The sequence below is a fragment of the Mizuhopecten yessoensis genome, unplaced genomic scaffold (genome assembly GCF_002113885.1).
Source record: "Mizuhopecten yessoensis strain PY_sf001 unplaced genomic scaffold, ASM211388v2 scaffold10919, whole genome shotgun sequence".
In the NCBI taxonomy this organism is placed as follows: Eukaryota; Metazoa; Mollusca; class Bivalvia; order Pectinida; family Pectinidae; genus Mizuhopecten; species Mizuhopecten yessoensis.
This window is the reverse complement of record NW_018408787.1, coordinates 1,207,020-1,279,108: the sequence shown is the minus strand read 5'-3', so window position 1 is coordinate 1,279,108 and position 72,089 is coordinate 1,207,020. Positions and strand designations below refer to the sequence as shown.

Here is a 72,089-nt window from a genome sequence, read left to right as displayed (position 1 = left end):
AACAGTTTACGATAGTAACAGACAAAAGGACGTATCAAATAAGATGTACCATTACTTGACAAGAGTCCATCAATATGTATTTTTAAAATTTTGCCTGAAAATTATTCTTTAAAAGCTAATGTGATCAGACTTAAAAGTTATTGCTATTCCGAAAGTAAATGAGAGGTAGAAGCACATTTTAATGACCCTAACCAACTATTGTTTTCCCGGACTCACTAAACAAAAGAAATGGTATCAATTTATTTTAGATCCAAAACTAAACAAATGTGTCTTCAGTTTTCAATCAAAAATATAACATTTGTACGTTATGATTATCTGGCAGCACAATAGAATATTACCTTTTGTCTATTCTTTATTTGATTTATGTCATTATAAAACACCACCTTCAGTCTTTCCTATTTAGTTTGCAAGTTTTATGTCTAAATCAGTGGATCTATAATATTTGACAAACCTCTTTAGGATACATACCAGTTTATGTCATAGCAAGATGTCTTACTGCTATTGGAATGAAAAGGAGTTGATAATGTAATTTAGAACTGTCCATTACAGTTAGGTTAATGCTCAATAAACACCTGTGTCAATGCTCAATAAACACCTGTGTCAATGAATATAGTCAGTAGAAGTAGCCTATAAGCGTCAGTTTTATAAAAGCATCAGTAAAGAGGGGGGCCATATTTTACACACTAGCTAGACTTCCATCAGAAAAGTCGCATTAAAATTGTGTAATTTAATAAAGACATGATGAAAACAATACTGATTGTAGCAGCATGGTGACGATAGCTTTCCTATAACAGCTGTCAACTTGCGCAGAATGTGTAAGTGAATTTATCAAGACTGAAAACTTCTATAATGCATATTAACAGTTAATTTAGAAAACAGGTTTGTATCAACAGCATTCTAAAATCTGGTAGAATATATCTTACATCAAACTCAATATCTCCACACATGTTCCATGTACAGCACGGGCCCACAATCCTCAGCACAGTTTCCTCTGCGGCATTCTCAATGCAGAAACGTGGCTTGCAACAGCTCCAGGACTGTGACACATACCCGATGACCTTTCCTGGTGGAGCTTCAACAGTAACTTTCTGTAATACAAGATCACAGTATGGTATATTTGTATATAAATGTTACCAGACACTTCTGAAATCTCATCGATATAATTTATGCATTTCTGCTTCTATCATTTCATCATAATATACCGCTTACTATACTTACGTCAGAAATTTCAGATTTGGCCTTTTTATTTCAATATCAAATTATAAGATTCCCAGGTATTCTTGAACAGGGGTCTAAACATAATTTCGTATTCTTAAATTATTAGTAACACTGTGTTGTGTGAAGACATTAAGAATAATACATACATGATAGAGAAAATACAAACAAAGAACAAAAGGTGTATTTACCTGTAGACAGCAGGGAAACCAACAAGAAGAACACCTGAGTCCTCGGGACAGGTGAATGACCTCTTTGTGAGTGTTGTCTGTGATCTTGATGTCAAATGGTCGCTTTGCTCCACAACAGTTACGGGTACAGCAACAGGTATCTATCAAACAGGTATTGTCATGTCAAAACTTTAGTGAAATTAACATCTGTTAGGGGTACAGCAACAGGGATCTATCAAATAGGTATTCTCATGTCAAAACTTAAGTGAAATTAACATCTGTTAGGGGTACAGCAACAGGGATCTATCAAATAGATATCCGCATGTCAAACTTTAGTGAAATTAACATCTGTTAGGGGTACAGCAACAGGGATCTATCAAATAGGTATCCTCATGTCAAAACTTTAGTGAAATAAACATCTGTTAGGGGTACAGCAACAGGGATCTATCAAATAACACTAGTGTACAACTAGAGTTTTACCTTCATGAGCTCTTTACACAATCTGTACGAGACATTTTAACACTGGTGTACAACTAGAGTGTTACCTTCCTGAGCTCTATACACGATCTGTCCGAGACATTTTAACACTGGTGTACAACTAGGGTGTTACCTTCGTGAGCTCTTTACACAATCTGTCCAAGATGTTTTAATACTGATGTACAACTAGAGTGTTACCTACATGAGCTCTTTACACAATCTGTCCAAGACATTTTAATACTGGTGTACAACTAGAGTGTTACCTACGTGAGCTCTTTACACAACCTGTCCGAGACATTTTAATACTGGTGTAGAACTAGAGTGTTACCTACGTGAGCTCTTTGCACAATCTGTCCAAGATGTTTTAATACTGATGTACAACTAGAGAGTTACCTACATGAGCTCTTTACACAATCTGACCAAGACATTTTAATACTGGTGTACAACTAGAGTGTTACCTACGTGAGCTCTTTACACAATCTGTCCAGGACATTTAATTACTGATGTACAACTAGCTAGAGTGTTACCTTCGTGAGCTCTTTACACAATCTGTCCGAGACATTTTAACACTGGTGTACAACTAGAGTGTTACCTTCGAGAGCTCTTTACACAATCTGTCCGAGACATTTAATTACTGAGGTACAACTAGAGTGTTACCTTCGTGAGCTCTATACACAATCTGTCCGAGACATTTAATTACTGATGTACAACTAGAGTGTTACCTTCGTGAGCTCTTTACACAATCTGTACGAGACATTTTAATACTGATGTACAACTAGAGTGTTACCTTCGTGAGCTCTTTACACAATCTGTCCGAGACATTTAATTACTGATGTACAACTAGAGTGTTACCTTCGTGAGCTCTTTACACAATCTGTCCGAGACATTTAATTACTGAGGTACAACTAGAGTGTTACCTTCGTGAGCTCTATACACAATCTGTCAGAGACATTTAATTACTGATGTACAACTAGAGGGTTACCTTCGTGAGCTCTTTATACAATCTGTCCGAGACATTTAATTACTTACAACTAGAGTGTTACCTTCCTGAGCTCTATACACAATCTGTCCAGGACATTTAATTACTGATGTACGACTAGGGTGTTACCTTCGTGAGCTCTATACACAAACTGTCCGAGACATTTTAACACTGGTGTCCAACTAGAGTGTTACCTTCCTGAGCTCTATACACAATCTGTCCGGGACATTTTAACACTGGTGTACAACTAGAGTGTTACCTTCGTGAGCTCTTTATACAATCTGTACGAGATGTTTTAACACTGGTGTACAACTAGAGTGTTACCTACGTGAGCTCTATACACAATCTGTCCGAGACATTTTAACACTGGTGTACAACTAGAGTGTTACCTACGCGAGCTCTTTACACAATCTGTATGAGATGTTTTAACACTGGTGTACAACTAGAGTGTTACCTACGTGAGCTCTTTACACAATCTGTCCAGGACATTTTAACACTGGTGTACAACTAGAGTGTTACCTTCGTGAGCTCTTTACACAGTCTGTCCGAGACATTTTAATACTGATGTACAACTAGAGTGTTACCTTTGTGAGCTCTTTACACAATATGTACGAGACCTTTTAATGCTGATGTACAACTAGAGTGTTACCTTCGTGAGCTCTATATACAATCTGTCTGGTGTACAACTAGAATGTTACCTTCATGAGCTCTAAACACGATCTTTTTGGTGTACAACTAGAATGTTACCTTCATGAGCTCTATACACGATCTGTCCGAGAGAGTTCATCACCTCGTACTTGTTGTTGGTCTCAATTCCTGTCACAGCTGTAAAGTAAAATTACGAAATGTAAAACTTTTTCAATGAGTTAAAAGAACACAGGTTTAACTATGATAATGTATGAGTGCACCCTCAAACTTTGTTTCATCTACAAAAAGAGTGCAAATTAAATAAACTTTAAAAGTGTAAAAATCTTTTTTGAAATTATGTTCTGAAAGGCAAACCAAAATTACCTTTTCTATTCTAGAACAATGTTGTACAGATTGATGAGTATCTAACACATGGTACCAGCTTTTACCTTCAAAACCCTCCACCTTCTGTTTGACGAGCAGTTGATCTACTTGGGCCAAGTACTGAAGCCCTGGGGGGCAGTTGGCTGGTGGCTGTTGGGGTCCTGCTGCCCAACCCCCGGGACCAACAGGAGCTGCCCCTGGGGCCATAGGTGTCTGGCCTGGACCTATTAAAAAAGGACAAAGTTTATAAATATGCACACATAAAAATGCATTTTGATCAGGTACATACTTTGTACATGCATTGGCATTAAATCTACTAGAACACAGGTCTATTGTTATGAGGCCCTGAGTTATTTATTATAAAACAAGAGGCCCAAGGGCCTTAGCGGTCACCTGGATACTGGTAGCTTTATTTTATTGTGAAGATGTGATGTGGAAATCTGCATGTAAACTAAGTGAAATACAATACTTGATATGTCATCAATGAATAAGAATTTGAAAATATTGGTAAATGTTCCCTTTGGGGCCCCGCCCTAGCCCCTGGGGATGGGGCAGGAATCCGAATTTTACAAAGTAATACTCTCATTCACCCAAGATGATTCTGACTAAGTTTGAGTAATTTTCTGCTGAAAATGGATAAAATATATACCGAAAAGTGTTATTTCCCTATATAAACTATATTAAACTTTACCCCCTCCCTAAGGGAGAACGGATAGCTCGGGGGTCCTGAAATTTACAATTTAAGTAAAGCCCCTGATGATCTTTCTTTCCATGTAGAGAAAATCACTGTAGTACAAATGTACCTCTGAGTCTGGAGGAGAAGATTTTTGAAATATTGGTTAATTTTCCCTTTGGCGCCCCGCCCTGGCCCCAGGGGTCGGGGTAGGAATCTCAATTTTACAATTTGAAACCATCTACCTCCAAGGATAATTCTCACCAAGTAAAAATAATTTCCTACAGAAAGTTGTCAAAATATACCCAAAAGTGTTATTTCCCTATATAAACTATAGTAAACTTTACCCCCTCCCCAAGGGAGAACGGATAGCTCGGGGGTCCTGAAATTTACAATTTAAGTAAAGCCCCTGATGATCTTTCTTTCCACGTAGAGAAAATCACTGTAGTACCTCTGAGTCTGGAGAAGAAGATTTTTGAAATATTGATTAATTTTCCCTTTGGGGCCCCGCCCTGGCCCCAGGGGTCGGGGTAGGAATCTCAATTTTACAATTTGAAACCATCTACCTCCAAGGATAATTCTCACCAAGTAAAAATAATTTCCTACAGAAAGTTGTCAAAATATACCCAAAAGTGTTATTTCCCTATATAAACTATAGTAAACTTTACCCCCTCCCCAAGGGAGAACGGATAGCTCGGGGGTCCTGAAATTTACAATTTAAGTAAAGCCCCGGATGATCTTTCTTTCCATGCAGAGAAAATGAGTGTAGTACCTCTGAGTCTGAAGAAGAAGATTTTTGAAATATTGGTTAATTTTCCCTTTGGGGCCCGCCCTGGCCCCAGGGGTTGGGGTAGGAATCCCAATTTTACAATTTTGAAGCCTCATCTACCAAGGATGATTCTGACCAAGTTTGAAAAAAATCCATCCACTGGTTCTTGAGAAGAAGTTGAAAATGTAAAAGTTTATGCACGACGCACGACGGACGAAAAGCGATTAGAATAGGTCACTTGAGCAAAGCTCAGGTGACCTAAAAAATAATGAAAGGATTCAATAAATCCAAGATGCAAAAATGTGTAAACTTCACAAATTACTGAAATTGATTTTAAATACCTTCACATGTAACTATTTGTCAGTTAACATGATGCTAGGATTATGTTTAACATTAATTAATTATACTTTTGGTAACCATTTTCAATGAGCATGCATAGATGTCACAAATGATGCTATATTAGCAAGGGGAGATGATGCCATTGACAATGTATTTTATATGATGAGATTTGCTAGTACACGTATATAAATTAATGTAGATGTATGATTACATATCTTGTATGTAATGAGATGATTTGGTTTGGGTAGAAACTACTGTGGTCACACATATTTACCTCCGGGGATAGGCTGTTTCGCTACAGGTGGAGCCTGGCCATCAGGTGATGCTGTTGGGTAGGCTGACATGGTGTAGCTACTGCTTTACAAATCTGACAAAAGGTAATAATACAATTCAGAAATGGTAGCATTACAAGTCAGAAATGGTAGCTTTACAAGTCAGAAATAGTAACATTACAAGTCAGAAATGGTAGCTTTACTAGTCAGAAATGGTAACATTACAAGTCAGAAATGGTAACTTTTTACAAGTCAGAAATGGTAGCATTACAAGTCAGAAATAGTAACATTACAAGTCAGAAATGGTAACATTACAAGTCAGAAATTATAATAATTATATATATATAAATGTACATGAAACTGAGTTTCAAAACATGTAAATATTGACTTTTTAAAAAGGTAAATATTAATTCCTTGTTGCCTTACACTAACAGTACATGTACAATGTACCTAGCAATCCAGACAGCTTTAGATTTTAATCCAAGGATCATAACAACTGATAACAAAATAAATATACCCACTGTCAGACTGTTAGTGCAATGTACACTTTTTAAAACGTATAGCCAGCGATAATTTTCAATACCATTTAAACAAACTGTACTTGTCTACATACACAAAGCTAACAATGTACAGGTACTTTAACGTTTATGTTAAGTTTCAATTAAGTATTTCTAAAACCGCTGATTCACAACACATTTAGGTAATAATACAATTCAGAAATGGTAGCTTTACAAGTCAGAAATATAACATTACAAGTCAGAAATGGTAACATTTTTTTAAATGAATTCAAACGTATCTTTTATCTTGTAAATGATCATGGATTTACAGTGATTTCTCTCCTATACATGTTCAACAGTATTTCAGTGCATGTCATGATAAGTGTGCTGAAAATTTAGACAAAATCAAGAATTTGTGTTGCTGAAAAACTCACATATCAAGAATGTTACCCTCAAGGTGTGCTAACACTATCAGTACTACTGCCTATTTAGATCTATTTATACAACACACCATCAGCACTTACGTCATACATATACCAATATTATATGTACGATAGGTATACCACAATACCTGGACTGAGCAACTAATTATCAGGAATGTGTTTTATAGTTACTGGTAGTGGTTGTCAATGCAAGTATGGGATATCACCTGTCCACTCGGAAAAACAATAGACAAAAACAAACAGAATCTACACTACATATGCTGTATTGTGTATTAAACTGAAAATCTTTAGTGTAATACACAATACAGTGTAAGGTGTAGTATAGAATTTGTTTGTTTATTGTTTTACATGTTTTATCTAAATCGTGTGGTCTGTTTGAATGCTAAAATCTTTAATGCATACAAGACACAGTGTTAAATGTGGGCAGGCCCTGTGTATGAAAAGTTCCTAAATCAGATGATTCGGTGACAGTTATAACAGGAACAATCAATAAAGAACATTCTAATGTAAAGGTGAGCTATCACAAGCTAAAGGTGTACGGAGGAGGGACGTGTCCTCGTCAAGGAGCTTACCAATTGTATTATAGTATACATGTACTTATACAATGTGTACATGTACACAACCTAAACTTTGTATTACGGACCTTCCCCAGGAGAATATTTTATACAATTGGACAATACAGTGTTACAGGACGGCCATTCCATAATCAATATATATACTGTCGGTATAAAAAAGTCTACACTACACGGCGATCAAATGTTTCGTGTTAGACTTTGAATAGAATCAAAATGACAGATCTGAAGACTGTTCATTCAATATTGATTGATATTATGTCCTCCACTTCACAAACAAAATGTTAATTTCCAACTTGAGTGGTATCTTACGGTACATTTCCCTGCTTATGTCATACGGGAGTGTGTTGTAGGTGTATTATCACAACCATCCAATTATTACACCTGTACATACATAGCAGGTGTATTAACTGGTCTTATAAATAATCTCAATTTTATTTTTTGTAGAGAGAATTCACGTAGACAGACACTTATACACCTACAAATAGCATGTCATCTACGTATCCATGTGAGGAACAGACCATCATGGTATGATGTAAACACACAATACATACTGTTCATGTATAACACTCCATGACCACACCCACTTATTATACATAATAAGAATACATGGTTCCTTACGTTTACTTCTGTACTTTGCTATATATATCAATACACTACTGGTAATTATTGCGACATAAGACATCCACCCACCATTCACGATGATTCATGATCACGTATGTCAATATAATGTAGGAGGTGACAATTCAAATGAAAAGGTTTTACTTTTTTGGGGAAAAAATGTGGTAAATGTGTAATTTATAATCTGAACATATACCTACAAGATTTGATGTGTGATAAATATGTAATTCATAACTTGTACACTGTGCACATGTATACAATATACATTGTACAAGGATCAATGATTTTTCATGTATATACATACATGTACAAATGAATTTGAATAGATTTTTATCATTTGTATGTATATACCGTCCACTATAGGCAGGCAGTTAGAAAAATTCAGCACCTGTATACATTAAACAAATTGAATGCAACATCACAGCTAGCTGGAACCTGAATGTTTAAGCACTATAGCAAGTTGTCAATGTTAATTCTCTGAAACCTAGAAATCCTGAATTTGAAACCTATTCATCATTTGCATTAATGTTCATCAAACATTTTGGTTTATTATGTACAAATCCTGTCTACCTCTTACAGAGAACACTGCTAGACACTGTACATCTAGTCAAATGAATGTTACGTTTTTATCTCTACACAGCAAATATGTGGTAGGTCAAGGTCATTTATTTGAGGAAAGTTTATGGCACCACATCACAGCATGCTACTGGCCAAATATCATCACCATATGTGTCTGTTATAGAAGAAGTTGTTCAAACATATTCGACCCTTCCGTACGCGTTGTGACCTTCAATCCATTTGAGGAAACCTCATAGCACTATATCCCAGGTACATATACTGGTCAAATGTCATCACCTAGGTCCTACTTGTTATTCAGGTGAAGTTGTTTAAACATTTCTACACCTGTGACCACAGAACTTTGCCTTGAAATCAGATCAAGGTCATTTATTGGAAGAAAGGTTATAGCACTGATCTGTCCCAGGTGCATACTAGCAAAACATCAAGACCCGAGGTCCTCAAGTTCTTAAGAAGAAATTGTTTAAAGAAATTTAGTTGACGTTCAACGGACAGAACACACCATATACCATAAACTCACAGGCACTTCGTGCCAGGACAGTAAAATATGGCTCAAAAACATTTAAGGAAAGGTAAAAAATAGCATCAGTAGGGAAATCAGAAACACACCAGTTATTATTTTTAGGTCTTTATGCTCCACAATTAGGTCATGTGTGTATAAAATACTTTGAGTTATTTAAACCTTTAATTTGGTACAGGAATTATCAACAGCTGCATATGTATCACTTAAAGTTACCATATATAAAATACAATATATACAAGAATATATGTTAATGTACCAGAGATATTTGTAGGAATTTTCATGAGAGTTCTGACCATAATTTCAAAATATTTTTAAAAAAAAGTCCTATAACTAGGGGATAGAGTGCATTCTCCAAATGTTTATTAGTCCCACAGGAAATGCTCAAGTCCAGGACTGCAATGTCTGTGTCCCAAAAAATACCTATATATATGATATTGTACTGTATGTAAATATTGTGTTCCATTTTTATTTTTCTATGGTTTTCCTATGTGGGAAATATGTTTTCCTGTGCCTAGGACTGAAGGTAGACCCTTATAATTAATTGAGAGTTGGTTTTGACTCCCCGAAATTTGATTCGACTCTAGGCTAGGCCTAAACCCCTTACAGTACCAGGGCACTTCAAGATCAGCTCAGAGTCTGACCTGTCCTGTCCTATTTTGAGCATTATGCCATGTATTTAACCAAGGAATACAGGTCGTACAAATATACTTTCATATTGAGAGTTTTAGTCAATGGGCAGATTTTGAATATTTTATCCCAAACCTATGTAACGTCCTAATGATTAAGTATACATGTACTGTCACTAAATTCACTAACCCAGAAATCTATTTAAAAGGCCAAGGCATGGCTAACTAGATTACTCTTGTGATTGTTTTCTATTAACACATTATTTTAACTAGAGACATGGAGTTGAGAAATGATCTTGTTTACACAGAACTTTTAATGTTGAATATTACACAGTAATTAACCCATTAACAAAGCCTTGAAATATCCATAATTTTACATGACAAGAACATATAAATGGAACATGTTTACATGACAAGAACATATAAATGGAACATGTTTACATACAATTCTGTAACAACATTAATAATATTGTATGTATGAGCGGAAATAAACTTATTATAAATGATTATAAACTGCCTTCAAAATGCATTCTTTTGCCTTCACCAGGTAAAGCAGAAATAACCAATACAGTAAAACCTGTGACGCCCGCTGTAGACCTTCCAACAAACGTCAGACCATCAAACTGTCTGCGTCTTATCCCAGAGATAAGGGACATTAAGCAAAAACAACAATATATCTGTGTAAGCTCGGTCACAACTGGTGTTTTTATACATCTGTGTATAGGCTCTGTCACAACTGGTGTTTTTATACATCTGTGTAGGCTCGGTCACAACTGGTGTTTTTATACATATATATGTGTAGGCTCTGTCACAACTGGTGTTTTTATACATATATATGTGTAGGCTCTGTCACAACTGGTGTTTTTATACATCTGTGTAGGCTCGGTCACAACTGCTGTTTTTACACATATATATGTGTAGGCTCTGTCACAACTGCTGTTTTTACACACTGCAGTGATCAATCTACATATGAGTCCCAATTAGTCTTGTACTGGTAGAGTTTTGAAGGGACTCGTAGAATTTTGAAGGGACTCGTAGAATTCCTGAAAATACTTGCATAAATTTAACATTGGTGACCCCATTTTTTTTAGCAATACAGTTGAAAAGGACCCATGAAAATAAATTGTAGATTGATCACTAATAACAGTTCACTTTTTGTATGGTAAAATTATTGACTTTGTATCTATATAGTTATGTAATGGTTTGTCTTATAAAAGTCATTAGTGCATTGGTTCTTTTAAATCCTGCACTGAATCTATAAATAGATTGCTTGTGTGCCATTATTGCATAAGGCCGAAAATATATAACAGTTTGTTTTCCTGTTACCTAGTACAATAACATGTACATACATTATACAATTGTACAATACTCCCCAACAAAGAATATCTAACTGACAAGAATGTTTCTTCTCCCCAAATATTTCGTAATTTTTTACCCGATAATTTACCTTGTGACAGGCAGAGTTGACGAAGGGTTTGTCTCCTAGGTTTGTGTACACTGTATAAGAGATCAACCACCATGATCGTGAGGTTCGACTTAGTTCTTAGCTTTCACTCACCGTTAACTGTATAGAATTAAACCACTAAATTCACCAGTACATAGACGAGGTGTACATATACACAGGAAAAGATTAATCTGTCTAAGTTATGTTTCAGGGTATTAACCATGCTTCACCTAGCCCACTTTCACCACAACAGCCTTAATACAAAGCATTACAATACAACAACAGTATGTGACACAAGGTATTTAAAACTTTTTGTTGGTTTTTGTCACAACCAACATTGTTGTTAGTTGAACAGTCTTTCGGATATATATATATATTTTTATACATGCATGATGAAGTTTCCAACCTCTTTTCATTTGGATTCTCTGAACTTGTAGTTTCAGAAAAACAATGTATGAAAATACTTGTAACTGAAAAGCACTTCCATAACAGATAGTGATAAATATATGATTATTATAAACAAGTCAATGAACTCATATCAGTGGTGGATCCAGAGAACTACCTGGGGGGGGTCCATGTAGGGAAAAATTGAGGAAAATGGTGAAAATACATGATTTTTAAAGAAAATTTTCAGGGGTTTTTTTGGGAGGGGGGGGGGGGGGGGGGGGTTCTTGACACACACCCCTCCCTGGATCTGCCACTGCATATGAACTGAAGAAATAAGGATCTAAGATCACTGAATTGATATTTTAAACTTGCATTTAATTGACCAATAATGTCATAAACTACTTGATGTAATTAATGATACATATTTTTTTCTTCTATAGTTTATTAAGTTTATACACCTGTCAGAGGGTAGTCAATTTTCCTTCCGTTGAAAGTTTGTATATGTTTGATGGAAAGTTTCATTTCAATAACCCATGAAGACACCCTGGGCTGAAAGGGCTGATACAAGTTTTAAAATTGTGGTAAAATTAAAAAATAAACCAAGTACATGATATTTACCAAAAGTGACCTAACTTTACTTCTGTAACACAAAATAATGTACAAGGAAAAAAAAAATCGGGAATCTAACAAAACCGATAAGACTGCGGAAGTATTTTACCAGGTACTGAATTTGTGTAGTCACACTGTATGTTAAAAACTTGACAGTTCACTTTTAGGGTTGAATTGAACTTGTTTAACACATATCTCGTCTCCTCTAGCAGCCTAAAACATTCCAGCACGGTTAACACTACAATATGGTAACATAAACACTCAGGACATGGATGTTGCGGTCAGAAATGACCGATTAATTTGTCAAAAATTGGGACATGGTGATCGATAGGTAGGCAAGAGGGCTAATACACACTACTCAGTCGAGGAATGTCATGCTTTCCCTTGCACTGATCATTGCCTCGCCTAGATGTATGCATCATTTTTAACCAAAAAAATAATGGTCAGTTTTATATATCACATCTAAAGTATATCAAATGTGCCCGTCTATTACTTACCTTTTCGCAATCCGACTGTATATTCTTGCAAGTGACAACGCCCGAAACCTTCCCTACCAGTTGCTGATGTTTTGTAGCACAGTAACGTGAACGGTTTACGACGCCTGAAACCGTGGGCGGTTATAACGAGAACGACAACGTCGACATTACTCAGGTCTGAAAGTGTCGGATTGTTGGCTGTTCTGTGAACCTCCCTCACTTTATATAAAATAAACGGTTGAACCGGTCGGACCACAGTTGTTCGTTTATCAAATAAGGTCGGACCTAGTAATCAGATGCTGCTTTTTCTTCTTCCTTTACAAGGATCAGACTCAAAGGTTTGAGTGCACTTGTTCCTGGGAGGTGGCATTAAAAATGTTAAAAACAATTATTTTTGTTAAAGTAATATGAAATGCCAAAATCATTTAAGTACTATAAGATAAAAAAAAAACACCATGAAAGGTTGAAATTAGCCAGGGCAGACCTGAAAGAGTTCAGGTTTGGCTCCTGTGCTAGGGATGATGGTAACGAATTCCAGTTAACAATAGTTCTAGGGAAGAATGAATATTTATACAAATTTGTGTGGGTTGATATTTGATTAATTCTGTGGGCCCTTCTGGTTCTCCTGTCGCCTGATGTTATGAATTGGGATGGATCAATAGCCACATGTCCGTTTATTATTTTATATAACATCATGAGCCTGGCTTTCGTCCTTCGCTGGGCTATATATTCAGGCGAGCCTTGAAAAAGCCTTGCAAGGCCTGAATAAACAATTTCAGGTCCGCCAGGATCTATACCCGAAATTGTTATATTTAAAAACGGACAAACCGGTTTTTCCGCATAAACGAACAGGCCCAAGGGGAAAAAAACATTTAAAACGTTTTCAAACACAAGAAAACAACTATTATGTCTCTGTGGAATACAACCACTGACTAACATAGAAATCTAATTCCGTGACACAATTAAAACATGATATTTTTTCTCTATTTATTCATGCTTTTCATCGCGACTGATCACAGGTATGGGGTATCACCTGCCCGACCACATGGGTTTTCTCCGGGTACTCCGGTTTCCTCCCACATCCCTCCGCGCGCTAACATCCGAGCCAACAAGAGTGATTAATATAAGTTGAAATAATTTGTTTCAAAATTGTTGTAAAATAAATAAAGTTTATATATTTTTAGGTACTAGCCTCGTCTGTCAATCACCGTTTCGAGGTTCAAGTCAAGCGTCAGAAGAGAAAAACTGGAATTTGTCCATTTGGAGGAACATCAATTGAATCTGACTGGATTGACTTCCATGGAAATGGTTTGTCATGAATTCGCCGAGTATAACTTGTGACAAAATTATAGTGAATCCAAATGTTACAGTGATGGTGATAAAACGGAGAAATGTGAACACAAGGTGAGTAAAATGGGTATGTATTTATGTTAAAAAAAGTATATAGTAGATAATAAATAAATAAGTCCTTGCGATGGAAAATATAGAATAAAAACATAAATCTTTCAGATTGTCCGCTAGGCCTTTCTGCCTTTTAGGGCTTCTTCAGGCGGATATATATATATATATATAGATCTTTTAGATGGTGTGTTTTATTATATGATCGTATTTATCATAAAGACGCTCGCATAACTGTGTATTATTATTATTTTTAACAGATAATTATGACAACTGAAACAACTTCGATTAGGGTAACATTACGGCTGCGAGGTTTTATATAAAAAAAAATATTCTTCTCTTTATATCCTCCGAGTCAAAGACTCACAAACAGAACAATACATAAATGCATTCATTGAAAATTGACAAAGTAACGTACATGGTTTATGACAAGATACAAACTGAAACTCAAACCTTATGTTATAGGCAATGACACGTGTACCAATTATCTCTTATGACATGCTTATAATCTTTTGTGTAAATAGTGTACGTGTAAATAGTGTACATGTAAATAGTGTACATGCAATGATGATCAACTGTTGATAATCTTCTTTGTGTTGTGTACATATATATCTTTTAAGTACCTTACCAAATCTTTTTGAAGGATAAGACATTTGTCAGAATCCGTTTCCGGATATACTTGTATATATATATCTTTTAAGTACCTAACCAAATCTTTTTGAAGGATAAGACATTTGTCAGAATCCGTTTCCGGATATACTTAAAGCTTTTATTATGATTCATTTCGCTCTACACAATTTTGTCCAATATTTGTTCTGGATCCGTTAATTTCAATTTTTTTAAGAAAAAAATCAAATTTCTGATTATAATGAAAGATATACATACATGTCAAAACATACAAAATTACGGAATGCTTTATGTACATATGCCCTGTCATTACGACATTGAAATTCCGATGAATACTTTTCTTTTTGTCAGATTTTGTCTCTAGATATGTTCAATTTTTGTCGTTTTTATTTTCCATCAATGAACAAAATTTAGATTTGACGAAATAATGTTTGTGTTTAAAATCTATACGTCAAACTTCTTTTCTATTACATATTGGTTTGATACATACGGAGGCCTATTGGTACCAAATTAAATATATAAGAAAATTATTGCGTATATATGCAATATATCGCTTTTTTAGATTTTATTTGGCATCAATAGGCTTCCGTCAATACAGGAATTTGAGATGTCACATGTAAATTTGATGATGCTTTTTCTAGGAACTAGGTGAATCTGTATTTCGTTGGTGTGCCTCTCTACGTCTTAAGTCTCTTGTATGTATATAACATATGTTGTAAAGTTCATCTTGTATATAACATGTGTTGTAACTTTCCTCTTGTATATAACATGTGTTGTAACGTTCCTCTTGTATATAACATATGTTGTAACTTTTCTCTTGTATATAACATATGTTGTAACGTTCCTCTTGTATATAACATGTGTTGTAACGTTCCTCTTGTATATAACATGTGTTGTAACGTTCCTCTTGTATATAACATGTGTTGTAACTTTTCTCTTGTATATAACATATGTTGTAACGTTCCTCTTGTATAAAACATATGTTGAAACGTTCATGTTGTATATAACATATGTTGTAACGTTCCTCTTGTATATAACATATGTTGTAACCTTCCTCTTGTATATCACATAGTTGTAAATTTCCTCTTGTATATAACATGTGTTGTAACGTTCCTCTTGTATATAACATATGTTGAAACGTTCATCTTGTATATAACATATGTTGTAACTTTCCTCTTGTATATAACATATGTTGTAACGTTCCTCTTGTACATAATATATGTTGTAAGGTTCCCCTTTTATATAACATATATTGTAATTTTCCTCTTGTGTATAACATGTGTTGTAACATTCCTCTTGTATATAAAATATGTTGTAACGTTCCTCTTCTATATAACATATATTGTAATTTTCCTCTTGTGTATAACATGTGATGTAACGTTCCTCTTGTATATAATATATGTTGTAACGTTCCCCTTTTATATAATATGTGTTGTAACGTTCCTCATGTATATAAAATATGTTGTAACGTTCCTCTTGTATATAACATGTGTTGTAACGTTCCTATTGTATATAACATATATTGTAATTTTCCTCTTGTGTATAACATGTGATGTAACGTTCCTCTTGTATATAACATATGTTGTAACGTTCCTCTTGTATATAACATATGCTGAAACGGTCATCTTGTATATAACATATGCTGTAACTTTCCTCTTGTATATAACATACAATTGTATGTTGTAACTTTCATCTTGTATATAACATGTGTTGTAACGTTCCTCTTGTATATAACATATGTTGTTACGTTCCTCTTGTATATAACATGTGTTGTAACGTTCCTCTTGTGTATATTGTATGTGTGTATAACATGTGATGTAACGTCATGTGTTGTAACGTTTCTCTTGTATATAACATGTGTTGAAACGTTCCTCTTGTATATAACATATGTTGTAACGTTCCTCTTGTATATAACATATGCTGTAACTTTTATCTTGTATATAGCATGTGTTGTAACGTTCCTCTAGTATATAACATATATTGTAATTTTCCTCTTGTGTATAACATATGCTGTAACTTTCATCTTGTATATAACATGTGTTGTAACGTTCCTCTAGTATATAACATATGTTGTAACTTTCATCTTGTATATAACATGTGATGTAACGTTCCTCTTGTATATAACATATATTGTAATTTTCCTCTTGTGTATAACATGTGATGTAACGTTCCTCTTGTATATAACATATGCTGTAACTTTCATCTTGTATATAACATGTGTTGCAACTATTCTCTTGTATATATAGCATATGTTGTAACGTTCCTCTTGTATATAACATATGTTGTAACATCCTGTTGTATATAACATATGTTGTAACGTTCCTCTTGTATATAACATATGTTGTTACGTTCCTCTTGTATATAACATGTGTTGTAACGTTCCTCTTGTGTATATTGTATGTTGTAACGTTCCTCTTGTATATATAACATATGCTGTAACTTTCATCTTGTATATAGCATTTGTTGTAACGTTCCTCTTGTATATAACATATGTTGTAACGTTCCTCTTGTATATAACATATGTTGTAACATTCCTGTTGTATATAACATATGCTGTAACGTTCCACTTGTATATAACATGTGTTGTAACGTTCCTCTTATGTATATTGTATGTTGTAACGTTCATATTGTATATAACATGTGTTGTAACGTTCCTCTTGTGTATATTGTATGTTGTAATGTTCCTCTTGTATATATAACATATGTTGTAACGTTCCTCTTGTATATAACATGTGTTGTTACGTTCCTCTTGTGTATAACATGTGTTGTAACGTTCCTCTTGTATATAACATATGTTGTTACGTTCCACTTGTATATATAACATATGTTGTTACGTTCCACTTGTATATAACATGTGTTGTAACGTTCCTCTTGTGTATATTGTATGTTGTAACGTTCCTCTTGTATATATAACATATGTTGTTACGTTCCACTTGTATATAACATGTGTTGTAACGTTCCTCTTGTGTATATTGTATGTTGTAACGTTCATCTTGTATATAACATGTGTTGTAGCGTTCCTCTTGTGTATATTGTATGTTGTAACGTTCCTCTTGTATATATAACATATGTTGTAACGTTCATCTTGTATATAACATATGTTGTAACCTTCCTCTTGTATATAACATATCTTGTAACGTTCCTCTTGTATATATAACATATGTCGTAACGTTTCTCTTGTATATAAGATGTGTTGTAACGTTCCTCTTGTGTATAACATATGTTGTAACGTTCCTCTTGTATATAACAGATGTTGTAACATTCATCTTGTATATAACATGTGTTGTAACGTTCCTCTTGTATATAACATGTGTTGTAACGTTCCTCTTGTATATATAACAAATGCTGTAACTTTCATCTTGTATATAACAAATGCTGTAACGTTCCTCTTGTATATAACATATGTTGTAACTTTCCTGTTGTATATAACATATGTTGTAACTTTCCTGTTGTATATAACTGTTGTTGTAACGTTCTTCTTGTATAAAGCATATGTTGTAACGTTCCTCTTGTATATAACATATGTTGTTACGTTCCTCTTGTATATAATATATGTTGTAACGTTCCCCTTTTATATAACATGTGTTGTAACGTTCCTCATGTATATAAAATATGTTGTAACGTTCCTCTTGTATATAACATGTGTTGTAACGTTCCTCTTGTATATAACATATATTGTAATTTTCCTCTTGTGTATAACATGTGATGTAACGTTCCTCTTGTATATAACATATGTTGTAACTTTCCTCTTGTATATAACATATGCTGTAACTTTCATCTTGTATATAAAATGTGTTGTAACGTTCCTCTTGTATATAACATATATTGTAATTTTCCTCTTGTGTATAACATGTGATGTAACGTTCCTCTTTTATATAACATATGTTGTAACGTTCCTCTTGTATATATAACATATGTTGTAACGTTTCTCTTGTATATAACATGTGTTGTAACGTTCCTCTTGTGTATAACATGTGTTGTAACGTTCCTCTTGTATATAACATATTTTCTAACATTCATCTTGTATATAACATGTGTTGTAACGTTCCTCCTGTATATAACATATGTTGTAACGTTCCTCTTGTATATTACAGATGTTGTAACATTCATCTTGTATATAACATGTGTTGTAACGTTCCTCTTGTATATAACATGTGATGTAACGTTCCTCTTTTATATAACATATGTTGTAACGTTCCTCTTGTATATAACATATGTTGTTACGTTCCTCTTGTATATAACATGTGTTGTAACGTTCCTCTTGTATATATAACAAATGCTGTAACTTTCATCTTGTATATAACAAATGCTGTAACGTTCCTCTTGTATATAACATATGTTGTAACTTTCCTGTTGTATATAACATATGTTGTAACTTTCCTGTTGTATATAACTGTTGTTGTAACGTTCTTCTTGTATAAAGCATATGTTGTAACGTTCCTCTTGTATATAACATATGTTGTTACGTTCCTCTTGTATATAATATATGTTGTAACGTTCCCCTTTTATATAACATGTGTTGTAACGTTCCTCATGTATATAAAATATGTTGTAACGTTCCTCTTGTATATAACATGTGTTGTAACGTTCCTCTTGTATATAACATATATTGTAATTTTCCTCTTGTGTATAACATGTGATGTAACGTTCCTCTTGTATATAACATATGTTGTAACTTTCCTCTTGTATATAACATATGCTGTAACTTTCATCTTGTATATAAAATGTGTTGTAACGTTCCTCTTGTATATAACATATATTGTAATTTTCCTCTTGTGTATAACATGTGATGTAACGTTCCTCTTTTATATAACATATGTTGTAACGTTCCTCTTGTATATATAACATATGTTGTAACGTTTCTCTTGTATATAACATGTGTTGTAACGTTCCTCTTGTGTATAACATGTGTTGTAACGTTCCTCTTGTATATAACATATTTTCTAACATTCATCTTGTATATAACATGTGTTGTAACGTTCCTCCTGTATATAACATATGTTGTAACGTTCCTCTTGTATATTACAGATGTTGTAACATTCATCTTGTATATAACATGTGTTGTAACGTTCCTCTTGTATATAACATGTGATGTAACGTTCCTCTTTTATATAACATATGTTGTAACGTTCCTCTTGTATATAACATATGTTGTTACGTTCCTCTTGTATATAACATGTGTTGTAACGTTCCTCTTGTATATATAACAAATGCTGTAACTTTCATCTTGTATATAACAAATGCTGTAACGTTCCTCTTGTATATAACATATGTTGTAACTTTCCTGTTGTATATAACATATGTTGTAACTTTCCTGTTGTATATAACTGTTGTTGTAACGTTCTTCTTGTATAAAGCATATGTTGTAACGTTCCTCTTGTATATAACATATGTTGTTACGTTCCTCTTGTATATAATATATGTTGTAACGTTCCCCTTTTATATAACATGTGTTGTAACGTTCCTCATGTATATAAAATATGTTGTAACGTTCCTCTTGTATATAACATGTGTTGTAACGTTCCTCTTGTATATAACATATATTGTAATTTTCCTCTTGTGTATAACATGTGATGTAACGTTCCTCTTGTATATAACATATGTTGTAACTTTCCTCTTGTATATAACATATGCTGTAACTTTCATCTTGTATATAAAATGTGTTGTAACGTTCCTCTTGTATATAACATATATTGTAATTTTCCTCTTGTGTATAACATGTGATGTAACGTTCCTCTTTTATATAACATATGTTGTAACGTTCCTCTTGTATATATAACATATGTTGTAACGTTTCTCTTGTATATAACATGTGTTGTAACGTTCCTCTTGTGTATAACATGTGTTGTAACGTTCCTCTTGTATATAACATATTTTCTAACATTCATCTTGTATATAACATGTGTTGTAACGTTCCTCCTGTATATAACATATGTTGTAACGTTCCTCTTGTATATTACAGATGTTGTAACATTCATCTTGTATATAACATGTGTTGTAACGTTCCTCTTGTATATAACATGTGATGTAACGTTCCTCTTTTATATAACATATGTTGTAACGTTCCTCTTGTATATAACATATGTTGTTACGTTCCTCTTGTATATAACATGTGTTGTAACGTTCCTCTTGTATATATAACAAATGCTGTAACTTTCATCTTGTATATAACAAATGCTGTAACGTTCCTCTTGTATATAACATATGTTGTAACTTTCCTGTTGTATATAACATATGTTGTAACTTTCCTGTTGTATATAACTGTTGTTGTAACGTTCTTCTTGTATAAAGCATATGTTGTAACGTTCCTCTTGTATATAACATATGTTGTTACGTTCCTCTTGTATATAATATATGTTGTAACGTTCCCCTTTTATATAACATGTGTTGTAACGTTCCTCATGTATATAAAATATGTTGTAACGTTCCTCTTGTATATAACATGTGTTGTAACGTTCCTCTTGTATATAACATATATTGTAATTTTCCTCTTGTGTATAACATGTGATGTAACGTTCCTCTTGTATATAACATATGTTGTAACTTTCCTCTTGTATATAACATATGCTGTAACTTTCATCTTGTATATAAAATGTGTTGTAACGTTCCTCTTGTATATAACATATATTGTAATTTTCCTCTTGTGTATAACATGTGATGTAACGTTCCTCTTTTATATAACATATGTTGTAACGTTCCTCTTGTATATATAACATATGTTGTAACGTTTCTCTTGTATATAACATGTGTTGTAACGTTCCTCTTGTGTATAACATGTGTTGTAACGTTCCTCTTGTATATAACATATGTTCTAACATTCATCTTGTATATAACATGTGTTGTAATGTTCCTCCTGTATATAACATATGTTGTCACGTTCCTCTTGTATATAACAGATGTTGTAACATTCATCTTGTATATAACATGTGTTGTAACGTTCCTCTTGTATATAACATGTGTTGTAACGTTCCTCTTGTATATCACATTGTTGTAACATTCCTGATGTATATAACATATGTTGTAACATTCCTGTTGTATATATAACATATGTTGTAACATTCCTGTTGTATATATAACATATGTTGTTACGTTCCACTTGTATATAACATGTGTTGTAACGTTCCTCTTGTGTATATTGTATGTTGTAACGTTCATCTTGTATATAACATGTGTTGTAACGTTCCTCTTGTATATAGCATGTGTTGTAACGTTCTTCTTGTGTATATTGTATGGTGTAACGTTCCTTTTGTATACATGTATAACATGTGTTGTAACGTTCCTCTTGTGAAAATTGTATGTTGTAACGTTCCTCTTGTGTATAACATGTGTTGTAACGTTCCTCTTGTATATCACATATGTTGTAACATTCCTCTTGTATATAGCATATGTTGTAACGTTCCTCTTGTATATAACTTATGTTGTAACGTTCCTCTTGTATATAACATATGTTGTAACTTTCCTCTTGTATATATAACATATGTTGTAACGTTCCTCTTGTATATAGCATTTGTTGTAACATTCCTCTTGTATATAACATATGTTGTAACGTTCCTCTTGTATATAACATATGCTGTAACGTTCCTCTTGTATATAACATATATTGTAACGTTCCTCTTGTATATAACATATGTTGTAACTTTCCTCTAGTATATAACATATGTTGTAACATTCCTCTTGTATATAGCATATGTTGTAACATTCCTCTTGTATATAACATATGTTGTAACTTTCCTCTTGTATATCACATATGTTGTAACATTCCTCTTGTATATAGCATATGTTGTAACGTTCCTCTTGTATATAACATATGTTGTAACGTTCCACTTGTATATAACATATGTTGTAACGTTCCTCATGTGTATATTGTATGTTGTAACGTTCCTCTTGTATATAATATATGTTGTAACGTTCCTTTTGTATATAGCATATGTTGTAACGTTTTTCTTGTATATAACATATATTGTAATGTCCTCTTGTATATAACATATGTTGTAACTATTAAGACACAGGACTTGACACAAAAATATAACATTAAATTATTTATCGTATATATTTCCGTACTAATACTTATCAAAATTTTAGCAGGGTACACGTGACAATTTAGAAGTAAAACATCTTAACACATTAAAGGCGCTCAGTGTCTGACAGAAGGAAGAGTCCCACTCTTAATATCCTTGGCAAAATCGATTTCGGTTTGTTTAATTATTTTCGGACGTCGTCGTTATCCAATTAGCTTGCGATTGCTTATCCCGTGACTGTCATACCAACCTAATGACTAATCGGGAGTCATAAAATCCCCACTCCTCACGACCAAACCGACTCTTCCTTGACCAGCCAAACGCTATGTCGCCAGTCATAACGGTGGTCAACTTCTGTTTGAACGTATGATCTGCAAAACAAAGGCGCGTTTTTATTTCGAATAGTCAAATATTACCCGACTATATTTTATGTGTACGCTAATGTCAGGTTCACCAGGTTTATAATAGTTCTCAACTTTTGTAATCTTCTTGGATCAGACAGGAAATTCATTCAAATGTAACATTGTTACTTTTATTGTATCGTATATATAGTTCATTTGATAAATAATGCAGTTCTTTAAAGTGTACATTGGATGATAAATGTAGTTCATTAATAAGTACATAATACATTAATCAAACTAGACATATGTTTTTGTTCACATATGTCTCCCCTTAATAGCCAATAGACAAACTTTGGTATAAAAAATAAAAAAGGGACCATATCTCTTTATATAGTGGGGCACGATACCAAAATTTAGAATGTGACACTCCTACTTCCCAGGATACATTAAAACTATAGCAAGTTTGGTCAACGCAGGTAAAATAACATGGAAGTTATGCCGTGGACAAACTTCGGTATTAAAAATAAACAAAGGGCTATAACTCTGTATATAGTGGGGCACAAAACCTGATTTAAGTGCGAGAGATTCCGCCCTCCCAAGATACATGAATATGGTAGGTTTGGTCAACATAGGTGAAATAACATGGAACATATGCTCCGGACAAACTTTGGTATTACAATTAAACAAAGGGACATAACTCTGTATATAGTGAAACACGAGACCCAATTATAGGGCACTGCATACCTTCTGTGGGTGATACAGGCATACTTCAAGTTTGATTAAGACATCTTTAATGGTTTAGAAGTTATGCCGTGGACAAACTTTGGTATTAAAAATAAATAAAGGGTCTTAACTCTGTAAATAGTGCGGCATAAAACCTGATTTTAGTGCGAATATTCCACCTTCTCAAGATACATAAATGTAGAAAGTTTGGTCAACGTAGGTGAAATAACATGGAACTTATGCTCCGGACAAACTTCGGTATTAAAATTAAACAAAGGGCCATAACTCTGTATATAGGGAAGCACGAGACCTATTTCTAGTGCGTTGCACACCTTCTGTGGGTGATGAAATTATACTTCAAGTTTGATCAAGATATCTTTAACGGTTTAAAATTTACGGGCCGGACAATAATTTACTGAAAATGTTGCACTTATTTGACCTTTGGCCTTGAGGTGAAGGTCACAGTGACCTAATTCTAGTGCACTGCACACCTTCTGTAGATGATGCATGCATACTTAAAGTTTCATCAAGATATCTTTAACGGTTTAAAAGTTATGGCCCGGACAAGTCAGATTAGAAGAACCAGAAGAAGAAGAAGAAGAATAAGAAGAACTAGAAGAAGAAGAACCAGTACTAATACAATATGTCTCCCTTCATTCGGAGGAGAGACAAAATTAAAATCATGTTCTTTTAAAGGTGCCATGTTATTGACATTAAAAAGTATGTGCAGGCGACCATGCATAACATTATTAAACTTTATAGTTCAACAGAAGAAATGTATTAATCTCAGTCAAAATACATGTACCTAAAATTATACCAAATACATAATTTTGAAATATTCTTAGTTTTCACAGAATTTGTTTGAACTAATCACCGATTCTGTATCTCGTAGCAAACCTGAGAGAAATCTTTGAAAAACAAATATGAAAATGATTCCCGTGATCTGTTAATGGTACACACCGAGATACATGACTGATATGCTTCCAGTAATGGCATGAAACCTACTGACCTTGTTGTAACTTCAGAAGCTCGGGTCCAGTGGAATGTTTTGACCCCACGGCCGTGAGGTACCAACCGTTGTTGGTGTTTCTGTCCAAATCAGACCCCACGGCCGTGAGGTACCAACCGTTGTTGGGGTTTCTGTCCAGATCAGACCCCACGGCCGTGAGGTACTAATCGTTGTTGGTGTTTCTGTCCAGATCAGACCCCACGGCCGTGAGGCACCAACCGTTGTTGGTGTTTCTGTCCAGATCAGCCCCACGGCCGTGAGGTACCAACCGTTGTTGGTGTTTCTGTCCAGATCAGACCCCACGGCCGTGAGGTAGCAATCGTTGTTGGTGTTTCTGTCCAGATCAGACTCCACGGCCGTGAGGTACCAACCGTTGTTGGTGTTTCTGTCCAGATCAGACCCCACGGCCGTGAGGTACCAACCGTTGTTGGTGTTTCTGTCTTGATCAACCCTCACATCTATAATACAGTGTACATGAATGGCTGTTTTGTTGAAATATTTGTGACGTATTTCTTTAGTGAATTTACGAATGGCTCAATAAAAAATAGCATCAGTATGATATTTTCTATACAAACTGAATGGGGTTTCTCAAAGAAACATGTGTGACCAATCTATGGTAATGGAGAAACATGTCCATACTCACTTTGTGTTTAATGCTACGGAGTATAAATATACATTACAGGGTCGACCATCGTTCTCATCCATGTGGTCCCACTATTCAGGTACAGTGTTGGGGTCAGATTGCTATTAAAAGTTACCGAGTAATGCAAACGTTTAAAACACAAGTCACTTTACAAATATAAATGGAGACGAAACTCCGCTGTAGCTAATTTAAATTCCAACATATTTCTTAAACATTAACATAATGTATGCGATGATAGTGTACGTAACAAAAAATTAATAGTAAATACCTTCACCAAAACCAGAGTCTCTGCCCAAACTCTCCATTGAGGACGTAATGTATTTATCGTCACCAAGCTTGACTTGTCTGTGTCTCCTTGACCTCTTACACATGATTACGAGGCCCCCTGGTAACGGTTCTAAGAACACGGTTGACTGTATGACTTCCTGTGACATGATCAAACAGTGTTTTAGACTGCAATAGTACTGTAGTAATACATGATGGTCTGTCTAGTGCATTGCTATCACAACATGTATGTAAATATAATTTTGTCCAATTTATCAATTCAATTCAATGAATCTAAATTGCATTTTGCATCCAATCAAGATAACCTTATATGTGTCGAACTGCAAATAAACACAGCATAAACAAACAAGCTGTAACTATATATAAACCTAATTGATACGTGAGAACGTTGCAAGCCCGCCTTCCTCTGTCAAAAGTACAATTTAATTAAAAGACCCAAATCTCTCAAAAACTTTCATTAGATGATAAAATCATTTGCAAATATTTGTCAGTTAAATTACGGATGACAGTCTTCCCAAGTTTGTTGCGCTTATCAATAGATAAAAAAAGTAAATGATGCTACTATGAATTATGTCCTTCGGTATTGGTGATATTTTGATAGAAGTTTATAGTGAAATTCTATCATTGTATTTGGTTTTAAAAATAGTCTTTCATCAAGTCAAACAATTTTCTTCTTCAGTTCTTTCTACGGTATTACGATACAGGACTATGCAATCTAGCCGAATTGTTATAATGATAAGCTAACGAAGTCGTCAGTATGACATATATGTCAAAGTATCATGCATTCCATGATAATCGACTATTTGACGTCTAGGTTTTACTCACTTCAATGTCTGGATATTCATATTCGTTGCAGCAATTTCGATGCAAAGTCTCGGCCATATCTCGGGCATCAATTCTCTGTATATGAGATTTGATTTTCTAGTAACTGTGGGAGCAGTAACAAACACACGTCATTGTTAATGATTCAAACAATGTATTTATTTATAGGTACAAATTGTATATATCTTGTTAGACATGCAAATTATACACAAAACCTGAATTTTTTTAAGCATTAAAATGCCTTCTTTGAAAAGTTATTGCCCACAGGATTATAGGACAATAACTTTCCAAAGAAGGCAGTTTAATATTTATATTTCCGTCTTTAATTTAAGTTTTTCTTATATTTCCAACGTGTTATCGCATTACAAAGTCAAAAATGGCGCCGTCTGTCAATGGGACCTGTTCTTGTGACGTCACGAGTACACGCGACCGTTCCCGGCAAAAATATAGTTCGTGGAAATAAAAACAAAATCAACAATTTAATTTTAACAATTTAATTAATATATTCCATCGCGAGGATATTCACCTTTTATACAACATAACTACATAAATTGTTGCGAGTTACATGGAGATATAACAATATATAATAGGATTTCGTGTTAAAGTTTGTATATCTATTGACATTGTTTAGAATTGACGTTGAATTCATAGGGTCTAAGTCAACAAGGTCAATAGTGGTCGCCATATTTTCTAGAGTTTTCTGGAGTCCGAGTTCAATATTCGTGCGCAGAAGTCTGTGGAATTCGTGTTTCAGCGGTAACACAAGTAGTTATGTGTTTAGTGGTAGGTTTGTCACATTGAATATTATGTTTTCATAACTTAAAAAGTTATACTTGATATTTTATTTTTTTGGGATTCAATCATTCATTCATGCAATTAAGAGTTTGAAACTTATCTGTTGTGAACTTGAATTGACACAGTCCAAAATGGTGTTTACAATGTTGTGGATCATCTGCAATTTCCAAATAAGAAATACTTGAGTTAACAGGTGTAGAATTAATCTTTTTTTGTCATAAATAATGTATCATAACGCACGGCATTAACTCTTCCATATCAAGGCGTAAGCGCCTTTCTTTGTATAGCATTTCCTGGCAGTTGTTCGTTAATGTGGACCCATCTCTTTATAATGTCATTGTTGGACACTTGGTCTGTTTCTGCTCTACCGAACTTCTTTTGTTGTAATTTCAGTGCAATCTTCCTTTTCCGTAGCTGATTATAATTACCCCAGCATTGCTTATAACAAATAACAGACCATTTGATAGTGATAACGTGTATTTCTATACATTGTTTTAGTTTGTCTGTATAAATTGGCTTGAAATTCATCAACAGCAGAAATGACGTGATTGAGTTGAACAAGTCTGTTAACATTTATATTCACGGTGTGTTGTAACTTATTAACATTCCCTACCTGCTGAAGATCCTGAAGTTGAAGAAGAATATCTTTATGTGCAGACACACGTTTGTTTAGTTCGGCCACCATTAAGTGTATGTCTTTCATTTCGGAGGCGGTAAACCTAGGCACTTCAAAGATACATCAACGTATACCCATGTACATAGTAAGTTATTATCATATCGTCATCAGGTGGTTTAATGAAAAATAAACCCTTTAGAGTACAGTTTGGGTATGACTTTTAGATTCGTTCAATTCGGACGTCTGTTTACACCTACTGGTATACATATCATAGTAAAACGGAACAGTTTGAAAGTCTTTTATCAGAAGAGATTTTGGACGCCGCGAGGAAGGTAGATACATGTATGCTATAAGGGAAACATTGTATGCGTGGATTTGAAATACAGTATATATAATCCTATGAGGCAAAGGGGTTGTACGTTTACGTGGGATATTTATAATGTTATGAGACATACAGTCTGAACGACAATTTAACGGTTACAAACTCACGTGTAATTAGTATTCTTGGTCACGGCACCATTTATCCCTGCTGACGTCACAACGGTGCACGCTATGTAAGCAATGTCTTAAAGAATCTCAATAAGGTCGGGAATATCTATTTTTAAAAAGAATAATGGTTTGAGCAGCATTCTATTAAAAAAAAGACTTTTGGTAATGGTCGTTCTTTCAATTTAGAAGCTTTTGAACGATCAGAATCTTTGTAAAGAGGGCAAGCATATACACAAAATAATGTACTCGATATCACAATTTATTAATGGTACGGAAAAGAAATATCATTTGCGCTAATACAGTGTATGTCGACATCAGTAACAACAACACTTTGACATATAAAGGCCGTGGCAAGATACATCACAGCTTCAATAAACTAGGGCAAACTATATAGCACAGAGTCAACTCTCAAGAGCAAAATATAACAAACCGTTAAAACACAGGGACAAAAGGAGATGGGGGAACAAAATACACCACAGCGTAAACCAAGGACAGAATGTATCACTGCACCAACACACAACGATGAAATCTCCATGCAAAGATGATACAGTGGCACAAATATTTTCTTCACCAAATGGGGTACCGTCATGATTTCTTTAGGCAAATCAAAAAAATATGCAATCCCGAACATTAACATGAAATTATCAATGAACTATATACCAACAAAAGTATCCTTTTCGGCGTATGCAATGCTCCGTACGACATAGATCGGAAACGGTACATCAAGTAACGTCGTCGGTGTAGTCACGTGATCCATGATCAAATAGGTATACCTGTGCACCCTGTCCACACTACATCAGCGAAAAAAACAGATAAAAATTGTCAACCTTAAAGCGAAATGTTGACCTGGTGTAAACTATAAGCAAACTATATAAAAATTCAAAAAGCAATTCGAATATGTTAAGTTGATTACGGTAAATTACAAACATCAAAACCGCCAGGACCAGATATGATTTACCCAAGAGTACTTAAAGAAACATGCGATATTGTAAGTCATACACTGTCATTAATATTCCAAACATCGATTAATACCGGCAGATTACCAGAAGACTGGAAATGTGCTTACATAACAGCTATATTTTAAAAAGAGACCGGAAAGAGGATACAAACTACGGGCCAGTCTGTTTAACTAGCGTTGTGTGTAACGTAATATAATCAATAATTAGGGAAGATGCGAAAACAACATCTTTTCAGTAAAGCACAGTAGGGCTTCATTGAAGGCAGATCTACGGTGTCACAACTTCTAAAAGTTATTGGTGAGTGGACAGAGGGTTTGGATAAAGAAGGATGTATCGATGTTATTTATTGTGATTTTATGGAAGCATTTGATAACAAGTTTCTCATCAACACCTTATCCATAAACTAGCAAAATACGGAATATCGGGGAGATTGTCCCCTTGGATAGCTGATTTGTACTAGAAAGAAAACAAAGGGTCATCGTGAATGAAGAAATTTTGAATGGAACAATGTAATTAGTGGCATACCATAAGGATCGGTTTAAGGACCACTTCTATTCGTAATTTATAATTTATTATCGTGTTTAGTCTGCATTAAACCCAACAACACACACAAGTTATACTCTGCTATGTTTTTTGTCGATAAAATAACAAACACTTAAATTGTCGAAAATGAGCATTTATTCTAAATGCCAGAAATCGAACATATGTATACATCTTTGTGTTGATTTTTATAATAAGGTGTACAAAGAACCAAAAAAGACGGGGCTTGCTTCAAAGTAAACGCCACAAACTTGAACTTAAATATTACCATATTTCTGTTCAAGTGCCCCACTCCGTAATTTATATAAATGACATGTCTGATGTAACAAGTCCCAGAACGAATTCATTCCTTTTAGCGGATGATACGAAAGCTTTTAGGGCAATCAATGATAAACAAGAGTGTAAGATTTTATAGCAGGATATATTTTCACTCCAAAAGTGGTCATAGACTCGACATCTTCGTTTTCATCCACACAAATGCAAAGTGATGCGCGTGGGACACTCCAATGTTAATCAAATGAAGTACACACTTAAGGAAAATGCAGAAGCTTTGAAATTTGTGAACTTCGAAAAAGATATCGGTGCCATCATAGACAATAAATTATCATTTGATGAACAAATATCTGAAAAAATAAATAAAGCTAGTTTTGTTATGGGAGTTCTTCGAAGAACAATGGAATATATGAACTTGGAGACTTGGTGTCCTCATCTCGAAAAAACACATTGAAACAAACGTCGAGCAACAAAGCAGGTACCTGGCCTAAAAGACTTATCCTATATAAAGCGATTAGATAAACTAAAAATACCAGCACTAGCCTATAGAATATCACGTGGCGACATGATAGAGTTTTACAAAATATTTTCCAGAAAATATGACCATGAAGTCTTACGACATATTTAATATCAGGGAAAGTGCATCTACACGTGGACACAACTTTTGAAATTTGCAAATCCCATTCAAGATTAAATATTCGAAATTTTTCGTATACACAGAGAACTGTTGCTTGAGAACAACCTTTCGTCAAATGTTGTGAATTCAAGCACAGTTCAAAAATTTGAATATGAATTAGATGAACACTTGCAAAAGCAAGCGCAGAAATACTGTTTTAAAGAAAAAATCGAAATCTAATTTCGCAACTTTTAAAATATATGTTTTTATTCTTTTTTTTTTCAGAGCTGACTGTCAAAGGATTGTAAAATCCTAATTTTGACAGAATAAATCTATGTATCTATAACTACACATACGTGTTGCAAAACTCAACTAATATTTTCGTCTTATATTAAATCACGATTAAATCTCTTGATCTAATGTATTATCATTGTGACGTCATTTATATTATGCTGCTTTGCGACTTCAGGAACGCGTAGTTGAAACGCAACGTTATATTCCTAATCTTACAGAGGATAATGAGTAGGCCCAACGTTTTATCTTGAAACGTTGATAAACTCCACAGCATTACATTAGGCTGACCACCTTCGAGTTGTGTAGTTGCGGTAACGTAAAAGCACTTGACAGACGGTGACAAACCTCTGGAGTATTTGTTTTTTTCTTTTGTTTTTCAAAGCATTATGTATCTTTCACAAGTCTGGGGTTAGAGCGATCTGTCAACGATTATTAAGAGTCTTTCCAATGGCTATATTTTGGTATATGTACTCACCTTATGACCACAGTGACACCCAATAAAGATATTTATTAAATATAATTACTGTCAAGTCAACAGAATCAGTCCGCGCTGTCTTCACCATAAGAGTTTGTCATAGATAAACGGAGTACGTGCGGTCAGTGTATATATATCTATCATTGTGTTGTCCGGTTTACACACCGTGACGCTATATGTATCTCTAAACTTTTTGTTTTGCCCAACAGCTCTGTTGATCACTTTTTTCCTATTGATGTCTCACCTTGTTATCTTTTTTAGGAATTTGTATACATATTGTATGTCCTGACAACTTTACAACATTCTCCAAATTCTTAAAGCAATACAATTAGGAATTTACCTTAACTATGAACGTTATTTTGTTTAACGTGCAGTCGCGTCTCGTTTATCAGGTATTAAGATTTATGTATCGTTGAGTTTGGTCTTTCCGGTTTCCAGTGTGATATGTCAATTATTACTCTTCCTCAAAAATGCTCTATGTTTGTAAGTTATATGAGAATACTGCCCAAAAACTATCTAAATGAAGCATTTTATCCGATTTGAAAACAAATAAATACATACATCTTAATAGATTTACTACGCGCACTTGCCTCTCTTAGTCTAAATTGCTTGATAAATACTCTATTTAAAATAGTTTTTATTTAGTATGACCATTTATAAACAATGTTTAAGATTTGGTAGACCATTCAGCATTTTCATAACATCACAGTTTAATTCTTAAGTCATCTTATCGTATCCATAATCTTAAGAGTATAGCAACACTTTGACCTATATTAATTCATTCACGTGTTATTTCGCCCTCCATTTTCCTCTTGTTGAATTTCGAGTGGTGACTACCTTATGGTCATATCTATACTGTTCTATACCTATTTTTTGTGATGCCAATGAGATGACAGGTGAATAGCAGGTTTTTAGACTTACTTATATAGTTCTATCAACCTTATAAATTAGTCTTAATACATTCCAAAATTTTGCCTGGTATTGCGTGTACATGTACAAATATGTTATTATTTATATGCAAGAATGTAATATATGTGTATTCCCGACTCTATGGCTAGTTCTTTTAACCTTATAAATTAGTCTTAATACATCCCAAAATATTGCCTGGTATTGCGTGTACATGTACTAATATGTTATTATGTATATGCAAAAATGTAATATATGTGTGTGATTGCTTGTGTAATGAAGTGTGTGTGTGTGTGTGTGTGTGTGTGTGTGTGTATTTTTACAATTAATTCACTATGCCATCTTACTATTATGATTTATGTTTGTAAATACTAGACCTGTTAATAGAAGTCAATTGTTCCAAAACCCAGTTATCTAAGCATTTCAACCTGTTATATGTACACTATAGTACTGTTAAAATCACCCCGATTCACGCCTATAGATCATTCTCATAGCAAAACCTATCTGCTGATATTTGGGAATCATCACATGTACTTCATCTTCCCAATGAAGATAACGTACCCAATATCTATTCAAACGTTTCTCATTTTTCTTTCTTTTTGCTTTCCCTACCTACCCTCATCCGCTGCTTTGTATACCCCATTTCCCTTCTCTTTTCTAATCTCACATCCAGTCATCCCCAACTGCTTTGTATTAAACTGCCCGTATATGAAAGCTCTTCTCGCGCCCCCAAAATCTGATCTATACCCTCCTTAGTAGGTAATGATGTTGGTGCGTGGAGAGCTGCCATAGGCTGTTTTCACTGTAAAGTTGCAAACATTTTAATAACATACACTTACAAAACATACCCTGCTGATTTTCTAAATATTTTTGAAGTCAATGCCAAATGTTGGTTATTTACATCATATTTGTTTTTACAACAATCCTATATCAATAATGTAAACATATTCTTTCCTATGATAATCCATCTTCTTCTTCTGACATCAGGAGATATCCATTCCAACCCTGGTCCAAACTCTAGTAATATGACGGCAACCCATTCACTGAATCTTATGCATCTTAACATTAGAAGTATACGAAACAAAATAGGCTACATTGACGCATTGACCGACGATGTCGACATTCTTTGTATAACCGAAACTCATTTGGATCCTTCTATTACTAATGAAGAAATTACGCTACAGGGCTTTAGTGACAAACCGTTTAGAAAAGATAGGAATATGTTCGGAGGGGGTGTATTGTTATACTATTCTCCATCTCTCGTAGTTAAAAGAAAACTTGAGTTAGAATTTGCTAATGACGAAGTAATATGGGTACAAGTTTATTCAAATAATATTACACATATAATAGGAAATCTATACAGACCACCTAATCTAAATTATTCTGACGGTATATGGCAGAGACTAAAACATTCCCTCGACCTGGCATTCGATATTACAGATAATGTTATTTTGATGGGCGATCTAAATGTTGACTTTTTAAAATCCTCCAGAGATGAATTATTCGACCTTCTCACTTTGTACCAGATGTCAAATATTATAACCGAACCTACCAGAATAACGGACCATTCAGCAACATTATTAGATCCAGTAATTATCAGTAACACAATCAACACTTTTTTCAGTGAAGTTATTAATATAGACGACAATATAAGTGACCACAATGCTGTTTTTACAATAATTGAAGTACCGAAACAAACCCAAACAGTTTTCAAACGAAAGGTATGGCTATATGACAAAACAGACATCGAAAAGCTTAAACATTTTATCACAAATATATCATGGGTAAACCAATTTAATATGTTTAATGACGTTAATGACATGTGTGATTTTCTGACAACCACTATACTTAACGCTGTAGATATATGCATACCATCTAAATATGTGCAGATTAGACAACATGACAAACCCTGGATCAATAATATTGTCAGAAGACAAATACGTAATAGAAATCGATTAAAAAAGATACTTATAAATAATAATAATGATTTTAATAGGACGAAATTTAAACAATCAAGAAATAAAACAAATAATATGATAAAACGAGCAAAAGAACTTTTCTACGAAAATATCGACTCTATCATAGTCAAAAATAAATCTAACCCCAAAACATATTGGAAATTGTTAAGGTTTGTACTGAAAGGAAGCAAAACTACTGATATATCACCACTTTTTGATGACAATGCTAACGAATTCACGAATGATAATAACCATAAATGTGAACTTCTTAATAACTATTTTTCTTCAGTATCCAGTCATTCCGAAGTAGACCAAAACAAACCTATTCCCATTTTAGAAAAACGAACAGACTCTCTTTTGTCCGAAATTCATATTATACCTTCTGAAATAGTTGATATTATTAACATACTAGATGTAAATAAGGCAACAGGGCCTGACGGAATCAGTCATCGAATGTTAAAACTTGTAGCAAATGAAATTGCCATTCCCCTTTCCCTCATTTTTAATCACTCCTTAAACAATGGTATATATCCCGATAAATGGAAATTAGCAAACGTCATGCCGATCTTTAAGTCTGGCGACGCTCATAATGCTTCGAATTATAGACCAATATCATTATTAAGCTGTGTTGGAAAAATTTTTGAACGTGTAGTCTATAAACATATTTACAACTTTTTTAACTCTAATTATCTTATTTACAAACTTCAGTCTGGATTCTTACCCAATCATTCTTGTACGCATCAACTCATTGAAATGTACCATTCTATGATGTTAGCATTAGAAAACTATGAACATATAGCTTTTACTTTTTGTGATTTTTCAAAGGCCTTCGATCGAGTTTGGCATAGAGGGCTTTTATACAAACTTCAACAACATGGTATTTCAGGCAGTCTTCTTAATTGGATAACAAACTATCTTTTTGAGCGTAAGCAATCCGTCTTTATTCACGATTCCCATTCTTCTGTAAGAAATATAAACGCCGGTGTTCCCCAAGGTTCAGTGTTAGGCCCTTTATTCTTCTTGATTTATATTAACGACATTTCAACCGAACTCTCCTCATTATCTCGTCTTTTTGCTGACGATACGTCGCTTTCATACTCATCACCAAACCTAGAAAATATTGTAAGTGAAGTAAATAAAGACCTAAAAACTCTAGAGAAATGGTCTAAAAATTGGCTGATGTCTTTCAATCCTAAAAAAACCGAAATCATGATTGTTTCTAATACAAATCTACCCTTTCAACCCCAATTTATTTTTAACGATACTTCTATCCTTTTAACAGATAGCCACAAACACCTTGGAGTTATACTAAGTAGCGACGGTAAATGGAATAAACATGTAGACGAACTTATCAAAAAAGTGGCTAAATATATAGCAACCCTTCGTAAAATGAAATGGTTACTCAGTAGAAATAACCTTGAAAAACTATATTTAACGTACATTCGACCATTATTAGAATATGCATGTGAAGTCTGGGACAATTGTGGAATGACAAATTCATCAAAACTTGAAAATATTCAGATAGATGCTGCACGAATTGTTACAGGACTACCTATTTACACAAAAATTGAACATATATTTAATGAAATTGGCTGGGTTCCACTAAGTAATAGAAGGAAAAACAGAAAATTGTCCCTATTCTTTACAATTAAAAACGGTACAGCTCCTAATTATTTGTGTGACACCTTACCAGATAGCATTGGGGATATTTCTCGTTATAACCTAAGAAATTCCCAACATTTAAGACAACCAAACTTTAGGCTTGAAACAATGCGCAATTCTTTTTTCCCATCAACTACAAAAATGTGGAATGACCTAGATATATCTATAAGGAATTCGGCTTCTCTCAGTTCATTTAAATCAAATATAAAATCAAAAGGTAAACCACAAAATAAATGCTTTCTGGTATGGGGTTCCCGTAAATCAAATATACTTCATTGCCGTTTGAGAAATCGTGCGAGCTCCCTTAACTATGACCTATTTAGAGCAAATTTATCAAATACAGCTGAATGTGCATGCGGTAATCCATGTGAAGACTCTTATCACTTCCTTTGTGTCTGTCCCTTATACACCCAGCATCGTAATCTATTAATAAGAGAGCTTCAACCTGTTCGTGATGATTTAACTTTAGACTTGCTCCTATATGGCGATCCTAAATTCAGCATTAATGTAAATACCTCAATTGCAAAATCTGTCCAAAATTATATCAGCAAATGCAACAGGTTTGACTGAATGTGATCATCTTTCTCTCTCTATCACTCTTTTTTTTCTCCGACTCTACCTGTGTTACTATCATTTACTTCATTACTCTATCCGTCTTTTCTTCCACTCTATTTTTCATCTACTCTATCTGTGTTACTATCCTTTACTTCGTTTCGCTCTCCTTCTTTTCTTCGTCTCTATTTTCCATTTCCATATAAAAACATAATTAATGTATATTGCGTAAATAACCTTATCAAGTTATTGTTTATACTCATGTATTTGAAGAAAAGGACTTTGATAAGTTGGTAAAACTTGTGTCCAATTCTTTTGTAAATATTTATTTGCAATAAAATATGTTTAAATCAAAACAAACCATAACAACAACGTATCAGACCTGTTGAAGAGGGATGGTACTTACTAAACTACAGGTATGAGTGAAAATAAGAGATTATAAACATCGTGTAGAGTAATCTCGCTGAGCAATTTGATTTTTCATAATCCACCATTTTGACAACGAGGATGACACGAATAAACCAATAAAGTTGTTCAAATAAAATTCTTGGGGAGGTTCAGGGTATGTGTGGATTTTTCATTGAATTGGCCGGGCATATTATCGCCGGTTGCACTCCAGGTTCCTGATGAAGTATAAAACAGAAATTATGCTGTGCTTGTATTTGTCTATTTTCATGATTGTATTTCTGTTATTTTGCAGAACTAGTTGTTTTCTACTGTTTTAAATTATTGCTTTTTCAGGTTTTGTAAATATGTATTTTCAGTGTTTAACATATTCGGCGGCACTCCTTACGTGCCAAATGGAAACTCTTGGGGACAGCTAGATTAGTTGTTTTCCAGTAATTGTCATACCATTATTGGATTATTTATCCAATTATTATGTAACTAGAGATAACAAAACATGCATATTTATCTTATTTTTATTTTCTTTGTATTCAATCGAATAAATACGTCACTCATATCTACTGTAAATGTTTACAGCCACACATTTTTTTCACAATCCTGCATGTAGTTCAAGCAATACATGTCGTCAGTAATAGTTATTTAAAATGTTACATACACACAGACAAAGACAATGCAGTACACACACATATGCAAGTGTATAGCCATTACAAGATTTGTTTAACCAAATTTCGTAGTTAACACGAGTTTTTTTGTGTGTGCAAATATAGCATTACTATGATGAAAAAAAAATAAAAAAAAATCTGTTGTATGAATAGTTTTACAGACCTGTATTGACCATTTCAACAAACTTAGTGATTTTAAAAATAGAATTACGATTACAATCGAATAAATGTCTGACCCGTAAAACAGTATAAGCTTAAAATCATGAAACAATGAGAACCTTTAGTTTCAATCGATACCAGGATTTAATTGCAGTATAAACTGAAATAACATACTCTCCTCGGACTGTGCCTTTTTTTTTTTTTTTATATACATGAATTCACACATCGTGCTTGTATAACTTTACACAAAATACATAACCTTTGTACAGTATCATATTAATATTTGATTACGTTGTATTTTATAAATCAATAACTAAGTTCCAAGACAATCAAATATACATCACAACTCGGACTCAAGTTTTCCAGACCCGGTCCGATACGTAACCTTTTCTGCCACCAGACCATCAATTTTACTGTCATCGGTCAAGGCTGCTTGGTCCTGATCAGTTGCGACCATCTCAAGTTGTTCTGAATCTTCTTGAACAGTTCTGATTACGACTGGTTGGGCCGCCTCCATTCCATCTGTTTTCACAGTTTGGGGATCCAGTTTTCCAGACCCGGTCCGATACGTAACCTTTTCTGCCACCAGACCATCAATTTTACTGTCATCGGTCAAGGCTGCTTGGTCCTGATCAGTTGCGACCATCTCAAGTTGTTCTGAATCTTCTTGAACAGTTCTGATTACGACTGGTTGGGCCGCCTCCATTCCACCTGTTTTCACAATTTGGAGATCCCCAGCCGTTACTGGCCGAGATTCTGGTCCGAGAGTGACATTATCTAACTCCGCTCCGAAACTATTTGACGCAAAACGACCTTGACCTTTCATCTTAACGTCGTCTGTACGTATTAACCTACCGTCCACATCTATGACTACACCCACCGCCACTGTCTGTTTTAGGTCCCGGATGACGATACGGCCAAGGGACGGATAATCAAAGAAACTTTCAATACATAATGGCTTCATTGGCACCATCTCGACCACGCCCACTTCACCCGGACGTAAACAAGAGGGTGATTGTTCCGCCATCTCTCCTGTTCGACGGTCACATCGTTCTTTAATCTCGACGAACTTACAGGCTACGTTGGCAGTGTGAACGTTGAGGAGAGGCGTATATCCTTTCTTTATCTGACCAGGATGGTTCAACACCAGGATCTATAAAAAGGATGAGTGTGTTAGTTCTATATATATATGAATACATGCATTGATATGTAATCTGACATTCGATAACTCTGTCAGGAGATCACTAAATTAACACGATATACTCTATTACATATGTTATTTCAGATTTTATTTCCAACACTCAGACACATGCAAATGTGTAACATGAGGTACATGAACATGAATTCATATATTAAATTATGACAGGATGGACAGGTGCATACTTAAGCATTGAACTTTTTGTGTATGGTATTTATGATCTATTTGAATGACTAGCGCGCATTATGATTTGTTTGCTTGTAAAGCTGTGTCATTTAAATAGATCAAAAATACCATACAAAAAAAGTTCAATATTTATATTTACATTTTCTCTGCCTCTTATGTTCTTTTTTAACTTATAATTTATATTTAAAATTAAAAATGCCCGCCTTATCGACAGTCCACACACTTTCGTTCAATAGTTTGAACAGCGTATTGTCGCGTGCTGATTGGCAAACAAAGTAGTGCTTTGAAATTTTAACAAACACTTCAATTTTATTCCACAATTTAGTATCAATACAATTGCGTATGATATGTCTATAGGATGATTTAAGTTATCAATAGAAATCTGAGCTGAAAGTTACATTTGAAATTGTTTCGATTTTTCCCCGGAACAAATTTCGCGCATGGACAAATACAGTGAACACCGTAAATCCGACCTTGCCCTCCATGAGGGAGTTATTTTTGGAAGTTAATTCGAACTATTCCAGGCGTGAATTTATTTGTTGATTGTATTGGAACCTGAAAACAGTTGGCAGATTCTATAACAGCGTCGTTATTTGACATGTCGTCAGAAACAGAGGAACCGTGTATGCGAGACGCGTGAAACTGATTGCGTTTGAAGTGAGTGATCTTGCGACGGAGCACAGGTTCGTAACAAATGTCTGAAATGTTTATGTGTGCTGTGACTCATATCAGTTGGTCTGTAACATATGATAATGTGTCAGTAGGTCTTTACAATAAGTGTATTTCAGACATTTGTAACGAACCCCTGTTGATCAGTGCAGTGTAACAGACGATGTTTCTGATAAATTGCAAGAGCGTTAAAATTGTTTCCATTGCCGGCATTGGTGATTTCAAACGATGTGCATTTTGTACGATATTGCACACCTTGGTCTCGTTCTCGTTGTAATAAAAGTATTTTTTATTTAATTTTTTATTTTGCACATAAATTTACATTGACATTGTCAAATCTCACAATGCCCAGCGATATTTCAGCAGCCGTCATGTTTATTTATATTGGATTAATACGCTTAGAATTGTGTCTAGTGATGCATGGTAATTAAAGTCCCATCAACGACACAGCTTTCAAAGAGGCTATATAGTGACAATGCCATGCAAATGTAAATATATGTATATGAAGATACTGATATATATATTTATGCATGATACAGTAACATGTTGTACACATGAACTATTTCGTAATTAGACAGCAATGCATACATATATGTAGATAGCCACACATTTATCCAGAGCTTACTCAATGGCTAGGAACGCTACAATTAGCTAACATATGATTCTACCTGAGCGGTGACATGCTGGACTAATTTCGTAACAGCTGTCGATATTTTTTATTCACTCCAGACACACATACCGTACCTAAGCGGTGACTTATTAACCTTGTGGCAATATACTGAATAGATTAGTTGCTGACCGCCTGACCATCTTAAATGGTGATTTATTGATCAGGTGATCTAATTTGACGTAAATTATACGGACACTGTGACATAATTTAAAAGCGGCAAACATTCTGACCTCGTAAACAACATGTTGATGAAGTGACATTCCTGGGCGGTTAACCTACTGACTTTCCTTGGTGGGACGTTCTCCGGGTCCCTTCGCACGAGTGACTTACCTTTGGGGTAATATAAACTTGCTGACTTTTCCGGGTGGGCCGTCCTCCGGGTCCCCACACACGAGTGACTTACCTGGGTGGTTAACTTGCTGACTTTCCTGGCTGGGCCGTCCTCCGGGACCCAACACACGAGTGACTTAACTGGGCGGCAAACTTGCTTCCTTTCCTGGGTGGGCCGTCCTCCGTGTTCCCACACACTAGTGACATACCTGGGCGGTAAACTTACTGACTTTCCTGGGTGGGCCGTCCTCCAGGTCCCTACGCACGAGTGACTTACCTGGGCGGTAAACTTGCTGACTTTCCCGGGTGGGCCGTCCTTCTGGTCCCCACACACGAGTGACTTACCTGGGTGGTTAACTTGCTGACTTTCCTTTGTGGGCCGTCATCCGTGTGACCGGTCCCTACACCCGCGTGACTTACCTAGGCGGTTAACTTGCTGCTTTTCCTGGGTGGGCCGTCCTCCGGGTCCCCCCACACGAGTGACTTAACTGGGAGGGAAACTTACTAACTTTCCTGAGTGGGCCGTCCTCCTGGTCCCCACTCACGCGTGACTTACCTGGGTGGTAAACTTGCTGACCTTTCTGGGTGGGCCGTCCTCCGGGTCCCTACGCACGAGTGACTTACCTGGGCGGTAAACTTGCTGACTTTTCTGGGTGGGCCGTCCTCCGGGTCCCTACGCACGAGTGACTTACCTGGGCGGTAAACTTGCTGACTTTTCTGGGTGGGCCGTCCTCCGGGTCCCCCCACACGAGTGACTTAACTGGGAGGGAAACTTACTAACTTTCCTGAGTGGGCCGTCCTCCTGGTCCCCACTCACGAGTGACTTACCTGGGCGGTAAACTCGCTGACTTTTCCGGGTGGGCCGTCCTCCTGGTCCCCACTCACGAGTGACTTACCTGGGTGGTAAACTTGCTGACCTTTCTGGGTGGGCCGTTCTCCGGGTCCCCACACATGAGGGATTTACCTGGGCGGTACACTTGCTGAATTTTCTGGGTGGGCCTTTTTCCGGGTCCCCACACACAAGTGACTTACCTGGGCGGTAAACTTGCTGACTTTCCTGGGTGGGCCGTCCCCCGGGTCCCCACACACGTCTCCTTTCTTGACATCCTTCAGTCCGAGGTTCTCTATCTGTATCCCGACATTGTCTCCGGCCTGAACCTCCGTCATCACCTCACGGAACACCTGGACTGCCCTCACCTGTAACAAAGAACAGGTATGAGCAAATACCCGTCTTATAACAGTAAACCTATGTTACAACTATGAGTCAGAGAGGCAATCGTCTCACAACAGTAGTCCAATGTTACACCTACGAGTGAGAGAAGCAATCGTCTCACAACAGTAATCGTATGTTACAACTATGAGTCAGAGAAGCAATCGTCTCACAACAGTAATAGTATGTTACAACTATGAGTCAGAGAAGCAATCGTCTCACAACAGAAATACTATGTTACAACAATGAGTCAGAGAAGCAATCGTCTCACAACAGTAGTCATATGTTACAACTATGAGTCAGAGAAGCAATCGTCTCACAACAGTAATACTATGTTACAACTATGAGTCAGAGAAGCAATCGTCTCACAACAGAAATACTATGTTACAACTATGAGTCAGAGACGCAATCGTCTCACAACAGTAATACTATGTTACAACTATAATTTAGAGAAAACACTTGCCTTTTAGTAGTACTGCCAATGGACGGTAACAGATTTGGTACAAGCTACATGTAGGAAGGTTGAATAAAAGCAGTTATCTATGCACGTAAGCAACACTTCCATCAACCGTACATGTATATATAACAAGACGATACTAGTAGTTGGCTGTATACCGTAGTGCTATGTACATTGCATCAATCACAGACATCAATAGGTTATTGTTAATTCATATTGTGCAACCTTTCTGTGCATACAGATAAAGCGTACGTTTAGTTAACTGACCTTGGCCTTGATGTCATTCGGGGCAAAGGTCACGGGCATGTTTGGTTTGAGAGATCCAGAATGTATTCTCCCGGCAGTCACTATACCGATATCTAGGGAATGTCGAAATATAACATGTACAGGTATACACGTGTTTGTTTTTATCAGAACACAGACACCAACTACTGGACATTTTCAAACAAGCTTAACAAAAGCATCATGTTATTGTGCACTTGGAAAGCATTCTCTCTTCACTTTCCAGTTCCGGTAATAGGTATATGTAGTGTGCATTGTACACATGGCATTCTGTCTAAAGATGTGTTCCATATATCTTTGCGTTTGCAATGCGACGGATTAAGCGACACAAGAGTTTAGCGCATGTTATGGCAGGTAAGGTGTTATTTATTGCAGTACAGCGGTCAATCTCAGCTCGCCGATATAGATATTGCTATGGTGAGTCTCCTTAACAAACATGGTGTCTGATCAATTTAACTCTCAATACATATGGAATAAAACGACCATCTTTCATGTTAACAAATTAGAGTTATCTACTTTCCCTCATCCAGCAACGATAGTAAGTTAGAACTCACCAGTATACTCTTAAGGATACAAACTCGTACAGATCGAAAAATCGAGGGGTACGTACCGCCCAGTTTGTATACGGAGTGTATCGGGACCCTGAGAGGGCGGTGCTGCATCCGGACAGGGATGTCCACCTGGTCCATCGCCTCTAGAAGTGTGTGGCCCCCTGCTCCACCGGAACCTCTCTTCACGCGCCACATGTGGAACCATTCCATGTTCTCAGACTTTGTCACCAAATTGTCGCCGTCAAAGGCTGATATTGGTAAGAAGGCTACAGCATCTGGGTCAAAGCCGACCCTCTTGATCATCGGTGACAACACTTTGATCACGTTAGCGTATCTCATCTGTTGATAACAAGTATGGACTGGTAAAATGCGTATTTACAAATTACTACACGTAGATGCACATGTACATTTTATCATAAAATAATATACACTGAGATTTCGTCTACCTTTTAGTGTCTTGGTTTCACATTTACAGCAAGTGTTTTTAAACATGCATATCAGCAGGGTGGCTTGCTATGGCCAACTAGCGAATCTCACTTCCTCGACCAAAGGTTGACTACACAAGGAAACGACGATAAGGGGCGACGATGCAAAAACACGAGAAAGCAATAATAAGACAAGAAAATAGAGTGAACATACTACAGCATTAACGTCAATCTCGTCCTGGTTCTCTCGTTGTCGTATTCTCGAGTTGTCGAACTTAGGTCGAAAAAGCAATTGATATGTTTTGCATGATCAATCCATCTATACTGTAACAATTATCATGATGTAATGTTGTCAACTGTGTGACTTAAATATCCTAGATACAGTGTCATGGTTCCAATTAACTTGATTATCCCTCCTTCGTCTTCAAAACTTACCTCGCTGTATGGAGGTGTCGTGGTCTCCATTTTGTTGACGGCGACGATGAGCTGTTTGATCCCCAGAGAGTAGGCCACCTGTAGGTGTTCCCTCGTCTGGCCCCTCCTCTTTACACCCTGCTCGAACTCGCCCTTCTCCGCTGATACCACCAGTATAGCTACATCCGCCTAAATCGGAACCGGAAATGAAACTCTTGGATGAAAAGATAAGGGGTCTTTTTGGACTTTAACACAGCAATCTCACGTTTTCATTATATAGAGGATATTCAATTGTTTCCCGTTGAATATGTATAAAACAAACATGGGGTCAACATTCGGCCCCCACTACAATTACTTTTATTTTTCCGCCATATATAGATAAATGAAAAAAATAACAATAACTGCATATATATGATTATTCATTATTATCACTGATAACCATAGTGGACTTCCTGGCATAAACCAGGTTGAGTGACACAGTTACCCTAACAAATAAATAGATAAATGTCACAGGCTAATATTATTTTAAAAATGAATTATGATAGTGTAAAGTGTATTACATTACTGTTATTTTGATACTTAATATATCATATTGATATACAGAAAGTAAGCGTAGTGATAATTTTAATTAGAAAATCATGCAAAATTTTCACAAAATTTAAAATTTATCAAAACTTGTGAACTTGCCTTTTTATAGCTACAAAAGAAATTCATATTTTATACTTTAAAAACTTCCCATATATTACTTTCTAAAGAATCATTTTTATTTAGTATCAAAACCGGTAAAATACTCTTTTAGCATGCAAAACATGACCAATGCACAATTTCACATAACCATGAAGATTTGATTATCGATGTTAATTAAGGTAAAGCCGATACATTTTCTGTCTTTGTATCATAGCAAAACACTTTATTATAATACGCATGTTATGAAGCTGGGCAGCAGTAGTAACTCATATATATCCATTCTGCAAAAGGAATCTTTCCTCTGGAGAAGTACTTAAGGTTGATATTGTGTTATAGACAAAGATATGCAGATGTATAAAAGCAACAAAATAATCTAAATAATAAAACTGATCTACACATGGTTATTGTTTTATTTTGTCTTTTGCAACTTCATTAAAATATATGAAGGAATATCATATTATTTTATATCTTTATCTCTAAAGAAATAAAGCAAGGAAAGATATCCTTGTCTGACTCTCCATACACAAAGTATGTTAGCACATTTGATTCATGTGACCTTGAACAAAACTTATATCCATTCACATGAACAACATACTTGCCAAATATCAAGACCCACGAGCCTTTGGTTATAAAAAAACACATGTTAAAGGAAAAGTCGAAAGAAAGCTATGTTTTTTGGTTTTTGTTTTTTTGTTTTTTGTAAATCAAAAATGTTTTATGACTTTACCGGTTATCATTTTTTACGGAATTCCTGTTGAAAGATATCATTGGTTGCCCACTTTTAAGCAAGTGTGAAAAATAAACTCGATTTAGAACTATGCAAATTAACGTGTCCAAAATGGGAATTCTCTCATTATTGATGAAATGTCACACATTGTTCTGGTTTAATCTTCAATAAAAAGAATATTTTTTTCTTGAAATAGTGTAATATTCGGTATCAAAATAAGAATTGGAATACGTTGCACACGATGATGATATACTTTTACAGTAATGGTGTCATTTAAATGTTATATTAGGAATTGTATTACCGCATCTTTAACACACATACAGGTGTAAGTCAATGAGGTCCCATTTGTCAGAAAATGAATTCTGAAACTAACTGTTCCAAATGTAAGCTTCCTATACCATACCTTTTTGTAGTTAGTTTTGTAGTTTTTAAACGTAGCTGTCAGTTCTCGGTCACAATTAATCGAGACCAAGTGCATGGCTTGTGTATATTATCATTGCCATCAAATATAGCTATGTTTTAACCTAGTACGCACAAACAGGTGACGTAAAGCACACAAACCTGTGATGCGCCTGTAATCATGTTGTGAACGTAGTCTCGGTGTCCCGGGGAGTCTATGATGACGACATAATGATTCGAAGTCTCGAACCGCCGTAGTTTACTGTCGATAGAAATCCCTCTCTGTCTCTCTCCCTTTAGCTTGTCCATGACCCAGGCATACTTGAACGATGCCTTACCCGCCTGTATCAAAGGAATACCATAGTTAGACGCTGTCTGATGAGCTTTGTAAAGACCAGATGTGTACCGTAACGTCAACCATGTGATGAATGCAACATTGAATATAAAAACATCGATGCGATGTATTACATGTAGTTAAAGATAACATGAAAAACTACTTTGTAAGAAGATGAAAATAGAAAAATTAAAAGAAAAACACGTCTCAACCATACAATGCTTCATTGTTTTTATAGATGAAACAGTTGGTAAAATCATTTGACGAAAAACAACTCCAAAAAAAAAAATAAGTTCAATACAATAAGATAAAACCTACCAGGTCAGCCTCACGCGCTAGTCTGTTCATTGTCTCTTTGTCGATACCTTTACATAGATACATAAGGTGTCCAATCAGTGTAGACTTTCCAGAGTCAGCATGACCAATCACAACGAAATTAACAAACGACTTCTCTATTTTGCTTCTGTTTGTCGGCCTAGCCGGAAGCATTGGAGTCTCCTCTGTTAAGTGTGCGCGCGCCATGTTTTCATCTGCCCGTTTTGGTATCGTGGTGTCTATTGTGGGCGTGGCTGGTTGGACATTGATAGACGTGGCTAAAAATAAAAAAAACAAAAATACAATGGACACATATACAGCTGAAATGTGTCTCACTCCATACGGAACCTTCACCGTATTAGACTAAACAACGCAAATCTAAAACGTTTTCACCAAATCAAGAAAGAATATCATACCAAGAGATAAAGTCAAAATATGTACACAGTTGTTCAAGTTCAGACGGAAACTAGGATATGGCTTACTTCATTTATGGATAGCCTACCGTCATCAGATCAAAGACAGTATTCATTATTCTTCTGATTTATTCATACTATTGAATTATTCCATGGAATGCATCTAACAGCCCAAGGTATATTTCTGGGTAACGTGAATATGTATTCCAATGCTAGACGGTGCGACCCGTTACCGTTTCATTTAACATTATTCACACATGTCGTGCTAGTACTGTATGTATGGGATTCAGAAGCAAGTCGCACAAAACACTGAACAAATTTAACCAACAAGACAATTCAACGCACTTTAACAAATAATATGAATAGCACAGAAACTACCTGGAATCCCGCCGTCCATTGGAACACTGGATTTGCGGAGAATACCGGAGGGAGTCCTTGTGGGTTCGTAGTCGTGGTTTTCTGGTATCGGAGGGTCGGTAAGATCCGGCGTGGCCAGCATATGAACCCCTCCAAACGTCACACTCGGTGTCCGCTGAGTTTTACCACTTACGGCTCTGTCGTCGATCGTATTCTGGTCAGTGTCGTTGTCAGTTTCCATCGTAAATCCAAATGGTTACTCTACAAATCATTGTCATCACAAAAAATACATCAATGCACAATCATTTTGTTTTCAGATATAAACTGAGTCAGAATTATTTGTTAAACGCTGATTTTGTCATAGTGGATTGTCTGACGATCTGGTAGGTCCAAACGAGAGTTAACCTCCTACTTGTCACTGATTATAAACTGTTTTTGTGTACAATGGTATGATCTGTTGATTCTCTTCACCCAATATACTACGCACCATTTATAAGTGACCAGGGTTGTTTTCTCATTTGCCTATCTTTTTAACATAGGAGCTAATTGGACATAATTTCTTTACTGAATCATTCACTCACCACTAAATAATTATGAATTGATAAAAGAGTTTTGAAGTTACAAGTTCCTAAACCTGCGTTACTGAAAGTTTTTCATGCACAATTACATGTTTTGTTAGTAAATTCGAATATGTTTTAATGTCCTATGGTTAATGAAAATAGAGCATGTAATTTTCCACAAAAAAAAATCATAAAAAAAATTCTAGTCAAGAGCTAGCATACACTTTACTAAATATCGCTATACAAAAAGCACAATGTAAAATTTTAATCCCATAAAGAAGTTTAAGGGATTAAAAACTAATATTGCTTTTTACACAGAACATGTACCCTGTTCACAATAAAGTCGGAATGACATCCACATGTCTATAAAGCTACCTCCTGGTCGGTTACTACGCTATCTTGGGGGTACACAGAACTGTAAAATCACACGTCTTACCTTGTTACGATCTTCATACCAGTATGCGTCATTTTGGTAACAATTAATGCAATACAAACAACAAAATAGGGAACCGATGATTGACCAGTTCTAGACGTCAGAGGTGGTCAGTGTTAAAAACCAGTGCTTAATATGTGTGCAGATATACCCGAATACCGTTTGTTATCCGTATTAAGATTCATATAAGATTAAAGAACGGGTTTATATACTTAGTTGTCACGTAAGTACCAGCGGTACGATATACGGTGTGTCTGCTACACTTGTACCGTATAATTCTAAACCGATCATTGCTTACTCGTAACAGGTTGTATGTATGACTTTACAACCACACTGCAGTGGATCTGTGCTAAGGGGAATAACTCGTGTCACCTTCGTCTGGTAAACATAGGTTTATTCCCTTCGTATACACAATGAGACTGTATGAGCTGTAGATATCAATACGCGAGAAAACTATTGGTCAAACTGCTATCTTTCCGTGTCAACATTGTCATGGAAATTACAAAATGTATATGTTTATCGGTTTTGGCGTTACGTACATACAGGAATTGAATAACTTGTTTCAATCATTTAATGTTACACACCATTTATAGAACCAGAAACGCCGGGTCGTAGACGCAACACAACATTTATAGAATCAGACACGCCGGGTCGTGGGCGCTACACCACATTTATATAATCAGACACGCCGGGTCGTGGATACTACACAACATTTATAGAGTCAGAAACGCCGAGTCGTGGATACTACACAACATTTATAGAACCAGACACGCCGGGTCGTGGATACTACACCACATTTATAGAACCATACTGCATACATGTCGGGTCGTGGATACTACACCACATTCATAGAACCATACAGGTCGGGTCGTGGATACTACACCACATTTATAGAACCAGACACGTCGGGCGGTGGACGCTACACCACATTTATAGAACCAGACACGTCGGGTCGTGGATACTACACAACAATTATAGAACCATGCACGTCGAGTCGTGGATACTACACAACATTTATAAAACCATACATGTCGGGTCGTGGATACTACACAACATTTATAGAACCATACTGCATACACGTCGGGTCGTGGATACTACACCACATTTATAGAACCAGACACGTCGGGTCGTGTATACAACACCACATTCATAGAACCAGACACGCCGGGTCGTGGATACTACACCACATTTATAGAACCAGACACGTCGGGTCGTGGATACAACACCACATTCATAAAACCAGACACGCCGGGTCGTGAATACTACACCACATTTATAGAACCAGACACGCCGGGTCGTGGATACTAGACCACATTTATACTGCATACACGTCAAGTCGTGGACGCTACACCACATTTATAGAACCAGACACGTCGGGCCGTGGACGCTACACCACATTTATGGAACCAGACACGTCGGGTCGTGGATACTACACAACAATTATAGAACCATGCACGTCGAGTCGTGGATACTACACAACATTTATAGAACCATACATGTCGGGTCGTGGATACTACACAACATTTATAGAACCAGACACGTCGGTCCGTGGACGCTACACCACTTTATAGAACCAGACGCATCGGGTCGTGGATACCACACAACATTTATAGAAACAGACACATCGGGTCGTGGATACCACACAACATTTATAGAAACAGACACGTCGGGTCGGGGATACTACACAACATTTCTAGAACAAGACACGCCGGGTCGGGGATACTACACAACATTTGCAGAACCAGACACGTCGTGTCGTGGATACTTCACCACATTTATAGATCCAGACACGCCGGGTCGTGAATACTCCACCACATTTATGGAACCAGACGCGTCGGGTCGTGGATGCTACACCACATTTATGGAACCAGACCCATCGGGTCGTGGATACTTCCCAACATTTATAGAACCCGACACGTCGGGTCGTGGCTACTACACAACATTTACAGAACCCGACACGTCGGGTCGTGGCTACTACACAACATTTCTAGAACCAGACACGCCAGGTCCTGGGCGCTACACCACATACATGTCGGGTCTTGGATACTACACAACAATCATAGAACCATGCACGTCGGGTCGTGGGTACTAAACAACCTTTATAGAACCAGCCACGTCGGGTCGTGGACACTACACAACATTTACAGAACCAGACACGTCGGTCCGTGGACGCTACACCCCATTTATAGAACCAGCCACGTCGGGCCGTGGATACTTCACAACATTTATAGAACCAGCCACTGCGGGTCGTGGATCCTACACAACATTTATAGACCCAGACACGTCGGGCCGTGGATACTTCACAACATTTATATAACCAGACACGTCGGTCCGTGGACGCTACACCCCATTTATAGAACCAGGCCCAGCGGGTCCTGGATACTACACAACATTTGCAGAACCAGACACGTCGCCTCGTACAGACTACATAACATTTATAGAACCATCCATGTCGGGTCGTGGATACTAGACCACATTTATAGAACCCTACATGTCGGGTCGTGGATACTGGGGGACATTTATAAAACCATACATGTCGGGTCGGGGATACTACACAACATGATACTACACAACATTTCTAGAACCAGACACGCCGGGTCGTGGATACTACACAACATTTACAGAACCAGACACGTCGGGTCGTGGATACTATACAACATTTATAGAACCAGACACGTCGGTGCAGTGAGTCTGACGCGTTTGACAGCTTATGAATCCTGGTGAGGTTCAACTCCACGTTCGAAGCCACTCGTATCGGGCCTCTAAACATGGGCTTAAAATGATTATCCATGCATCAGTCAAAATCTTGAACGTTTCTGGTACATGTAACAATAGAAATTATCACTAAGCGACATGAAAACCAACAAGTGCCGCATATATTATTGTTATAATTCATTAGCAAATGCGATATACCACGTCGTTTATACACTGTACCATAATCAATGTATGGATATAACATTCGCATATACTTTTGATAGTAATATAATTACGTAAAATATATTGTTTTATTGATTTTCAGTGGACGTTGAATACATTTGTACGAGTATTGAATTTGTATCGTTGTGTTCCATAAATCATCTTCGCTATAAATACAAAAAGCATTTAGCACGATGACGACTCGTCCCCTTTCAATCGCCCTTACAGCAGTTGTATATGGAAACAAATGAAGTAAAATGCAGCTACAATGATGCTATATACATTATATACATCATTCACCATCCTAACTGTGTGTCAAATTTTCTAAATCAATGAGAATGGTATGTGATATGCGGTTCAGCAGACGATTTACACAGTAATTACAAATTGTGTGCCTTTCAGCCCGCCATTTAGATCTCCTATCTATAATTAGATCCGTCTAGGGTTGGCCTCAGTGACCCCTGTCACGTGTAATACAGATCCGGAGAGCCATGTTTGATTTCACAGTCTACACGGTACTGAACTTGCCCTATTTTATTTGATGTTTTCCACTCAACATGTTTAATACTTCAAGAATCCAGCAATCTAAATTTTGACGAATTAAATGTCTGCCTGATATCGGTTTAAGCCATATAGAAAGCAACTGCCATTTGTTCAGACGTCACTTAGACAATCATATGTCTAATTTATATACTGTCTGTCAGATTTGGACTCTTTTCATCTTTCAAATCAATGGTATGGATCATGGTAAGGGAAACTACATGCACATTCCCAACAGACGTCTATGGAATCCGCTCGTACTTTTTACGTCACTGACCGATTAGTTGGAGCGCGACGGAATGACCCGAATGGATTTTGGAATTCCTTGGAGACACTTCTAAACTACACACCTTATTAGCACCAACTGTTGTGTCAGGAGCGGGACTGTAAGAAAGCACGTGTGTCGTTGACAAATTGATTCAAGTCTAGTCTTATTAGCTCACCTGGTCCAAAGGACCATGGCAAGCTTATGCCATACCGCAGCGTCCGTCCGTCCTCCGTCCGTCGTCCGTCCGTCCGTCAACTTATCCTTTAAAACGCTACTAGTCCTGAACGGCCAATTAGATTTTGACTACATTTGGTCTGGAGCATCCTGAGGCCAAGGTGTGGCCCCCCTGGGGGCAGAGAGGCGGGGCACAATAGGGGAAATAGAGGGAAAACCTTTAAAATCCTTCATCTACCGTAGGAATGATAGGATTTGTTTCATATTTTGTCTGGAGCATCCTTGGGGGAAGGGGAACAAATTTTGTATAAATGATGGGTCTGGCCCCCCTGGGGGCTGAGGGGTGGGCCCGATAGGGGAAATATAGCATATTATATAAAATCCTTCTTATTGTGTAGGAATGAAAGGATTTTTTCCATATTTGATCTGAAGCATCCTTGGGTGAAGGGGCAACAATTTTGAATGAACCGTGGGTCTGGCCCCCCAGGGGCCTGAGGGGCGGGGCCCAATAGGGGAAACGTAGCAAATTATTCTTTAAAATCCTTCTTCTTCTGTAGGAATGATAGGATTTGTTCCATATTTGGTGTGGGGCATCCTTGGGCCAAGGGGACTCAATTTTGTATGAACCGTGGGTCTGGCCAGCCAGGGGCCTGAGGGGCGGGGCCCGATAGGGGAAACATAGCAAATTATTCTTTAAAATCCTTCATCTTTTTTAAGAATGAAAGGATTTGTTCCATATTTGGTCTGAGGCATCCTTGGGTGAAGGGGAGCCAGCTTTGTATAAACCGTGGGTCTGGCCCCCAGGGGCCTGAGGAGCGGGGCCCAATAGCGGAAACAAAACAAACTATTTTTTTAAATCCTTCTTTTTCTGTAGGAATGAAAGGATTTTATCCCTATTTGGTCTGGCCCCCCTGGGGGCTGAGCGGTGGGGCTCAATAGGGGAAATATAGCATATTATATAAAATCATTCTTCTTCTGTAGGAATGAAAGGATTTGTTCCATATTTGGTCTTAAGCATCCTTGCTTGAAGGGGACTCAATTTTGTATAAACGGTAGGTCTGGCCAGCCAGTGGCCTGAGGGGCGGGACCCAATAGGGGAAACATAGCAAATTATTCTTTAAAATCCTTCTTCTTCTGTAGGAATGAAAGGATTTGGTCCATATTTGTTGTGGAGCACCTTTGGGAAAGGGGAACCAATTTTGTATAAACAGAAGGTGTGGCGCCCCTGGGACCTGAGGGGGGGGGGGNGCGATAGGGGAAATATAGCATATTATATAAAATCCTTCTAATTCTGTAAGAATCAAAGGATTTGGTCCATATGGGGTCGAGAGCATTCTTGGGTGAGGGGGAACCAATTTTGTATAAACGGTGGGTCTGGCCCCCTGGGGTCTGAGGGGCGTGGCCCAATAGGGGAAATATCGCAAATTCTTTAAAATATTTCTTCTTCTGTAGGAATGAAGGGAGTTGTTCCATATTTGGTCTGGAGCATCCTTGGTCGAGGGGGAACCAATTTTGTATAAACAGTGGGTCTGGCCAGCCAGGGGCCTGAGGGGCGGGACCCAATAGGGGAAACGTAGCAAATTATTCTTTAAAATCCTTCTTCTTCTGTAGGAATGAAAGGATTTGATCCATATTTGGTGTGGAACATATTTTGGTAAAGGGAAACCAATTTTGCATAAACAGTGGGTGTGGCCCCCCTGGGACCTGAGGGTCGGGGCCCAATAGTGGAAATAGAGGTTAAACCTTTAAAATCCTTCTTCTACCATAGGGATTAAGGGATTTTATCCTAGTTTAATCTGGAGCATCCCTGGGCTAAGGAACTCAATTTTGTATAAGCAGTGGTTGTGGTCTCCCAGGGGGCAGAAGGACAGGGCCCAATAGGAGAAATAGAGGTAAAAATCTTTAAAATCCTTCTTCGACCATCGGGATTAAGGGATTGTAACCTATTTTGTCTGGAACATCCTTGGGCCAAGGCGTCTCAATTTTATATAATTGGTGGGTATGACCCGAGTTTGTTCTCGCTATATCTCAAGTACTGGATGGATCTTTCTGAAATTTCATATATAGCAGCACCTACTATGGAGTGCTGTATATTAACTTCATACCAATTATTTTAAACATATTCAGGTGAGCGATACAGGCCCTCTGGGCCTCTTGTTTTTACACAAAACAAACACTGTAGATATTAATTGCACGTTAACCCTATACCTGCAAGTGTATAGGGAGTGGTTAGTGCTACCGAGTACCACTGCTTCATTGTAAAGATCGGATACCTACAGTATCAAGTATCTATGTTCATGAAAGGGCAAGGTTCCTGTGTGGATTGTAGATTTAAGTAACAGGACGAATTACCCAGTGTGAGGACAATAGAGAGGAATAGCAGTTCTCTTAGCCCTATTAACTGATGGAAACAGACAGTGAAGTAGGTGTTTATAACCGTATGTAACCCTGGCTGGTGGTATACTGTAACACAACACAACTACATGGTACACTACCACGAAACACCAAAGTACTGGGTGTTAATGGATCCTCCTGATGAACTAGCACAGACAACAGATGTTTCCCATTGGAAACTAAAGCAAACATCCATGGCCAGTTCTCTCGATATTGAGAACAGCTGTTTCTGTCACTTACAAACCTGGGATATGGATACTTTCTTTTTCTGTGATAATTATTACTGCTTTTTATTAGGCTAAACGTAACGCAGTTACGTTGCAGCCTATTGTCAACGCCTCTGAAGCCTGTGTACAACTACAATCCTAGCGTTCTGATTGGTCTAAACCTAGTGTTGAAATTTGTAAACCGTCTGTCATAAAGGTAGTGCCGCCATTACTCAAAATGGTTTTCTGCATACATACAATTGCTGCGAGACAAACAATAGATACACAAGAAGCTTACCCTATCAAAAAAGTCACGCATTTCTGACACTTTTCAGATTGACACACACGTCAAACATGAACTGACATTGCTCTAGTTTACATTAATTCTCCGATACGTGACGATATGGCGGGCGACTGGATTATGGGATGACTGACTTCGAAGTCCATAGTGCAGATTTACCGGGGGTTCAAACTGTTGATTTTTGTTTAAAAAAATGAAGATGGTACATGTATATAAATCATCAAAAAAGTCATCTCAATATAATTTTATATTCCGCATCACATAATCCTCCACACTTTGAATCACTTGTGATACATATTTATTACAATTTTGACAGTGAAATATCGGATTCTATCAACTTGATAAAACTGTTATTTTCACACTATTGTGTTCAAAACACTATTTGAGGGCAGCTCATATTCTATAAAAACGAATCAAGTCGTTCCGGCATCTCCCGGTCCAACATCCTACTTGTTCACCCCGGCCCCTAAAAAATGTGATGGCTGATTTCTTCAATGTCATACATAGAACTACTGGAACATTACGTTTGAATATATTTCTGATGTAATACAAATGAACTACGCCTTTCATTTTACCAAGGACCTTTATGTAATATTAGCTGAGAGCCATGGAATACCACGGACTTGTATATATATAATATATAGTACGTGGAAGTACGAAAAGTATACTTTTTTCAGCAAACGCCTTTGAAATCTCGTACTCGGGGAAGGGGGATGCTCATACTTGTCAGCGGAAACATTTACAAAGGGTAATTGATTCATATCTATACATGTACACGTGTGTATGTGTTATTCAGTGTATTGACTTCGTTTTTTTTTAAATCGTATACGAGACAGCTAAATATTTAACACTAATTAACAGATTAATCATGGCTGACGTGCAACTAACAGTGATAAATAACGGCACTCAAAACCATTTTAAAACTTACAGTAGATGGATAATTGATTATCAGTAACACTATGGTTTTTTTTTATGAATACGATTAATTTAACAGATAAACCCAAACCCGTAGAAGGCGAACCGTGACTGACACGCGTATTGAAAACGCTTATCTGGTGTAAATCTAATGTAAAGTATACATGGCATTCTATATAAATTTAAGCTACAATTGTAAAACTTTTTATTACTTTCATTTTGATCATCTTCACCATAATCCAATTCCTCAAAATCCTAATTGAAAACGGATTTTGAGTTTTGGCATGCTATTCAGTGACCAAAAGCTACATTCACAGTACCAAGTGATATTGGAAGAAAAATTCATAGACAGAGGCAGCACATTTGATGTTTTTAATAAAATCATAAATGTAAAAATGAAATATCTGAATCACCTATATTGCTTGTCGCACTTTCTTTTGTTAACTTGTTCTTTATATTTATATTAGAAGTCTTAACCGAGCTAAGATTAACTAAGGGTGCCATCAAGTTTGTAAAATATTGTTCTATTGTTTGTAAATTTCATTTGAAATCCCCCACTTCAATATTTTATAATAATGACTTGTATGATCAGACATAGCTTGATGGTGACCTTAAAGCTTAAATATGATGTAAATTGACAACGTAATATGTTTAGCCTTTCAGGACTTTCAGTACTTTGATTAATATATGTGATTATCTCCCTTTACTTGTAATATAATATGTTATTGTTATTTGACCCACTGTATGTTTGTAGCAATAATAGCTCTTAGGAGCTAATGTTCCTTGTTTACCTGTATGCGACGTTAGATAAAGTTTCCTGTATCTTGTATCTGTCGGACCAATGGTTACACCATCTTTAATCCATACGGGTTATACATGTCTATTACAACCCAGCATCGATATGTTCGGGCTATATGCATCTATATTACGGCCAAGCGTCAATACGGGTCATAACTATATATATATATATATACGGGTGACACACATCTACAATACGACCAAGCACTATAGCTTAACATAGACTTCTACGAATACAACATGTTCACGCCGAGGACATCACCATAACAAATTTGTAAGACAGTTTTATTTATTACAAAATGAAATAAATATCCGACAAATCTACAGGACCCATTCTTTATATATATATATATATAATCTCACTACAGAGGTCATTGTTTATATGTATATATATATATAATCTCACTACAGAGGTCATTGTTTAGAAGGGCCAACACTGCATTTGTTTATAGTGTCCCATCCCGTTCACTCCATACATGTATATGAATGATCTTAAACGAGTTTCCATTTCAATTGAGATCTATGTACGAGTCTAAGACATTTTCAATTTAGCGAGCCTCTGGCGAGCTAAATTGAAAAATTCGTGACGAGTTTCATGAATTTATATGAAACGGAAACGAGTGTAAGATCGTTTTTTATCACATAAATAAACAAGATTTGTTGCATTTATTTGTGTAAAACGACAATTTTCATGCAACCTTGAATTGTAAAAAGCCGCTATTTTGACTCCAGTGCGTAAGTCTATGACGTCATGTTCTTGTCCTAGGCGTGCCATCAAAATCGAAACAATTGAAAATTACAACCAATCACATGTCTGATAGGTCATATTATATTCACTGGATAACACAGTACAGCACGTGATAAATCTGAATATTCAACGTGAGAATGTAAAATACGTCATTACACAATCGGTGTCAACCATTACACTGTTTAGTCGTAGCGATTGCACAAACAAACTACCCAAATGATCTACATTTTCAGAGAGAAAACAATAATGTATATCTAAAACTATAACAATAACAATTTGCTATGTGACATCGCTACAATTTGCCTGGATGGAGTAAGTTTCCCCAAACATGGAGCTGTTCGTTTCCTGTAGTATAAATATCATCAATACATAACATGTGTCTAGGTTCTAAACAATTGAATAATGTACAACACGAGAAGAAACAATGTTGTTGTCGACTTTGATAATAACAGCATTTGACACGAAACAGCAAGTCTGCTAAACACATCAATCTTCCTAGTCTTTGTCTTAGAAACAATCAATATATTTTGCTAGAGTTACTCAAGGAAAACTCAAGGAAAACTAACGTCGGGCACTAGAGTACTAAGTAAGGGCCATGAAGTAATTAAAATATTGCCCTAGAGAACAAGGTTAGGTCCCTTATACAACTGTTTTAAGGGCCCAGGTTAACTAACTTCCGCTATTCGGAGGACCCTAAGATAAGTAATTTACAGCCGTATTATAATGTTAGTTGTACCCTAGATAACTTAGTTAGGACTCTAGGATACTTTTTAAGGGCTATATATACCTCTTTTGTGGTCCAATGATACTAAGAAGGGTCTTTAGATAACTCATATATAGGACCCTATGATATTTAATGTAGGGCCAATACATGGGAATCTGAACAAGGACCGTAGGAAAACTGAACAAGGACCGTAGGAAAACTGAACAAGGATCCTAGGAAAACTGAACAAGGGCCGTAGGAAAACTGAACAAGGACCGTAGGAAAACTGAACAAGGACCCTAGGAAAACTGAACAAGGGCCGTCGGTGGTAGTAGTAATGGTTCTAAAGTAGTTGCTGTTACACGTGTTCCTTCGTCCGGGTCCTAGTTATGGTTAATGGGTTAACTATAATATAACTTAGAACCCCAAGGCAGAAAAAACATATATCCGTGCTTCTTTTTTATCATTAGTTTATTGCTCTTTTGAGTAATTGCAGGGATTAAAATTTGCACACTTTAATCACTATTTATGTAAAATTAATCCTCTTCGTTTTAACATTCATATAATAAAGGGTTTCAACAGTGGTTTAGACTAAATCAGGATTTCCACCATTTTGACCCTTAATTAGTATCACCGACAAGTCCGAGAAGGCATGAAGCACGAAACAGATGTTTGGTGAAGTGTTATTCAGTTTACCAAATATTCGTGTTTGATAAAAATGTATTTGTATGACTTTGATTAATCCCCGTTCTTACCCCTTATTTGACAATGTTTTCTAAGCAATACGTGATGGGGTTAGACAAAAATCACTATACACTAATAAAACAACGCTCTTGAATCAGATTAGGAAATAAGTATATTTTAACTTTTGAGGAAGGCGAGGGGTCAACTAAATCTACTTCGACATCAGAACACAATGCGTGACTGTGATTCATCAGGCGGAGAGTTGATTGTGTTTTATGTATGATATACTTATTACAGAATTAAAAACCCCAGAGATACACTACGTTTTTGAAGGATCGAGTTTTACTGATGTAATTTGAGAAATGTTTCATCCCCTGGGTTCCCATTACGGTCTCTCTTCCAAAAACAGCGGCGATTTATTATATTTCTTGTCAGACATATTTTAATACCAGCATCAAAAACCGGATTATTTTGTCGAGTTGCCCAGAACAATTTCTTATTACGCGACGTAAAGTTGCATTATGACTTTTGTCACATTCTAAGTACATGTTTTAGCATGATCACTCGTCTAATAACCACGTGTATAATATAATCCATCTTTCTGAGCGTAGACTAGGGGTTTCAAAAACAGATTTGTCAAAGTAACAGTCAAGTAAAAAAGAAATAAATAAACATCAACGTCAATAACGAAATATTCCACCGCGTCAACGCATCGGCACAAAATCTACTACAGCCTCATCACATAGGGGCGGGACAAAATCTACCGACGCGTCAATACAACGGCACAAAATATACTACGGCCTCATCACATAGGGGCGGGACAAAATCTCCCGACGCGTCAACACAACGGCACAAAATATACAGCCTCATCACATAGGGGCAGGACAAAATCTACTGCCGCGTCAACGCAACGGCACAAAATATACTACAGCCTCATCACATAAGGGCAGGACAAATCTACCGACGCGTCAACGCAACGGAACAAAATATACTACAGCCTCATCACATAGGGGCAGGACAAAATCTACCAACGCGTCAACACAACGGCACAAAATATACTACAGCCTTATCAAATAGGGACAGGACAATATCTACAGCCGCGTCAACACAACGGAACAAAATATACTACAGCCTCATCACATAGGGACAGGACAAAATCTACCGACGCGTCAACACAACCGCACAAAATATACTACAGCGTCATCACATAGGGACAGGACACAATCTACAGCCGCGACAATACAACGGCACAAAATATACTACAGCCTCATCACATAAGGACAGGACAACATCTACAGCCGCGTCAACACAACGGCACAAAATATACTACAGCCTCATCACATAGGGGCAGGACAAAATCTCCCGACGCGTCAACGCAACGGCACAAAATATACTACAGCCTCATCACATAAGGACAGGACAACATCTACAGCCGCGTCAACACAACGGCACAAAATATATTACAGCCTCAACACATAAGGACAGGACAATATCTACAGGACACAATCTACAGCCGCGACAATACAACGGCACAAAATATACTACAGCCTCATCACATAGGGGCAGGACAAAATCTACCGACGCGTTAACACAACGGCACAAAATATACTACAGCTTCATCACATAGGGGCAGGGTAAAATCTACCACGCGTCAACACACCGGCACAAAATATACTGCACCCTCATCACATAGGTGTAGGACAAAATCTACCGACGCGTCAACACAACGGCACAAAATATATTACAGCCTCAACACATAAGGACAGGACAATATCTACAGCCTCGTCAACCCACCGGCACAAAATATACTACAGCTTCATCACATAGGGGCAGGACAAAATCTACAGCCGCGACAACACAACGACACAAAATATACTACAGCCTCATCACATAGGGGCAAGACAAAATCTACAGCCGCGCCAACACAACGGCACAAAATATACTACAGCCTCATCACATAGGGGCGGGACAAAATCTACCGACGCGTCAACACAACGGCACAAAATATACTACAGCTTCATCACATAGGGGCAGGATAAAATCTACCGACGCGTCAACACACCGGCACAAAATATACTACAGCCTCATCACATAGGGACAGGACAAAATCTACCGACGCGTCAACACACCGGCACAAAATACACTACACCCTCAACACAAAGGGGTAGGACAAAATCTACCGACGCGTCAACACAACAGCACAAAATATACTACAGCCTCATCACATAGGGGCAGGAAAAAATCTACAGCCGCGACAACACAACGGCACAAAATATCCTACAGCCTCATCACATAGGGGCAGGACAAAATCTACCAACGCGTCAACACAACGGCACAAAATATACTACAGCCTCATTACATAGGGGCAGGCCAAAATCTACAGCCGCGTCAACGCAACGGCACAAAATATACTACAGCCTCATCACATAGGGACAGGACAAAATCTACCGACGCGTCAGCACAACGGCACAAAATATACTACAGCCTCATTACATAGGGGCAGGCCAAAATCTACAGCCGCGTCAACGCAACGGCACAAAATATACTACAGCCTCATCACATAGGGGCAAGACAAAATCTACAGCCGCGCCAACACAACGGCACGGCATATACTACAGCCTCATGACATAGGGGCAGGACAAAATCTACCGACGCGCCAACACACCGGCACAAAATATACTACAACCTCATCACATAGGGGCAGGACAAAATCTACCGACGCGTAAACACAACGGCACAAAATATACTACAGCTTCATCACATAGGGGCAGGATAAAATCTACCGACGCGTCAACACACCGGCACAAAATACACTACACCCTCAACACAAAGGGGTAGGACAAAATCTACCGACGCGTCAACACAATGGCACAAAATATATTACAGCCTCAACACATAAGGACTATCAAATAGGGACAGGACAATATCTACAGCCGCGTCAACACAACGGAACAAAATATACTACAGCCTCATCACATAGGGACAGGACAAAATCTACCGACGCGTCAACACAACGGCACAAAATATACTACAGCCTCATTACATAGGGGCAGGACAAAATCTACCGACGGGCAACACAACGGCACAAAATATACTACAGCGTCATCACATATAGGGACAGGATACAATATCCCGTCACGTCTACACACTGGCACAAAATATACCACAGCGTCACCACACTGGTACAAACTTTTCTGCGGTATCGACACACACAGCACAAATTATACCACCGAGTCAATACATAGAGGTCAAATAGACCACGGTGTGAACACAGAAGTACCAAATATACCACAGTGTCGTCACAAAGGGACAAAATCCACCACACTGTCAACTCAACGAATCAAAATCCACCACACTGTCGACACAAAGGATCAAAATCCACCACAGTCTCAACACAAATAATCAAAATTTACCAAAGTGTGAACACAAAGGAAAAAATATACCAAAGTTTCAACACAAAAGGACAAAATACACCACAGTCTCAACACAAAGACACAAAATATACCATAGCGTCAACACACAGGATTGTAAAGTTGTAACGTTATGAAGGTATCGTGCCCTTTATCTGTATTTTACTTACATGTATAACCCGAAACATGTTTGACATGGATTACTGTTCATATTTTTCAGTCTTTAGTACCATTGCTAGGCCCTTAATGGACGAAATAGGCATACGATGTTGTAAAAGGTCAACTTTTTTTCTTTTTTTTTTTGCATCTACAATTAATATTGTCGAACAGGTTTTTACTTTTCTTCGGTTTGTTTAATTATTACTAACGGATAAAAGGGGTAATATCATAAACACCGATCATCACAGATAACCACTCTCTCCGTTCTCAACCTCTTAATCTAATACTGAAAAGTGGAAAATTTTCTCGTAAGGAAATATTCGCGTTTTCACCCTGTCAAATACATGTACTAGTAATCGCAGTGTGGTAATTTTAGCGAGTACTTTTAAAAATGATATGTTCTAATTATATATTATCTATAAATAAACATTCGCATGTCGATATTTTGGTGTTATCTACTTAACGCGAAAAACGTATCATCAGCGTATGATAACAGCCTCTCTTGTCCCAAACAACTTTCTATAAGCAAGTATCAGATAAAAACAGGACGTGGTGTGTCCAGTGGTTACGATAAGCCATTTCGAAAATTCATGAAATCAGAACGACGGGATGGCAACGGAACACCTCCTTTGATAATTAAAAGCATATCGCATTAGTGGAAGTAAATGGAAGGCAGACACCGTGTTTAAACAGTGTTGACCAAGTCTATTCCCCTAGGAGCTCTTCACTTAGATCAAGGCATCCTTATTCTTGAACGGCTCTCGCAATGGAAAGTGTCATCAAACTATTCAATACATTCGTTAAGAACCCTGGAGTGGGTAAAAACAACAATACATGATATTAAACTCCTACATTAGTCATATAAAACTTGAGTTTAATAAATGATTTACAGGAATATTTCGATTTGTTGATTCGAGAGATTAAAATGTTGACTAAACTCAAAAACGGAAGACGTTTGCAATGCGGAAAAATCACCGCCAGGTTACTTTTTCATCAGTGACATAGAAACATGGAATGTTATATAGCATTCATGCCGGTATTTTTCTACAAATGTTTTGGAACACTTTAAATATCCTCGGCATGGTATAATAGTTGAGTCTTAAATTGCCTAACATGCACTTAATATTTACTTTTATTTTAAATAACTCTGTAATTCTTGTGATACTTGTACATAAATGTACTAACAAAATTGGTCTACGGTCGAATTCTCGAAAACTCTAAAAACTGATAGCGTAAGATCATTTCATCCAACAAGGAGACTTTTTTTACACTCCTCGTCATCTAACGAATCATACGTCGGCAGTATGTTTCGTTATTTTCAAACCTCGCATGCGTTTGATAAGGTTTCCTGTGACAAATCTATACTGAAACTTGAAAATATGGCATATCATAATGAAGATCTTTAAAAATTATGTCGTATTACTCAGAAGGACGAGGAGAGATGCTGAATATGTAGAAGCGACATGGGACTCATTTCTAGGGAAATTACCCTTCATTTGTCGTAATGACAATTACCCGGGTGGAATATAAATTGGTCTGGGGTAGATGTTGAGATAACTGTGCTGTAACATTCAAGTGAAGTGGCACTATAAATAATGCCGTTGGAAGCACGGTCCCACTACAAAAAGAACACGTTACATTTCCAGCACATACGCAGGCATACACACAAAGGGATTGACGAGTAATTAGGGCCTCATAAGGCAGCTCCTGCGAATTCTTCGAAGTGTATTGGTTAATGTATATGCTAATTGTATTAATCTATGTACTGTAAAGCGTTTTAGACTGACCGTTTCGATTCTTGTACCGTAAGGTTACTTATCACGTAGATAACGTAAACTACCAAGATTGTCGTACGGTTGTAACTCGAGGAATCGGCAAATACATTTACAATTAACTTAAAAAGGTCTTGATTGAGGGGATAGTACGTTGTTTTAATGGCTATACTGGCGATTAGAACATGGAATTTGGGTTTGAACTCGAGACCGATAGGTTCTAATCGCCAGTATAGACACGAAAAACACCGTACTATCCCCATTCTAACACATACTTCGCTAATATGTTTAGAAACATTGTATTTCCTTGTACAAAAGTACGTAGTAAAATACTTTGTGACCTGAACTGTCGTCGTGTCATTTTGCAGTGGACTGACCAATTGGAAAGAAGCTTTCATAAGTCGGTCATTTGGCCCCGCCCATACTGGCGAGCGCTCGATCTGTATGTTGACGAGGCGGAATATTTGAATTGTTCGTGAACGTCCTGTTACCAAAGTTTATACGACACATGCGGATTAATATTGAACAAATTCTTATATTTCCATGTCAGTATGCATACCAATCTGTGCTTATTGAAATAATCGGTGATTATTTGTATAGATTTGTGAAGAGTTTTGTGCAAATGCATACGACACATGTGAAATGTTTCATTTGATTTCGGATCTAAATAAATGCCTTCACACGGATGGAACGAACGTTTCAGTAATAAATGGAGGTAAGTACAAGGAATGTGTACTTTTTACTTTTTAATTCATTCAACAAAAGGCGAGCTTGACGCCATATTGTTTTGGTTAGAAACGAGGCGTGGATTAAGTGCGATGGGAGGAGCTTAACACGATTGATCATGATTCTATCGCAGATTAGAACATGGTCCGTATCCAATCAAAACACGCGTTGCAAACGAAGCGTGTTTGAATGTGAGATATATATCGAAAATTGTCTTATTATTGTGTGGTCAAATCGTGAATGGCGTTTCGTAGTATATCACACGACACTAAGAGGAGCTGCAACATCAATCAGATGGCAAAGTAAGCAAGTTCGAAACATGCCATTCCTATAAGCATCTAACACTATGTTATACGGAATACTTAGTAATCGGTGATGTTAAGTGATAGTGAGATTCGTGCCACGTAAGTATGGCTAAAGACAGTATGGAGCCAACTGCCTTCTGCGTATTGGCATGCGTGGTAAATTGCCACCCAGAAGGATCGTTAACAGAAGTTTCAAAACGTTCCCCGATAGAATCCAGCTCCCTCTCAGAGGGATCACATAAGGGAATGCTATCCGCCAAGACGAAACAGCTTTATCCTGGCATCAGACAATGCTGGAGCTATATTGGATATGAACAGGAATGGGCACACCAACAGGTATTCAATTATAGATCCTTCAAGACGACCAGCAAAAAGCGAAGGCTGTAAATACGTCCAAAACATTTGCTAGGTGCAATGATGTGGATTTTAATCGGCTTCGTAAGGTACGAACATGGGCGGATACTGTGTAAGGACATCACAACAAAGTGTAGTTGATATATCACGAATTCGTTTAAGCAAATTAAGAATTCCAAAAGCAGACTGAATAAAAATAAACATTTGGATGAAGTTGTTTGCCGAGTTTACAAATTCGAAAATTCCGAGGGTAGAGTTTCCCTTTCTAACCGTTATTTAAGAACTGTTATGCAACGGAATGTTCCGTTTATTGCTTTTACTTGAACGAAAGAACTCGAGGTCATTTAGCACGTAAAAGTTCCATTAAGAGTTTATTATATATCTTTCTTTTTTAAATAAGTCAATATAACACTTCCACTAAAGCATACGAGCTCTTTTTGTTGCTTTCTCTTCGTATAGTTAGGGACATTTTATGGGAAGAACTATACAGCCTGTATCTTTATCAAAGACAAAGATAATATAAGATCAGTTATCTTGGAAGGTAAGCGTCGACACCCACCATGTAATTCGTGGTCGAATCAAAATAATGTCATTAGATACATGTACAGGGAAGTGATTGAAACCACAAGGGACACTTATGTCAGCAACGCTACCTTTCCCAATAAGATCATGATAAATTATGTCAATTCCTTGAAAATCGAATCAAATGTGACACGTAAGCAGGGTTGCTACTATTAAAAAAATGGAAAGTTTGACGTTTCAAATCGAAATCGTCATTCCTATCGTACATTTTATTAATAAATCGTCCTTGTTTGTCATAAAGCAAATGAGAAAAGATACAAAGAAGTATACTTTATTTCAAGTGGAGAATAGTATATACCATCGAAATTGTATTTAAAATTCCCCCTATTGATAAACGGCAAAGTCGTCGATTTATCGGAGAGGGAAATGAAAATAATTGGGGAAGTTTTTTGGAATAGTTCTGATAAACTCTTTAATAAATGCAGCCCCGTATGAATTAAGTCGACCAGGAAAGGTGTACCGTTTGTTTCCATAGGAACACCAATGTTTTCAACGAAGATTTTACAACTCAACTAAAATAAACTGTTGTCAATAAGGAACTTAATCTCTTCATTTTGATGTTTGCCACTTTTTGACAAATATGCTCTATGATAGTTTACTACCAGATATATTTGTATCGCCGTTGGATTTTCTGAGAAAAGAAAAACCTCCTAATGAGAAAAAATGAAGGGGTTCCTAAAGCTTGGTATGGGGTATGTAGTTATCATAGAAACAGGGTTTTAACGTAAATCCACATTCCAGTAAAACCACGTATACAGTATCACGTGTTGCAACGTGACGGTAACCCATATTTGATAGTTCTAAGAAAGGCATTAACAAGGTTACATAAAGGTATGATTGAGAAACTAGCAGAGGCTGTGATACTTAAACAAGAATGTTTAAAAATATATAGATGTATGTTCTTTTGTAAGGATGCAGGAGATTTCATTTTACCGGTGTTGGTTTCCCTTCGGGGTGATGGACAGGCATATTAAAGACCACAGCAAGATTTGTAATGTAATGGATGTTGCGAGTTATTTGCTTGTGCCAAAATGTGGTAGACATTAACAGCTCCATTACCAGGTTTGACAATTTTTTGGCGGACTTGATCTAACAAAAAATGACAGGAAAGAGTGGGATTGCGTTTTCTACTGAAGATTCTAGGCGTATCCTTATGGGAACTCCCATCAACTTCGTTGTAGTGCTGTAATACACATTTATATGTACTTGAAACATGTAACTTGGTTTTCTGTGCTTCGTTTTACCCTGGATTGAGAAAGCAAATTAAAACCTATCTGGACTGTGGTGACATTAGTTTCAATACTGCATGTGTCGAAGAAGAAAATAATACCAGGCCTGCAAGTTGCTAGCGCGAACCGGAATCATCAAGTTCAGTTTAAGGCAGTATATAACAAAATCCACCCGTTTCAGGATGGAGAAGGGACAAAGTATATCTCGCGTGAGGTTGTTTATCTGAGCTCTGGAAAAATGTTTTTAATATCCACAATTTAAACAACCTGTTTTTACCAGATTTTGGTGTGCGATATATTATATTTGAATGGACATTCTCTTGTTCATTCTTTTTTGCATTGGTGTTTACGTCATCATATCAATAGCGAAAGACATGCTGTATACACATGTTCACTGCTAATGTTAAACGTCAAATATCCAAAAATAATCACCTCTTCACGTCTGTATTTTAGGCTCTTTTCATAGACGCCATGTTAATACCACCCTTTATTGATTATCTTCTTGCTTATTGTTATTAAAAGTTATTTTACAAATTATAAAAGTCTCTATATAAATGTTGGATATTATAATTATTATGATGGTGCTTCTGAAAGTCCAATTTATAGTGCTATCTCACTGAAATGCCATAACCTAATCACGGTAGTACGATAATCCATCTGACAGATTAACCAAATAACTGGATAACTCTGTCTACTAACCATGCTCACACTAAGGAATATCTTAGTCATGTGTACGATAACCTATTAACTACAGTATTTCTGTCTACTAGCCCTGTTACTAGCCATGTTACTAGCCATGCTCACACTAAGGAATATCCTAGTCATGTGTATGATTACCTATTCACCAATGAATGTAGAGATAGAAATATCTTTATATCGTATGTTGCTGGCAGGATATTCTGCTGGCAGCCTAGCAAGCAAGAAGAGGCATTCAGACGTCTCCACAAGCTCAAGCTTCCTATCGACGTTCAACAACAACAGTGAACACTCAGTTTCTTTCTCATTACATTGACTCTATAAACACAGAGAAAGACTTCTTACTGGACACAGCATGCAAAGTCGTACTATGAAAGCCAAAATAGGAGTGACACAGCACCACATCACAACTTCCCTACTTAATGAAATTAATCACAATACGCAGAACCAAACCATAAGCATAATCTGTTTTATGCAACGTTATTAGATTCAGCCATTTCTGTTGAAGAACTTGAAGTTAGAAAGTATAACATACCACTGAACGATAGGCCCGGGCTAATCGATAAAGTGGAGGTGCAACATTCATTGAAAAAGAAATGGCTTCACTTGAAAAAATGCCATAGATAATGAAAATTCTGCGAGAGCAAATCCAGTTTTGAAAAAGACTCTAGAAAGCACATATTAAATGTTTATAGACCACAACTTTGATAATAAAAGAATGAAAAAAAAACGACAAGAGAAAAACGAGGTGAAAAAATAACCATAATTTGAACTCAATGTCAATAAAACTGGGGCGAAATGTGAACAAAGGAAAGAGTGGTATGGAAATCCCTGCAAGAGTACAAGTATAATAAGACCTGCTGATCCGGAACGTTAGGTGTCTTCTGCGTCATCGATGACTCCCGCCATGTTAATGTAGGTCGTTCCGATGTAACATAACGTCATCACACAGAGGACTCAGTAAGTGACAACAAATCCACAAGGCACAAGTTTGAATGTAATTTAGATTTAAAAACACCTGGCTTTGCTTCATACCAAATTGTCACAGAACCTACTCACGTTGCTGAAATAGTCTTATTGACTATATGATTGTCAGCAGCTGCTTACACACATACTATTAACGTGTTGGTTAATTGACTCACTGAATCGCTGTTATGTCCTTGGTCAGCGATTGAAATATTCACAGACACATTCATTTGAAAACATCGGCTAAAGTTTTACTTAATTCATTAAATGTAGAAATGAAACATGTTCCTATTGCTTCAAAGGAAAAGAAGCAAACAAAACTGTCAGACTGGCTGAATCAAAGTAATTTAGATATATTAAAGAACAATTAACATGCGATTGGTAACTTGACAAATATAGAATACAAAGCGACCGTGGTGCTCAGTTGACAAGGTTAAAGCCAAATAAATAGTGTTGTTGAAAATAACTTGAAAAACCCCAACGATTTACTTTACTCGAATCTATCGGCTGCTCGAATAATTACAGGACTGCGTAAAGGAACCTCACACTATAAAATTGATTGTGAACTGTAAGACGGAAAAAACACAGACTTATTCTTCTATACAAAATTCTTACAGGAACTGCACCCACTTATTTAAATGAATTAGTTGAACCCCTTTTCAACAATATGAACTCATACCTATTAAGAAATGAAAGAATCTTTACAATTCCTGTGTGCAGAACAAATACTTATGCCAAAAGCTTTATTCCGTCTACACTTAAAGATTTTAATGAACGTGCAGCAAGGTTTAACCTGACTAACATCGCATCACTATACCAATTTAAAAAACTTTTAAGAAGAGCTGTAAGTGATATCATGTTATGAGACACAAGTAGAAACTTTACCTATGTCAATGCAGGTGATAGAAAATACAACATCATACTCTGCCAATTTAGAAATTCTGCAAGTAACCTTAATTTTGATCTACACAGAGATCATCTTCTCGAATCACCAACTTGTACCTGTGGTAATGCCTATGAAACAGTACATCATTTTGTTTCTCTCATTTGTAATAAGTATGATGAACCACGTAAAACCCTCAAGGATAGATTATTTGTTGTTAATCACAATCATTACACTCTGGATGTACTTCCATCTGGCTGTGGTGACTGTGATGAACAAATCAATGTCAATATATTTGAATGTACTGCCGCGTTTGTCACAGCTACACATGGATTTCCTCATATATAATACATTATATATTTCTGATTTGATATTATGTCTATTAAATATGAAAACCATCAGTTAAGCCTGTGCTTCTACATCTTAAACATTGTGTGTCATCATCACCCTTTCCTTTTCCTATGGCCGCCTTTCCCCCTTTTGATCTGATAGGCATATATATTTTGTACGTTTTGTATGCTATGTATCATTCATTATAATTATTGCAGTGTTGTTTTATGTGATAGAATAATTACTAAGTAAGGACAATCTCATAATGGTGGACAAATTTATTTTGCATCCTTCTGTTTACTCAATTTTGTCATTCATTTAAAAAAAACACAAAAAACCCTGAAAATAATGTATTAACAAATCCCTACAAAATATTGATTTGAATCCACCAACACTTCAACATCTGTCAAATCATTTCTTCAGAATTCAGTATCCGTGACTGGCCCCAAAACTAATGGGTGGATGACCAGGCTGATAAGCCAATATGGACATTTTTGGTCTGTATCCCATGAGTGGAGGGAATCCTGTCATGGATGCTGGATTCGAGGCTCTAAAAAGTTATAGGTTTGGAAAACATAGTGAATACATTTTTTCACATATAATAACAACTCTTAAATGTTGTCCTTACTTCCAAACTCATATCTCATATTTAAATATTTTATGTTTCATACTTAAAATAATCAACTTTGAAATTTCAAAATAAGAACATACTATTATATATATATATATTTATATACTCATTGTTACCTTTAGGAGAGAACTAATATAGGCTATGCCTGTTGTTCAATCCTTTTTCTATATGAAAAAAAGACTTGTTGAAATAAAAATAATTTTTTTTTTATTCGTGACCATGTTTGTTTTTATTTTCCCGATAATGATTCATGTTGATAATAAACACATCAATATAAAGGAAGGAATAGCAAAGAAATNTTCAAAGACATGTAACCTCTATATCACCGAAATACGATTTCCGAGAAAAGCACTATTGTGAATCAGACCTGTTTATCATATGATTCAAAGTAAGCGAGTGTTGTTACGTTGGTTTATTAATAGATCGAAAACAAATCACTTGGAAACCTTTCTGTATTAGGCGGACAGATTAAGTTGTATAAATGTGACAGCAGCAAAGTTGCAGTTTTGTGTCGTACATTGTATCTCAATAACAGAACACGGACATTTAATGTGGCAGGAAAACATACGAAAAAAGAATGAAAATGACTTTGACGGCACTAATTGATCTAACTTAATATCTGATATTCAGTGTTATCAACAGTCTAACATGCTTATAATTAACCCCTTGAAAATCCTTTCTGATACGTTTACTCTGAAGTCATTGTGAATTCTAAACATGTTCTTGAAACAAAATTATTCGGTGGAAGTGCTGATAAATCTCTCTTTTGACGTACTGTAACAGGCTAATACTCAAATGCTATTTTGAAGTACTATTCGAACCATTTCTGACCAATTTGGGTAGTGTAGCAATTGGTGTAGCGTGACGTCACTGTAA

General features: G+C 36.5%; 2 protein-coding genes across 3 annotated transcripts in view; both read right to left on the bottom strand.

Moving 5' to 3' along the window:
* The window catches only part of LOC110463623 (phospholipid scramblase 1-like), an 18,197-nt gene extending 5,391 nt beyond the window's left edge, over nt 1–12,806 (bottom strand). The window contains exons 1-6 of one of the 2 annotated variants that reach the window (XM_021518392.1): nt 12,701–12,806; nt 5,908–6,000; nt 3,918–4,076; nt 3,589–3,666; nt 1,407–1,546; nt 924–1,088 (exon numbers count right to left, since the gene is read on the bottom strand). In XM_021518392.1, the coding sequence (XP_021374067.1) occupies nt 924–1,088; nt 1,407–1,546; nt 3,589–3,666; nt 3,918–4,076; nt 5,908–5,977 (612 nt within the window). In that variant the 5' untranslated portion in view covers nt 5,978–6,000; nt 12,701–12,806. Of the gene's footprint in view, nt 1–923; nt 1,089–1,406; nt 1,547–3,588; nt 3,667–3,917; nt 4,077–5,907; nt 6,001–6,836; nt 6,890–12,700 lie in introns of those variants that run through there. The other variant, XM_021518393.1, reaches the window with a different exon arrangement.
* Nucleotides 12,807–38,115: 25,309 nt separating this feature from the next.
* Nucleotides 38,116–48,591, bottom strand: LOC110463643 (elongation factor 1-alpha 1-like). The gene is made up of 9 exons (XM_021518427.1): nt 48,527–48,591; nt 47,552–47,791; nt 46,764–47,038; nt 46,274–46,453; nt 44,320–44,487; nt 43,519–43,798; nt 42,894–42,985; nt 41,992–42,156; nt 38,116–39,059 (listed from the first exon to the last, which is right to left on the bottom strand). The coding sequence occupies exons 2-9, from the start codon at nt 47,769–47,771 to the stop codon at nt 38,247–38,249; spliced, it is 2,193 nt and encodes a 730-aa protein (XP_021374102.1). The 5' UTR covers nt 47,772–47,791; nt 48,527–48,591; the 3' UTR covers nt 38,116–38,246.
* Nucleotides 48,592–72,089: the final 23,498 nt, after the last annotated feature.

What these genes read in the sequence shown, in the direction of transcription:
- LOC110463643 (XM_021518427.1), bottom strand. Translation starts at nt 47,771, where the DNA reads ATGGAAACTGACAACGACACTGACCAGAATACGATCGACGACAGAGCC. An exon ending in AATGGACGGCGGGATTCCAG is followed by an intron (nt 47,039 to 47,551) that starts GTAGTTTCTGTG and finishes TTTTATTTTTAG; the next exon opens with CCACGTCTATCAATGTCCAA. An exon ending in TGATTACAGGCGCATCACAG is followed by an intron (nt 44,488 to 46,273) that starts GTTTGTGTGCTT and finishes GTTCCGATTTAG; the next exon opens with GCGGATGTAGCTATACTGGT.